This window comes from Rhinoderma darwinii, chromosome 3 (assembly GCF_050947455.1).
Source record: "Rhinoderma darwinii isolate aRhiDar2 chromosome 3, aRhiDar2.hap1, whole genome shotgun sequence".
Lineage (NCBI taxonomy): Eukaryota > Metazoa > Chordata > Amphibia > Anura > Rhinodermatidae > Rhinoderma > Rhinoderma darwinii.
In genome coordinates, this window is record NC_134689.1 from 368,147,661 (window position 1) to 368,219,749 (window position 72,089).

General features: G+C 44.8%; 1 protein-coding gene across 4 annotated transcripts; it reads right to left on the reverse strand.

Annotated features, from left to right (window-relative positions):
- Positions 1-1,613: 1,613 nt before the first annotated feature.
- On the reverse strand, positions 1,614-60,399 carry OGDH (oxoglutarate dehydrogenase). 4 transcript variants are annotated; one of them, XM_075858654.1, is made up of 24 exons: positions 60,293-60,399; positions 45,398-45,653; positions 29,256-29,444; positions 27,768-27,870; positions 22,109-22,153; positions 15,217-15,332; positions 14,954-15,108; positions 14,190-14,336; positions 13,921-14,011; positions 13,656-13,835; positions 13,442-13,570; positions 12,099-12,278; positions 9,748-9,900; positions 8,599-8,701; positions 8,007-8,135; positions 7,778-7,928; positions 7,060-7,187; positions 6,308-6,486; positions 5,798-5,869; positions 5,337-5,462; positions 4,422-4,494; positions 3,601-3,764; positions 3,280-3,434; positions 1,614-2,374 (listed from the first exon to the last, which is right to left on the reverse strand). In XM_075858654.1, exons 2-24 carry the CDS (start codon positions 45,617-45,619, stop codon positions 2,254-2,256), a joined length of 3,111 nt encoding a protein of 1,036 aa, XP_075714769.1. In that variant the 5' UTR covers positions 45,620-45,653; positions 60,293-60,399; the 3' UTR covers positions 1,614-2,253. The 4 variants fall into 4 exon arrangements, with proteins under 4 accessions (XP_075714769.1, XP_075714770.1, XP_075714772.1 ...); XM_075858655.1 differs by lacking the exon at positions 22,109-22,153; XM_075858657.1 differs by lacking the exons at positions 22,109-22,153; positions 27,768-27,870 and adding an exon at positions 28,074-28,167.
- Positions 60,400-72,089: the final 11,690 nt, after the last annotated feature.

Sequence of the window (72,089 nt, forward strand, 5' to 3'; positions counted from 1 at the left end):
AAGGATAACTAAACTTTCAAAACACTTCTAGACTTTCTATTGAGCCCATACACCAATTGCTCGACTTTCCAAGAAAAGCCGATAAGAAACTAAGCAGCTCAGCGCGCACCTGGGCGCTCCTGCTGCTTTGTCTTAGCAATCGGTGGGGGCCTCAGTGTTCGGACCCCCACCTATCAAAACTTCTGACATGTCAGAAGTTTTTTGAAAGTTTAGTTACCCTTTAAAAATGGGTCTCTGCCTCTCTACAAAGATATATAATAAGATGAATTTACAAAGAATGTTGTACATTTTTAGATTAGAGGAAAAATGGTGTTAGAGAGTGGAAAGCTTATGCAACCTCCCAATAAATATGTTAAAAAGGGTTTTTTGACTGTTTCTACCATGTACCCTTTAAAGATTTTCATGACAATTTCTGTATACATATTTTTTTTTATTTATTTTAACAAAATAAATAAGATTGCTTTGTGTCAGTGGCCTCTTCATTATATTTTTTTCCCAGTTGGTTCCAAGAAAACAAATCACTGCCCCTTCTCTCCACCGTGTGTCAGAATTTGGCACATGCCACTACAATGGGTTAATGGTTCCAATCCAACTGAATTAACATCTTTGCCTCAGTGCTGAAAACAAAGCTTCAAAATGTTGCAAGGGATGCTGGTCATTATTCATTAGTATTTAATGTTTATTGCAAAGACAGACTTGTTTCTGCAAAACACATGCTTAAACGTTAGGGCGGTTCTGGACACGATAAGGGATGAGTAACGGAGGTTTATTGCAAAAACAGCCGATCATGCGTGTAGCTTAAAGGGTAAGTCACCTCTGCCATGGCTATAAAGAAAAACTACCAAAAATCTAAAAACCTCCACTATATTGTATTCCGGTGCAGTCATCAGCATTTGAAGGACTCGTGACAACAGCTTCTCTACCCGTGTCTCCAAGATAACACTTCCTGTTCCTTTGTTCTGGTAGGTAGGGCATGATTATCAAACACCTAATAGTAACCAGAGTCAAGCCTTAATTTTAACCTGCACACGTGAGAAAATAAAAGCAGCAATCTGATTGGTTGCTTTGAGGTCCTATGGTAACACAGAGCTGCCAGACCCCAGGGAGGGGAGCATTGGGACACACAGGTTTTTTTCTCAATGGAGTTCTATAACTTCAAATGCTGAGAAAAACATACATGTTTAAAACTTTGTTAAAGGGGCTTAACTATAGACCTTCGTAGTTCTCCTTTAAGGGTATCGGATAACAGCTTTAGGAACTAAAATAAATTTTTCCCCTTAATTAATTAAAAATAATAACACATATAAAAGCCGTATGAGTAATCTGCCGCTGTCTCTAGAAGCAGGTACCTGATGAAGTGTTGTACACAATAAGTGGTTCACTATACAAGCTGTCATGTCCGTCTCTCCAAAGAGCGCGTTAACACCTACGATAACATGAATACGTCCCTCCATGAGAGGAGATAAAACGATCTATGCCGGTTCTTCCCATTGAATAAATAAAGCAGGTGGTCGGTCTCCGGGTGTAGTGGCAGAACATTTCCCTGGACACCCCACCATTCTTTGAGTTCATAAGAATATGACAATTAAGACACAGGTAGACAGACACCAATGTGTCTTCATGTTGTAGTTCTTTAATGGGGTTCTCCATTAACCTCATTTGCGGTCATGCATTTCTGGATCTCTCAGGGTAATGTCCACATTACCACTATATTCCTATGCAGGTCAGACACACCTGTTCAGGACATAAGCCTGGGGCCCCCGCGTGGATATTGCAGGTTAGTGTAGAACCCCTTAAAAAGCTTGTTATATAACATAGGAAGGAGCTGCGTTGGTACCGGATTACAAGGGGTTTACTACAGAAAAGTGCAATAAAATGTATTAACTTGTAAAAAATGTGATCTTAAAAAAATATTGTATGATCGTCCCAATTGTGTCCGCGGGTAATACACAGTAATTATTCCATAGTGCCAATGTTTAAATAATAAAACCAGCGCCCCCTGTACATATCACATTCATATACACCGAATATATTCAGCTGGACTTTCATACTCTCGCTTGATAATAAACTAAACTCCTGTTTGTTTTGCCCCATTAAAACCATTTAATGGTGAGTGGTTGTATAGCAGCAATGAGCTGCCGTGTGTAACTTTTCTCTGGCCAGGTAAAAAGCAAAGACACGGAGAGGAGGCCACCAGTGAGTGTATGCATGGAAGATGGGGAGTGCAGAAGAAGGGCGGAAACGTGTGCTGCTCTAAAAGAGGCCCTTAAATGCTTCCAGATTGAAAGCAGTATCCAGGAATCGCTTCAGTTCTGTCATGTGGTTCTTTTTGTTGCCTGTGGCTGGGGCTGCTGCAGGATCTCGGCCGGCGTACCTGGAGCACAGGAAGGGAAGTTTTATCAGAATTAAAAGAAAACCTCCAACAGGAAGGATAACTCATTTTACATTCCATGGCAAATCACTTTTGGAGCTGGGCAGCAGCAGTCATCTTGCCAGGAGTCATCCTGGATGCAGAAGTGGTGGTGGTGCATCATCAATACATGGCACGAGCACTTCTGCAGAATAATGGGTGATGTACTACATGGAGATCCTGCATATTAATACACTGGCTGCATGATACCTAGGAATGAATGCCCCCTAAAGCTGCCCATGCACTCACAATAGCTGTCAGATGAACACTTATTTGGCAGACAACTATTCCATAAACAAAAAGGGGAGAGGGGCATAAGAGGTGGCTGTCCATGGCTCATCTCCAGCAGGGACAAAGTATCAGGCATGTTGAGAGCCTACTTTGCCTCAACATCTGCCGCCAGGAGACGTTCAGGACACCATTCATATCTTGCGTATGGGCACCTAAAGCCACTTTCATACTATGCCCACAACACCCAGACCTCCTCTGGTCCAAAAGAACTGAACTTAGATCACCATAGAACTCTATAGTGATCTGGGTTCAGTCCAGTTGAACCATAGGAGGTCCGGGTGTTAGGGCTGAAGCGTGTATGCTAAAATGTGCCCGCATTACAGCCAACTGGAAGCAGCCCGATAGAAATGGGAGTCTGAACGCCTCGATCCATTGGTTATTTCAGAAAATTAGTTACTCGTATATGAGATATAAAACAGTAGTATGGCAAGTAAACAAGCATAGAACATAATTGTAGAAATAAATGTGTTGTTGCCCAGAACAGATTACAATGAGGAAAATGAATGAATGCATCTGACTAGCTGTCATAGATGTCACCACTGCTTTTTGGGTTGTTATGCAATGTGGTTCATACTCACCAGACCGGTTTAGCGCGGTGTATTGTGGTGCGTAATCTGGGCTTCACGTAATCGTAATAACCCTGGTTCTTGTGTTCCTCTTGGCACCAAACTATCTCGGCATTGGGGTACTTATTCACTTCTTTCTCCAAAAGGTCAAATGGGAACGGAGACAGCTAGAGACATGAGAGAAGACCATAGAGAATTCAAATCCTAGCATCATGACAGGTCATCCACACCTACAGGCTCTGCACCTTTGTCTTAAGAAGACATCATAGAGACTACATACCAAACAGGACGTAAACAGGAGTTATACTATGCACACATATGGCCTTCTCATACCTGCTCCACACGAGTGATCGCCACATCAGATTCCATTCCTCGGATGCTGCGCTCTTTGGTCAGGTCATAGTACACTTTTCCTGTGCAGAAGATTATGCGCTTCACCCCGGCAGGGTTCTCGGAGGCAGGCCCAGCATCGTGGATAACTCTTTCAAAGTGTGTGCCTGGAATAAGACAATGGTGACTAGTATCCCTTATAATTATATTAGTGAATTCTCCGTTTATAGAGAGGGGGGTCCCCTGTTCAGGACACTCATTAATTAGCCAAATGTAGAGCAGCCACAAAGAGAACCTCACTTTGGAGGACCCAACACATCCATACATCTTATTGATTTTAATGGATACGGTGTAATGCTTAATTTCCCCTGTGGTGGCACTGCAGGGAAATGAAGCACTCGCTGTCAAGTTTACGAACAGATTACAGATGATCATTGGGGGTTCCAGCAGCAAGACAATATGTGTACAATCATCTTGGTACCCTTCTAACTATAAGGGATCTTCCCCTTTAAGCATTAACAACATATCCACAGAATATGCCATAAATGGTTAAGGTCCCAGATGTGGGACCCGTACCGATCAAGAGAATGGTGACCCACGTTTGCCAATTTCGGACCGCCGCACTCTCCACAGTTTAATGGAGAGAACTGCTTGCTCGGCTCATTCAATAATCGCCTTAGGCTTCAATGGAAAGTGCGCCATTGTCGCAATAGGTGGGGGTCCCCAATATGCCATAGATGAGAATACGCCTTTAAGCGGTAAAGCCTTACATGTATGGAAAATGTGAGAAAAAATGCTTGATGTGCATGGAAAACCCCCATTACCTGACTGCATGGCATCAAAACTTGACCTGGCTTCAGGATGACGTAGGAGGGACTTTGGAGTGAAGACAATTAGCTGCGAGACAATAAAGAAAAGTTAAATAAATAAGAGCACAACAGTGAACAAGAATAAAAAAAAGAAAAGCACACCGTCACATTTTCTGTGCATATTCTACTAAGTTCCTTTGCACTTTGAGATATGTTGGATAAGGGCCTGTTCACATCACCGTTCATTTCCGTTCCGGGGTTCCATCTGAGGTTTCCGTCGGGTGAACCCCGCAACGGAAAGTAAAAGTGAAACCACAGCTTCTGTTTCAGTCACCATTGATATCAATGGTGACAGAAACATCGCTCATGGTTTCCATTCGTCACCATTCCGGCAGGTTTCCGGTTTTCCGACGGAATCAATAGCGCAGTCGACTCCGCTATTGATTCCGTCGGAAAACCGGAAACCTGCAGGAATGGTGACGAACGGAAACCATTAGCGATGTTTCCTTCACCATTGAGATCCATGGTGACTGAAACGGAAGCTGTGGTTTCACTTTCCGTTACGGGGTTCACCCGACGGAAACCTCCGACGGAACCCCGGAACGGAAATGAACGGTGATGTGAAAAGGCCGTAAGACTGTACAAAATTTGCTAAAAGGGGTCTTCTCAACAACCCCTTCTCAAATAACAGCTCCCCAGGTGATCAGCTGATCATTGTAGGCTCGGCTTCTGGAACCCCCGGCAACCAGTTTAATTGGCATTTACAGTTTGTAGTATTCCATGGCACCCATTCAAATTAATGGTGAATCTGGCTGAATCGGAGATGAATGGGAGCTGCCCTTACCCTTTATGATGTCTTTAAGTGCTAAAGTGATAAATTCTCATACTGTAAAATATTGTAAACAAAAAGGTTTCTAAACCCATACATACTGGTTTACGGAACGGTAACAGGATCTGTCTGCGGAGCACGTGGAAGAAAGTGGCCGGAGTGGAGCAATTGACAACAATCCAGTTACAATCATAAAGCTGACGAACAGCAAAGTCTTCAGACGCTTTCTGTTAAGAAAGGAAAAGGAAGAAATCCCGTTCAGGTTCTGCATTAACTCCCCTCATTATGGGTATAGATAATGTGGCGTTTCTCTGCCTAGGAGTATACACGTTCACCTATTTGTCATGAAGTAATTGAAATGAAATGATATCCCTACTATTGACTCCCAACTGAGTACATCAGGGACGCCTTCACCAACCCTCTGACTGACTGGGAATCATTAGCGACTATTTCCCAATGTAATGAAGGAAATACTCTTCAGCTACAGTAATACAAGAAAACTTCCCCAATCCAAAATGAAAGACTTTAAAAAGAAAGAAAAACAAAAAAACCGATGGCTTACAGGCCACACATCTGGGTCATCATTGCACATCTGCAGGAAGCGTTCAGGTCTTGCAGAGGAATGTTCAGGACCCTGATATACAAACAAGAATAATACATGTTACATACAATACACCTTCATACATTGACTTATATTCCATACTGAACACTAAATCCAAACTACATGTAACACTTAAGTATACCCTTCACAGGGGCACTGCTACACAATCTCAAGAGGGTGAATTGTTGGACAAATGGTGTGGGAGGTAAAAATATAGCTTAAAATTTAGTGTGTATGTGTGTATATAAAGGATTATACAACAGTAATGTAGGAGTTCTGGTATCAAATGAAACCTAAGCCTGCAGATCCAGAATAGCTGAATTTAATAAACAATTAAAAAAATAACGGCGGTCATTTCCTATACTTCTCGCTATATGTAACTAACATGGCTGCTTTTGACAATGTATTTCACCGACACAAGGTGCGTACTGGTGTATCTTTGCGAGAACTTATAGGTTACAGCTTTCTTACCATCCCCTCCATGCCATGTGGAAGTAACAGGACGATTCCATTCTGTCGTACCCACTTAGCTTGCCCTGGGCAGATGAACTGATCAATGATACACTGAGCTGTGTTGTGGAAATCTCCAAACTGGGCTTCCCAGAGGACCAGAGCATTTGGGCTGGCCATGGCAAATCCAAGTTCAAATCCTGGAAGAGAGAAATAATTTCTTTAACCCGAGTGAAATAACAAACATGACCTACTTTCATGCAATACCTATTGTGATTGTTAAAGGGGAGTCCCGTTTTGACCACCACTGTTCCTGTAGTAGGTCGCTCAGGGTATAGCTTATTGTAAGAGGCCCTGAAACTGGGACCCTTCTAGATAAACGGTTATCATGAGGGGAAGCGGATTCTGAGAACACAATAAAACATTACATTGTGCCCATTGGCATCCAAATAAGGCTGCAAGAATGTGACAGGGCATCCAGAGCAAGAAGCAGGTCTCTCCGCTATGACTAATAGCGTCACTGATCAGGGAACTTACCTCTACCTATACAACCTAACTAAATAGTAAGTAATGCATAAAACTTGGCCACTACATCAAAATATAAAATAGTAAAGCCGCACCAGCTCAGCTTTAATAGTTTCCTTGCTTTATCAAAATGGACTGTCTGAGGAGAGATCACGACTGACTAAGAGATCAGATCATCTGCACTACGTTCGTAATGTAGATTCCCTTGGTATTAATCTTACGGTCACTGTATTATGCCACAGACTTACCCAGCACGCCATATTCTGAGAGTGAGCTGTTGCACACTGTATATGGAGCTTGGTTGGGCCACAGATGGTTCATGGGGATACAAGTTCTCTTGTCCACATTTTGGTCATGTAACACATGGTGACGGTGGCTGATGGATAAGAACATACAATCATAGTTATAACCTGAATGAACTCTATCACTCCACTCATCAGTCAGGTACTCTACCTCTTCATCAAAATACCCAACTGGAATTACCAGATTCCGTTTCTGGCGTCACTTACTGTCAGATATGTAACACGAGATTTAGCACAGGTGATAAGTGAGTATAGACTAATAGGAGCTCACTAAAAAGGACCTGCCTCTGTTCTTAGACAACTACGCTGTGCCGATCATCTGTTATTCTTCCTGGAAATGTATTAATAAATTGAGAACTGGGTGTGCATACACATTGTGACCCTGTTGAATCATGGCACGCCCTATTGACAAGGGGGATGGTAACTACCAGTTGTCAATGTATTTCTACATTTCCAGGAGGAATGTAGAGTTCAAAAAAAATGCGCCAACATTGTTATTTTATTGAGAATGCAAGTAATTCCTAAACCAGACAGTAATATGCCTCAGTGTTTATATAAAATGGAAAGCTGTGCTATTAATAATTCAGTATAAAAAATATATAAGTACACATGCCTACTTGTCATCAATAGCTTATATTTAATGCCAAGCACATCGTGACAATACCTGAATGTGCCCCTCTCTACATCTTGTCCACTCAGACGAATATGGATGCCTTCTTTTAGGAGTGACCCAAATGCCATATACTCAGCCAGTGCCCAGTCAACAGTTCTGTTCTTCACCATCTCGCCTCTTGCCTTCAGTATGCGGCTAAGACCTGGGGAAGGCAAATGATTAGTGTGTATGCCCGGGCAACATGCAAGTGTGGCTAAATGTGCCCCCAAAAAAACTTTACCTCCATGGATAGTAAAGTCCTCCACAGGAACGGAGCTGGCCACACTTCCTATATGAGACAAATCATCCTCGCTGAGGCCAGTTGACGGGCAGGACATACTGCGGGGCTGTCCATCCAGAGTGAAGAAACCTGTAGAACAGCGGATACACTTAGAACAAGACACAATTGGCCTGATTTACTGAAGAGGCGGCCGCACGTTTCCCCTACAGTGGCCTCTGCAGGACAGATGTAATATTACTCTGCCCCTTTCAAATGACGTAATACACGTTCACTCTTTGCGTTGGCTCTTCAGTCTAGCTAATAGCGGAAGGGTCCCGAGCAGAGCAACCCCCACTCTATGAAGTCCATCTACCCTAACAGGGCATATAGAAGGGATTTGTTCACTTGGGCCAGCCCTTTGAAATGACTGTCTGGTCTGGGGGGGGGGGGGGTCAGTTTACAACAAATGCCACCAGCACTACTGCAGCAGTAGTCGTGATGGAGACCTAGAAAGTATATAAGTGATGTATCTTTTTTTATTTTTTTATTATTATATTTAGTGCCCAAAACAACTGTCCAAAGGTCAAGATAATGGCTTTAATAGATCACATACCGGGCCATGGAGAATCCAGCCAGTGCTTGATATGAAGGATTTTCTTATCTTTGGAGTGGGTAAGTGCCTCCTCACAGATTTTGTCATACTTGGCTATCTCCTCCTAGAACATTTACAAAACAGCTTAATGCAAGAATTACCAGACACAGCCAAAACAAGGTCTAATATAATGCCTTATTCACACAACAGGGTCCCGCCCGAGCCCGAGTGTCAGCCGATAAAATCGACCGTTTTGCATTAGTTTTGCATCCGTTCCGAGCCGGGCAGATCTGGACAGTGACATCAGGGGCAACTCTTGAAGGGGAATCCCCATGTGGCCGATGATTCCACTTCAGGAAAAGCCCCTGTCGTCTGTGTCCATTTATGGAAACTGAACATTACTGGCTTCGCCTGGTGTGGAATCCCCGGTCACAGAGTGTTCGGGGATTCCGCTTCAGGAGTTTACCCTGATGTCACTGCCCAGATATGGACAGAGACATCAAGCGCTCTGTCCAGGAGCGGAATCCCCGAACACACGGGGATTCCGCTCCTTCAGGGAGCTAAAGTGGGGCTAGCACAGAACAGCGAGATACCTCCCTGCTCTGCTATAGTGGCGTCGCTAGAGTAGTAGCAGCCGCAGCAGCTGCTAGCGGCGCCATCGGCCATGGAAGGTGTCGCCGGACCAGGACGCTTTTAAAACAAGCAGGGGAAGGGAGCCAGCGCAGTGCTCCCTTCCACCTGCTGTACACCCCGGCCCTGCCACACAGTGTATAAACTTACCTCCAGCGTACAGCCATTCGTCCGAATGGCATAAACTCCTCCTCTTCACATGCACTCTGCGCTGTGAGGAGGGAGCGAGCGACGGAATACATGGCCATCACTCGGGACACATTCCGGTGATGGCCGAGTATTACCCGGCCCCATAGACTTCTATGGGAGCAGGGCGACCGGGTAAACGGCCGAAAATAGGACACGTCCCATTTTTTGACGGCCAGGTTTCCCGGGCCGTCAAAAAAATCGGTCGTGTGAATAGCCCCATTAGGGGTCTATTGTTCCTACTGCAGCCAGGTGACGGCCGTTTTATGAACGGCCATCACCCGGCCGGGAAACCCTGTCGTGTGAATAAGGGCTTAGTGGTGTACTCATGGTTGCCACTTGTGCACTCCATACCTCATACTCCAGCTGATTGACCACTCCTTGTGACACAAGGGTTTCGGCGTATTTCTGCAGTACTGCCTTCTGCTTGCGGATTTGCTTGTACATCAGAGGTTGTGTAAACATGGGCTCATCCATCTCGTTGTGCCCATTGCGGCGGTAGCAAACCTACATACAGTAAAGAACATGCAAGAGAGAGGCTTATACAGTATACCGGCCATCAATGAAGAATTAAAACCAGGGACCGACCGCACACATTCCTGAATAGCCATAAACCAGCGCATTAAAGTACAACATATCAGTTTGTGTAAATTGTTATTCAATTCTCCTTCGCTTTAACACATTAATCGCTCTCTGGTGGTGGCTGTAGGCAGAAATTTTTTTGGGGGGAATTTAATAACTTTTCTATACCAGTTATTGGTGTAGAAGAGACGGAAATTCAGACTTTTGGGCGGATTCCATAGTTTTTGCCTCTTCAAAACAGTGGGCAGAGCTTAGTGGAAATAATGGAGCCATGGCCCACCTTATCTACTATAATTTACTGCGGAAAATCCGCGGCATAATATAGTAGCAGCAAAGTGGATGCGGTTTGAACAAATCTCACCCACATGCTGCGTAATCTAGGAGTGGAAAAAAGACACAGAAATTGACCTGAATCGAATGGGGAGGGTAAAACCCGCAACAAATAGCAGATGTTGCGGTGGAAATGCGAAAATACCGCCACAAAAAAAACCACAATTCAGAAAAAAATAATCTTATCCTTACCCAGAGTTCTGTGGTTCTTCGTCCAGGCCTTCCTCAGAGGTGTCATTTCATCTAAAGTGACTGCTGCAGCCAATCACAGACTGCAGTGGCCACATCAAATAAAATGTCATCCCAGGAGGCCAGTCTGCAGGACGTCCGAGGGTAAGTCTGTGTGGTTGTTTTTGTTTTATAAGTGCATTGTTTCACAGCGGACATTCTGGCCGAAAAACAGCACCACAATTTCTGTTTTTTCGGCTGGAAACTAAGCGTATTCGTCCTCTGTGAACATGGCCTAATACTTACCCCTAGGCGTTGTCATAGTGATGCGTTTCTCTGTTCTTTGTGCAGAACAGACTCCTGGAATGACGCTGCAGTCCATGTGACTGCTGCAGCCTGTGATTGGCTGCAGCAGTCATGTGGGATGAAACGTTATCCCAAGAGGCCAAGCTGCACCCAGAACAGAGGAAGGTGTCGCTATGACAACGCGTGGGGGTATTACCCTTTCTATACATTTTTATCCCCAAAAAAAAAAAAAGGTGGAGTATTTTTTTCTGATTTGCGACTTTTGCGGTGGAACTGCAGCTTTTCTGCGTCAAAAATCACAAAATTTGCAATTTGTTGCAGCTTTTACCTCCCCATTGAATTCAATAGGGAAAATCCACAAGAAAATAGCAGTGATTCCGCAACATAAGTTGACATACTGCAGATTTTTAAAAAACGCTCCGCGGGTAAATTTATTGACCGTTTCTCTGCTTATTTTTTCCGCAGTGTTTGGATGATTCGTTGAAATCTCATGCACCCTGCTGCTGTAATATACGGATTTTCTGCACTGAAATCTATTGTGGAAAATACGCAGTGTGTGTCCTTACCCCAAGAGATACACCAGCTAGGAGAATATGCAAAGTGTATTTACACCTATACGAGGGCATGCGGTTCTGCTCAGCTTCCAGGCTACAACTGGCAGGTAAAAAACTAAAAGTATTCGCAATTTCTTCTAATCGACAAATCTAAATATTCCTTAGTTCTACTTCTTTATAGAAAAGATGTGGTACAATTATCTTTCACTTTACAGCTCCCCTAACGGGTTTTCATCCATATTTTCTAGTGTTCTGAACAGCAAGTTTGTCTAGTTCTGCAGTGATATGGGGCACCGGATGGCTAACTCTATACCAGGGCACATTTGCCCATCTGATCTGTAGGAAAGCTTGGTGACAACCACAGAGAGTTGATTTACACAACTAGGTGACGCTTTTGAGTCTGGAGAGGGCAAACAGTGCTTCCCTGTAAATATCTGATCGTTCTTGTGACAGTGCGAGAACGTGGCAGCGCCTACAGGTTTCCTAGAAATGCATTGCCCCTTGTTCAATAACAGAAAGGTTAAAGAACATGCGATACGGCAAATATTACATGACTCACAATACGAAGAAAGATAAAATACACAATCATTAACATTGTTATAATGACATTAGTAACCCGATATGTGCACAGAGGACAACGGCTTCTAACGCACGGACAGCATCACAGAACACGTCTTTGTAATCTGATGTATAGTTATTCGTCCCGTTTCCATGACATCAGAGATTGTAGTTTCGAATGAATGAGAGGTGCAAGAGGCCACTTACCAGATCCACGACCACATCTTTGTGGAAGGTGCTCCTCCATTCGGCGGCCACGTTGCACACGTACACCACAGCTTCGGGGTCATCAGCATTGACATGGAAGATTGGAGCGTTGACAACCCTAGCTACGTCTGTTGGGTATGGGGAGGAGCGAGCCATACGTGGATCAGTGGTGAAACCAATCTGAAAAGAAAAACCTCACATTTACATTACAAGTAATAAAAAAGAAATAAAAACCAAATTGATGTTTTGTCTCAGCGTGTAGAAACCGAAAACAACAACCTACTGCGGTTTAAAGTGATTTTCTACTGTTGGTTAAAATATAAGATAATCAAATGGTGCCACTGAATATCTCCAGCCGCATCGCTCGCCCATTTTCCCATTACTTAACAGCAACCTTTCTGCTTTATGGCGGTGTATAGCCCAAGTTGTATGGGCAGACCACAGACTGCCATAAACAATGGACTAAAGTTTGCCGATGGGCCTTGCAGCTTCCCTGGTCTAGATTTACATCACCGCGCAATTTGGCAAATATATTAACAGTGTATTACGGTTTAGCAAAAAGGGTTACTCATTTCTGTATCAATTCCCAACAGGGTTTAAGATCCCTGCTTGCAATCATTCAATAGGAACCGTCATCAGGTATGACCAGGCAGGTGCACTGCTCATTACAGTTAGAGCTGTGCCTTAGGGCGATGACACATGTCGCGGCAGCTGCACGGTTTTTCCGGGAGAAGCTGTGGTATTATTGGCAAAATCATGCAGCCAATTAACAAGCTATTTGAAAATCCCGCCCACCTCTTGTGGCCGTGGCTTTATCCACATACGGCCGCCGCAACGTGTCCTCACCCTTACAACAAACTGTGCACCTGTGTGATCCACACATGAGATTTGTTTCCACTGGAAGTCTTATGGCTGCAAGCAGAAATAATATGAACTTTTATTATAACTTTTCATCACGCAGCTTTAGATTTTGGAAAAGCTCTGTAAAATGTTGAACCTTTAACACAATTAGAAGCACATCCAAATGCTCCCACAGTCAAAGTTCTCCTGCCTATGAGAGTTACCAAACTGATCTTCACTGCTTGACCCATTTCAAAGGGGTTACTCCTTTGACGTCACAGACTTAATCCTGATGCCATCAATAATTAAGGTTTCCTTCATGATTCTTGCTACTTCCAATAATACTATTCTAGCATGTTACCAGTGACAAATGTGCTGGTTATTGAAAAGTTACTGCATATACAGGTAGTCAGGCAAGTGGTGAATAATGAAGGTTTCTCAGAGAACACTCAGGGCATGCATTGTATATTCTCCTGTCACATGTACAAAAACAAACCACATACCTGGTTGTTGACCACTACATGGACGGTGCCATGTGTAGTATATGATGGGAGATCACTCAAATGGAAAGTCTCATACACAATCCCTTGTCCGGCAAATGCAGCATCTCCGTGTATGAGGATAGACATCACCTGCATAACAAAGAGCAAATGTGCTAAAACCATGAGCAACAGTGGATCTCAGCTTGGCTCCACATACCCATCTCTTATGCATTACCTTCTTGCCTTCATTATCCCCACAATAGAACTGTTCTGCCTTCGTCTTGCCCTGGACGACAGGGTCGGCGGCTTCTAGATGGGAAGGATTGGCGACCAATGACAAAGTGATGTTCCGGTCTGTTACCCTGTTTATCCGCCTGTGATACATTCCTAAGTGGTACTTCACGTCTCCAGAACCCTGAAGAAGAAGAAGAAGAAAGACTAAATCCTTCTTACACCTATGTATTCTTACACAAGACCTGGTCAAAAATAGCAAAACTCACCTCATCTGCAGCTTCCAGCTTAGAGTCAAACTGACAGAATATCTGCTCCAGCTCTTTTCTGATCACGTTGGCCAAAACATTAAGACGACCTCTGCAGAACAGACGTGTAAATCACATTAAGAAACAACAGTCAAGAAAGATGCAACAACAACAACAACGGGAACAGCAGTTCTCCAATTTCTATGATATATTTGCCATTGATAACAAATAGATAAGAATCATATGGAGAACAGATAACAATAACCGTTACGGTGGACAGTGTTGGCTACCTGTGTGGCATTCCCATGATGACATAATCCACACCAGTCCCACTGGATTTATCGATGATGGTTTTCAGGGCAGGAATTAACACTTCACATCCCTCCAATCCAAAACGCTTCTCAGATGACCACTTACGATGGAGGAACTCTTCAAATCTAGATCATGTCATAGTGAGTGGTGCATTAACACATATAATCACGTGAATAAAAGTGACAAGGTAAAGATAATAGATATGGTCATCATCCATCCAAGTGATGCTATATGTTAAAGGGGGTGTCTTATCAGAAATATCGGTGGAATATCGCTGGGATAGGCCGCTAGTGCCCGATTGAAAGGGGTCCAGCCACAATCACTAGAACGATAGTCATAGTCAATGACATCTGAAAGGGAGGACGGAAAAAAGCAGAGCCAACAAGATCACTTTGCTAGTGCTGCTGCTAGTTAATCCTAGGGTCCCATCGATTAAGTTCATTTTGTTCTAGCCCATCAATAGGACTTTGTAGGCATACCCGAGTGATGACATCAATGTCTGAGATGAGAAACCATTTAACGTCTCCCTCTAAGATTCATACAACCTTGGTGGTTGGATTAAGGTGACTGAATAACCCACAAGAGTATAAATGGTGGAGAAACTACCACTCAGGTAAACTGGCAAAGTCACCAGAATTAATGGCGAGATGTCCCTAAGATTTCGGACTTCCCATTACTAGATATATCATGACCTGGATGTAGGAGAACCTCATAGACTTATCTATTGAGTAAATGATGGCACCTTGTAGATCTAACCAGTCTGGCGAGAAGAGTACGTTTCTCCTCACTGGTAAACTGCATAATTCTTGGGGTCTCAAACTTCTCCCGGATCCACTGACATTGTTCCAAGTCATTGATAAACATAAACTCGACTCCAATGTGCTGGCAGTAGGAGCTCTGCACACAGAAACAACAGATGGAGCAAAAAAAACAAAAAAGAGCAAGCACAATGTGGTATTACTATTGAGGCTTCAACCAAATATTCAGCAGGTTGTCACCCCTCACCTCCAGTCTCTTAATGATCTCTCGAAGGGGCAGCGCCGTCTCATTCCCTCCAATGAATGTGGTGGTTGGCAAATGGAAGACTTTGTCCAGGTCGGATTCCTCTAGCCCGTAAAACCCTGTGGAGGGTGGCGGTCAGAGAGACAGACAGACGAAGGCAGCGTTACAGAAGGAGAACCGCAATGCAGCCAACCATGCGATGAGCATTACAGAAAGGTGTGATGGTGTAATGGTGGTGTGATATATACAGTGGAAAGAGCAGGTAGATGGCATGGACAGACACAGGAACACAAGACAACCCGTAAAAGGTGCACAGTTGTTATAGATGTGAATATGGTGTCATTGCAGTGTATAAGAGGTGATTCCGATTTGAAGGACAGAGATGAGGGCACATAGTTGGGGCAGAGAACGGGACAGGAAGCAGATGAGGGGGTCAAGCAAAACGGTAGGTGGGGGTAGAAGAGAGACGTTAATCTACAACCGTCCGGAGAGACGTTCATTTCATGTTCAAACTCTTTCCATTACAGTAAGATTGATAACAGAATCAATATAAATCACAAGCTTCATACACACGCACATACTAAAGCAGCTACTGCAGTGGAGGGAACCTGGCAGCAGTTTTGAGGCATCAGAACTGCTGACAGAACGCTATAGCGAAGGGGGAGGGCATTGTACCATACCTTTTGTCTCAGTCATGCAAGTTGCATGACAGAGAAACCAACGTTTTATTCCCCAGCGCAATGGTCGCAAGGGATACTCTGCTCTGAGTGATGGTGCGAGCGGGCAATCAGGAGACCGCTAGAGCCGTCACTCAGAGCAGAGGGGTGGCATGAGGTGCTGGAACACTTGCACATTAATTGCCCACCTTAGTGACACTTGCGACCGCACTTACCTAATGTAACAGACTGCCTGCATATCTCGTATAAGTAGTAAGAAAGTACCTGCAAACCATAGTATTAATCCAGAACTGCCTATTGTGCCAGATTCTCTACTGTCCTGCACAGCGCGGTCTGTAATACCCTCTAGTGACCCCCTAATGCTACTGCTTCTGAAAGGGAACTGGTCACCAGCATTTCACCTATTGAACTTTACTTATCCTCCACTGGCCGCTGCTATAAAAAGTTCATTACCGTTATAACCTCACCTAAACTCCTCCAACTGTAAATAACGGTCTGCAAACATTTTGCGCTTTTTATTATAATAATCCGGTGTCCTTTTGTGCGCGCACACCAGAAGAGGACATCAATGCACAAGCGTGGGATTGTGTGTGCTGGGGAACGCGAGGAGCTGTCAATCAAAAGTAAGGAGACGGGGTAAACTCGGAAAGACTCGAGGAATGAAGATACGACTCTTTTCAAACGAAGATTTGACTCTTCTGCTCATTAGCATACGGTGCGGGAACACTAAAAAACGAATACTAAAGCCACAGAGCCGACTAAGAAGACAATTATAGGTTATATAGAAATGATTTTTCACCCACTACCACCAGGTATTGCTGGTTTAATATGTGAAATACTGGTGACCGGTTCCCTCTAAGGTGCAGGTAGTAAATATAAATAATTACCACCTAAATGCTCATCTATGTCCATTGATCCCTTAGTGCCCTGTTAATAGAGCCACCTAAACAGACATGTGGTCTGTAAATCTCCCTTCCAAGCGGCACCCAGGAACCAAGATTTTATCATAAAAGGAATAATCTGGGCAAAACCGATACACGTTGGGGGGAGGGGTGATGCATGACACAGGGATTCACTTTGCTAATTTTTTATTTTTAAAGGGGTGTTCCCAGAATCAGAAATGATCATCTATCCACTGTATAGGTAATACTTTTCTGATTGCTGGGGGCTCCACTGCTGGAAACCCCACCAATCATGAGAATGGGGGGTCCTAAAACCCAAGATCATCTTCACTGCAACCTCCACAGTGACGAGGAGCTTGAATGGAGCGCCAGTCGAGCATTTGCCCGACGTTCAATTCAATGTTTAGAAGAATGACAAGCACTGTACTCGGCTGTTTCCGTCATTTCCATAGACTTTGAATGGAGCGGCAGCACGCATGCTCGACCACCACTCTATTCAATGTCTTCCTCCCTGCGGTCTAGCAGCGAGGACGAACAGGGGGTGTGGGACCGCCATTCTAACAATCGGTCGAGGTCCCGAGTGATCATAAAACTATCACCTATTATGTTGGATGGATGATCATTTTTGATTCTGGCACATCCCCTTTAATTCAGGTGTCATGCTCCACCCCCTCAGGCCCAGCACAAGGCATCAGATCAGTTTAATACAAAATATTCCTTAAAACAAAAAAAAAAACTAAAGGAAACTATAAAAATGCCTTTTTAACCCCTTAATGACCAGCCTATTTTAAACCTTAATGACCAAGCCATTTTTTACGTTTTTCCATCATCGCATTCCAAGAGCTATAACCTTCTTATTTTTGTGTCGACATAGCTGTATAAGGTCTTGTTTTTAGCGGGACAAGTTGTATTTTTTAATAACACCATTTTGGGGGACATATTATTTATTGATTAACTTTTATTAACTTTTTTTTTTGGGGGGGGGGGGGGAGATAGTAAAAACCCTGAAATTTCGCCACTCTTTTTCGCGTCTTAAATAAAATATAAATAACACAATAAGTTTATTCAGCGGGTTGTTACGATTGCAACGATACCAAATTTGTATAGTTTTTGGATGTTTTACTACTTTTACACAGTAAAAACGCTTTTATTTCAAAACGATTTGTTTTTGTGTCTCCATATTTGAAGAGCCGTAACGTTTTTATTTTTTCGCCGATGCGGTTGTATGAGGGCTTTTTTTTTTGCGGGAAGACTTGTAGTTTTTATTGGTACCATTTTGGAGTAGATGCGACTTTTCGATCACTTTTTATCACATTTTTTTAAAGTCAGGATTCCATAGTTTTTTATTACATTTTTTACGGCGTTCACCGTGCGGGTTAAATAATGTAATCGATTTATAGTCGGGGTCGTTACGGACGCGGCGATACCAAATATGTGTAACTTTTTTTTACTTTAGTTTGGTTTTTTAATAGTAAAGTTTAAAACGGACAGGCATCTGCTAGGTCATGCCTCCGGCATGATTTAGCAGGCATTCGCTCCAGGCAGACCTGGGGGCCTTTATTAGGCCCCCGGCTGCCATTGGAGACACAGACACTCGGCGATCGTATCGCCGGGTGTCGGTGGGAGAGAGAGGGAGCTCCCTCCCTCTCTCCAAAACCACTCAGATGCGGTGCACGCTATTGTGCACCGCATCTAAGGGGTTAAACGGGTGAGATTGATACTAATATCGATCTCACACAGCAGAGCAGGGACGCCCCCAGCCCTCAACTGCCTCTGGCAGCTGAGAGCAGGGAGATTTGACAGCTCCCTGCTCTGTTTACTTTATATGCATATGCATCAGAATAAAGCCCGTTAGTGGCCGCCGTGAAAAGGCATATTGGCGGTCACTAACGGGTTAAGGCGGAATTCACACGACAGGGATTCCCGGCCGGGTGCCGGCCGTTCATAAATCGGCCGGCACCCGGCTGCATTAGGAATAATAGACCCCTAATGGGGCTATTCACACGACCGTTTTTTTGACGGCCGGGAAAACCGCCCGTCAAAAAATAGGACATGCTCTATTTTCAGCCGGGTGCCCGGCCGCCCGGCTCCCATAGAAGTCTATGGGGCCGGGTAATACACGGCCATCACCGGAATGTGTTCCGAGTGATGGCCGGGTCTACCGTCGCTCGCGCACTCTCTCTCCTCCTCCTCACAGTGCAGAGTGCATGTGAGGAGGAGGATCTTTTATTGCTCGCTGTAGGAGTCGGAATCCCCAATCCCCGGCTGGGGATTGGGGATTCCGCTATAGAAGTAGTGAGTGACTACACTGTCCATATATGGACACAGCGAAGTCACGCACTTCTGCAGCGGAATCCCCGACTCTATGGCCGGGGATGCCGCTACAGGAGAAGTGAGTGACTACACTGTCCATATATGGACACAGCGAAGTCACGCACTTCTGCAGCGGAATCCCCGACTCTATGGCCGGGGATGCCGCTACAGGAGAAGTGAGTGACTACACTGTCCATATATGGACACAGCGAAGTCACTCACTTCTGCAGCGGAATCCCCGACTCTATGGCCGGGGATTCCGCTACAGGAGAAGTGAGTGACTACACTGTCCATATATGGACACAGCGAAGTCACGCACTTCTGCAGCGGAATCCCCGACTCTATGGCCGGGGATGCCGCTACAGGAGAAGTGAGTGACTACACTGTCCATATATGGACACAGCGAAGTCACTCACTTCTGCAGCGGAATCCCCGACTCTATGGCCGGGGATTCCGCTACAGGAGAAGTGAGTGACTACACTGTCCATATATGGACACAGCGAAGTCACGCACTTCTGCAGCGGAATCCCCGACTCTCTGGCCGGGGATGCCGCTACAGGAGAAGTGAGTGACTACACTGTCCATATATGGACACCGCGAAGTCACGCACTTCTGCAGCGGAATCCCCGACTCTCTGGCCGGGGATGCCGCTACAGGAGAAGTGAGTGACTACACTGTCCATATATGGACACAGCGAAGTGACTCACTTCTGCAGCGGAATCCCCGACTCTATGGCCGGGGATTCCGCTACAGGAGAAGTGAGTGACTACACTGTCCATATATGGACACAGCGAAGTCACTCACTTCTGCAGCGAAATCCCCGACTCTATGGCCGGGGATTCCGCTACAGGAGAAGTGAGTGACTACACTGTCCATATATGGACACAGTGACGTCACTCACTTCTGAAGCGGAATTCCCGACCTGTGGCAGGGAATTCCTCTTCAGGAGAAGTCAGTGACTACACTGTCTATATATGGACATTGAAGTCAGTGACTTCTCCTGGAAGGGGGGGGGGGGATGGGTGCAACCTACAGGGGACTGTGTGGCATCACCTACAGGGGGCAGGGTGGCATCACCTACAGGGGGCAGGGTGGCATCACCTACAGGGGGCAGGGTGGCATCACCTACAGGGGGCAGGGTGGGTGGCATCGCCTACAGGGGGCAGGGTGGGTGGCATCGCCTACAGGAGGCAGGGTGGGTGGCATCGCCTACAGGGGGCAGGGTGGGTGGCATCGCCTACAGGGGGCAGGGTGGCATCGCCTACAGGGGGCTGTGTGGCATCGCCTACAGGGGGCTGTGTGGCATCGCCTACAGGGGGCTGTGTGGCATCGCCTACAGGGGGCTGTGTGGCATCGCCTACAGGGGGCTGTGTGGCATCGCCTACAGGGGGCTGTGTGGCATCGCCTACAGGGGGCTGTGTGGCATCGCCTACAGGGGGCTGTGTGGCATCGCCTACAGGGGGCTGTGTGGCATCGCCTACAGGGGGCTGTGTGGCATCGCCTACAGGGGGCTGTGTGGCATCGCCTACAGGGGGCTGTGTGGCATCGCCTACAGGGGGCTGTGTGGCATCGCCTACAGGGGGCTGTGTGGCATCGCCTACAGGGGGCTGTGTGGCATCGCCTACAGGGGGCTGGGTGGCATTACCTGCAGGGGGCTGGGTGGCATTACCTACAGGGGACTGGGTGGCATCACCTACAGGGGGCTGGGTGGCATTACCTACAGGGGGCTGTGTGGCATCACCAACAGGGGGCTGTGTGGCATCACCAACAGGGGGCTGGGTGGCATTACCTACCAGGGGGGCTGTGGCATTATCTACAAAGGGCTGTGTGTGGCAACAAATTTGATGAAATTCATCCGATTTTAAAACGGACAGGGAAAAAAACGGATGCAAATCGGGTCCAAATCGGCCAGAAAAAACGGCAACTCGGCCCGGAACGGAATCGGAACGGATGCAAATCGGATGCAAACCGGCCGACACTCGGACCCTGTCGTGTGAATGAGGCCTAAGGAAGATTCTGTTAACATTTTGGCACAGAAGAGACCTTAATGAAGTGTAAGAGAAGTGGTTATGCACATAATGAACACTCCATCAATCTGATGCAATGAAACATAATGTCTTTCCTACAGATTTCATAGGGCGGCTTGTTTCTGGCCAGAATGTCTTGTCTCCCCCGCCCAAAGTTCCCTTTGTATTAAAACACACAAAATACGTTGTAACAAACAAACAAAAAAAAACACAACCGGGATTTGGCATGGTCTCACATACTCTACCAGTGCAAAGACTACAATTACAGCAGTGGTCTCCAACCAGTGGCTCTCGAGCTGTTGCTTCGGTCAGGGCATGCTGGGAGTTATAGTTGGAGACCCCTGCATTACAGTAATCCAGGTCCAGATCACTCCGCAAGAAAAACTCATACACTGACTTATCGCACAACAGTCCTTATCATTGCCATACAGTGCACTGCAGCACACATCACAGGCCAAAGCATTCACCTCATTTAGTCAGTTTTTCACACAATTTGGGTCAATTACAAGTATGGGTTTATAATTTACACATACCTATGGGGGCATTGCAGCAGACACTTTCACAACTCACACCTCATTAACATACAGGGCGTTGCAGAAAGCTCATATACATGTAGTGCCCTGCATACTCCACCGCACTCCAGCAGACTACAGATATTATTTACAGCAGCCTGTATTCTGAAAATGGTGCTCTCATAGAAGCGGTCAGGAAGCCCAACAGCACATAGTGAGATCCTGCCTGGAATATAGGCTGCTGTAAATTGCGCTGTTATGGCAGTGGAGGGGAAAACCAATTTCCCTGTCTGCTTACTTTCGCAATTGCCTGTAAAAGGAATAAAACGGACAATAACATAATAATAGGTAACTGCTCATATTGCACTTTATGCCTCTAGTTAGTAGGGATGAGGGTGTGGAGAGGATATGAAAAGGAGAAAGTAGCGGGGGGAGGGTTGTTAAACAAAGGATATATTCCGTACCTCCCACTGTGAGAACTCGAAGCCGATCCAGGAATGCTGACAATTCTGAGTGTGTTAGGAGAAGGTAGTGCAGCACAAAGGGGGTTGTGGGTTAAAAAGAGGAAAAATGCAGCATGGGGAAAAGAGAGGAATCTTTTAATGTAAAATCTCATCATACATAGGGGCTCATACAGGCTGCAAGCATCTCTGCAACGTAATCGGGAGAGAAAATAAAACAAGCACTCAGGCACGTAATCGCTTCCAGCGGGCGGCCACAGTCCCGTACTACAACGTGCACACCGCAGTGTAATAACCACAGACGCACATAGATCCACAGAGATCTATGTGTCCACACACACACACACACACACACACACACACACACACACACACAGGGCTGGGAGAAATAACACAGCGACAGGTACAAGTCAATCATTTTCATAGATCTCAGTGAAACATCACTAAACGGTGAGAGAAATCATCTTGTTAGGGTGCAGTCACACGTGGCATATTTGTGTTGTATTTGTCCAATGGGAAAAATGTTCCGCAACTCTTTTCTTGCGGATTTCTGCCGTTGCAGAATATTTTTGCCTTGGGTTTACATTGTAAATTTTTCCGCAGCATACAAGGCAAATACTCCATGTGTGACTGCACCCTTACAATGGAGCAGAGGTGATGAGTCTGGTGGCCGGAGCTCAGTATGAACATGCAGATATTGTACCGGAATAGGATCAGACACATCCTAGCAAAAAAATATATCCATGTTATTTAACACAATATCGCCCAATCACCCTTTACACAACAGTCAGAGATCCAGGTGACCAGAATAATTTCATGTAGGATTAATAAGGATCAGATGCGAACATTCTTAGGGTGGCCATACTCTTCATTCTTTCGAACGATCGCTTGGCTGACGGCTTTACCTCCCTATTCTCCATGAACACTCGGCCACTGCATGTATTCTGAATCTGGAAAGGGGAATAAGCTGCTGCCAGGGGCTTATCTCCTTTGACAAACGAAGGAACAAGTATGTTTAAATCTAACTGACCGATCCTTCTTTCCCCCGTCATCTGCTGTTGGGGGGGGGGGGGGGGGGAGAGATTCGGGAGAGAATAGCTTAAAGGGTACCTCAAGTTTGTCTGCATCTCCCGCCAAAAGTGATGGCAAGAGACGCGGCTGGGAGAGCAGGCTGTCCTGGTTGCTTAGGCAATAAGATGGCGGAAACCGCTTTCCCCGTTGTACAGTTGCATAGGCATCCTGACCGGCCATGTCTCCTGCCATTTAAAGGGAACCTGTCACCAGATGTCCCACCTGAACTACCAACACGCTATTATAGATTAGGCTAACCTGATTCTAACGTGTATTATGTTTTTCCACAGAATGCCTCCTTTGAAGAGAAAAAGCTTTTATTACATTTATGGAAATTAGCATTTTGGAGCAACGAGGGCGTGACTGTTGCTCCAAAATGCTCTCTCGTCATTCCCCAGTTCAACACCCCTCCCTCCCTGCTTCCTTTGATTGACAAGGGCCATGCAGCGTCCTAGGCAAGTTCGCGCCTGGTCCCCGTAGTGTAGTGAACGCAAAATGCTAATTGGTAGTGACTAAAACAAGTAGAAAGAAGCGAAGATCCCGGGGCACTGAATCTCTAAAAACAAACACCAATACCCTTGATCACAGGTAACACACTTTATAGTCCGACTATTAAGCCCCATCTAAACGGGCCAATAATCGGCCGAACGAGCGTTCTTAAGAATGCATTTTCCAGATTATTGACCCATGTAAAGGGCGGTAATCAGCGAGCAAACGCTCGTTCTCAGCGGATTCCGTTGTTTTGAGCAGCAAATATAATCATCGTTGTTGGCAGCACATCTTTCCGTGTAAACAGAGGATGTGCTGCCGACAATATGCAGACTGATGGGGACCGAATGATCATATTAATGATCGGTTGTCCCTATACAGAATCGGCCAATGTAAAAGGAACGGTTAAGAAGCGCCGATCGACTTGTTATATCGCTGATGGGAGCTCCTTGTGGGCATAAATCTGCCCAAGTAAACCAGCTTTTAGTTTCATATGTAAAGTTGATGTTCAGGTTTAGGATACATCGGATTTCTTGCTATTGTTGGTCCAAGGTTTCCCATGTATGACGTTTTCATACAGTGGTTTTGTATAATAAACCTATGGAGGCGACACTATAAAGCCCTGTACCTCTACATTATTATACAAAATGCTTCATCTACTACGTAACCAAAACTAAAGAAAGAGGAGACAACTCGATTTATTCTCCAACGCTGCGTTTATAAATTAGACGCGCGTGCCGGGAAAAGCTTTGGATGGGTTAAACGAAGGCTGTGACGGATGTCTATTAGTGGCATTCGTCACCCATAGACTTTTATGGGATCCATTAAACAGATATGTCATGAACTCTCATGACCTTTTGATGACATATCCGATGAATGGATCCCATAATAGTCTATGGGTGACAGATTAGTCATCCGTCACCTATAAGCTATTATGGCATCCATTTAACGGTCATGAAAAGCTGCTGAAAATCTCATATAAGACACACGGTAAACGGATGCCATAAGCGGCATTTGTCACCCATAGGCTTCAAGGTTTATAAAACGTATAATGTGCGGTATACTTTTATTTGTATGATGCCTCTGGATAAAATAACATAATCTACACTATTCTATCCTGCAAAGAAAAACAACGGTGACCCTGACATAGGTCAAAAGGACACTTTTTTGGCCTCCGTCAGTATAATAACAGCCTATGGGTAAGTTCGATGTATGCCCTGGGAGCTTTTTTTTCGACGCATATGCGAAACGTGCAGAGAAAAAGTGTGGAAGGGGACTCTCCGCTCACCAGCCAAAGGGTAACCGCTCACTTGATAGTCAAAAGCCTCATTTGCAGGCACCAACTAAAGTATATATCAATCTGCTCAGCTTCCCCTGGTCTACAATATGCTGCCTGCATATCCGGACCCCTCTCTGAGCCATAGACACTAGCGATCAGCGGCTCTCGCTCTGGCAGACTTTAGCCATCCATGTAATACATGGACATCTCATCAATCTAATACTACACCGATCAGCCGACTGCAAAATCAGCAGCTTTCCGGGGGTCTCCGGTAGCTCTCAAATAAAAGGGGTTGTCTGTGATAAGGGAATTATGGCTTTAAAAACAATAGTAACAATCTTCAAAAAGTAACTCCAATCTAACCTACTCTCTTGATCCCTATTGATACAGATCCCCTTCACCCATCTGAGCTACATATACATATTCCCAAAGTTGAGTTTCCAAGTGCTTACCCTGTAGAGATCCACATACAAAGTCATTTGTTCATTTTATATATTTACAAAGCACTCCATTTACTTTTAGAAGATCTGCCACCTTATACATAATGGGATCTTTAAGGCCCTGCTCACACTGAGTTTTTTGGTGCGGTTTTTGACGTGGAAACCGTGCGGAAAAAAGGTCCGAAATCGCTTCCCATTGATTCATGGGAAAGAGGCGTCATGCCCTTTCTTCAGGCGTTTCCGTCTCTGATCTCCCTGTGACATCAATGGGAGGCAGAATAAAGTGGTTTTCTCTGAGATTTTTGCCCGCGGCGCTGAAAACCGCTGCAAAAACGCGGCAAAAGAGTGCAAGCAGTTCAAAATCTGCCTCAATTTCTGAAGGAAATTTGAGGCAGATCTTTCCACCTGCAAAACACTCTGTGAACAAACCCCAATAGTAGTTTTACAGGAGATAAAACAGATTCGACTACATTGGGAATACAACACTGTTTACGAGAGGATATAACCACAACCAGGCTGAGGGCAGGTTCGCAGTAATTCCGTAGTATGACTGGCGGAACCCCCTTGATGTTAATGGATTACGTGAGGTTTCCGTTGTTTTATTGGAAGCAATAGCGCAGCACGCTGCACTATTGCTTCCAATATATTCGGCCGGATCTAAGACGGGGACTGCTAACGGAGCCTCCAAGGCAGATGTGAACCGGCCCTTACCTACGAAGGATGCCCACTTAGTAGAGAAAGACAGAACCAAACAGTACCCATAGTTACATTTTATTTTTACCAAAAATAAATCGTAAAGTACTTACATGTTGAGCAGTTCTCAGATCAGTCCACAAACAAAAATGTACTAATGCCCACCACATGCTTTATACCCCAAGCAATCACGGCCCGCACACACCCGTGACATGCAATGTGTGGTTAGTTGCGGTTACCAGCTGCACTTGTCTATGTTAGTGGTTTCTGGCGTGAGGGCAGCACAAGCTTTTTGTAGCCTAATAATTTGTTATTACCCATTCTACACTCAGAGCTCCAACTAACAACTCATTATTAGGGCAGAACAGAAGGAGACCCATTCTAGTCGTCTCTAGTAGACTCATTGACCTTGTTTGGTCTCATTAAAGGGAACCTTTCACCTGCAAAACGAATCATGTTATAGAGCAGGAGGAGCGGAGCAGAATGATATATTATTGTGTCGGAAAAGATTCAGTATAACGTGTCATTTATTGATTAAAAACCCTGTGATTTAAATGCTTTTTCTATGCTTCGGAGTCCAGTGGGCGGGGTCTCACTCAATAATTACCAGTGGAGAAAAAGCAGAGATGCACCGCGCCACATAGTGCAGGTCACAAAACAAGGGTAATAGTAGGGTTAGAGGTAATGGCATACAATCACCTATAAGGGTTGTGCGACCTCAGGCCCAACTCTGGTGTAAGCAGAGAGGTAGATGTAGAAGTCAGCTGCAGCTAGGCCCCAACCGGTAGCAAACGGAGATACCGCAATAGAACAGCGCAGTAGTAATAAATAAGCAGTTTATTATGGCTACGCGTTTCAATGCTTAACTTACATCTTCATCAGGCCATGACTGTCAATGATTGACAGTCTTCCCTATGTGTGCCGATAAGAACCGCCCACTGGACTCTTAAGCCCAGAATGAGCAGGGAATTCAATAAATTCCAAGTTATATATCAATCTGCTCAGCTCCTCTTGCTTTATAAAATGCTGCCTGCAGTTCAGACTGTATGTTCAATGTGACAGGTTTCCTTATATTCTTCACTCTTGATAATTATTTGAGGGGCAAAAGATCCTTAACCCAAGCAAAGGGCACTGAATAAAGAACCAGCATAAGGCCCTGTTCACACTGACTGGTAAAATCAGATCCGTTTTTCTTTTAAGTGGTTTTGCACCACAGGCATTTTTTGTCTCATTTTTTTTCCACCTCTTTCTTCAACAGGCAAGAGGAAAAACCGCGAGTGTTTTTTGCCATAAAACACGTGAAAAAACGCTACGAGCGTTCACGGCGGGTTTGTTTTCCATCTCTCATTGATTTTAATGGTGTTTTTGAGGCGTAAAACTCCTCAAGATAGGGCATGTCGCTTCTTTTTCCACTCGTGGGAAAAAACACCTTCATCTCCTATTAAAACCAATAAAAGGCAACTTCGGCCGTTTTTTCCCGCGGTTTCTGCGGCAAAAAAACGCGTAAAAAAAAAACCTCCATGTGAACAGGGCCTAAGATGTAATGCTGTGTCTAGACTATTCCCACCAGAGCAGCTGTTAGTTGTGAGCTCTGCACCTACATAATAGCGAGCAGGGGACAAACAAACATCTTGAGGGGTGAGAGGGGGCGGTAAGCGGTGACCATTTTAGTAGAGCAACTGGCCCTCACCGAGTTTGTCTGAGGATGTGACAATGTCAGCTGGCACACAGGAATCCAGATCTGCGTCCAGAATGCCCAATGGGTCAAGTTGGGCAACATGGTGCCCACGAATCTATATAAAGGAAAGGTGCCGAGGTAGAAGAGAACAGTAAAGGAAGACAGAGCATGGGTGACGAGGAGTCAGGGAACAAGGAGTCAGGGAATAATGGAAAAGGGGAGAAAGTAAAGAATAGGCACCACGTAAAACAATAAACACAGAAAAGAGGAGGAAAAGCAAAGAGAACAATTACAATGAGTTTGGTACATTATCCTCACCGACATTCGGAGGACCGACAATTACTGGAGCGTCATCAAAATTAACAGTGCTAATTCCGAGGGGGTCAAGTTTTGCAATGTGGTGACCCCTTACCTGGAAGCAATGACACAAACTGGTTAATGACACCTCCCCCACCCCACAGGCAGTCGTTAAGTAATCAATATGAGAATGGAAGTGACTACCTCAGCAACCTATAAAGCTAGAAGAGTTTCATGCGGAGGTTAAAGGGCATTTTTCTGCTTAAAGAAAACTCAGCAGTAAATATATGTCCTTGAGCTGTCCTCTTCTGTCACGTCGGAGAGTCCCGAACAGCAAAACCTGCCTAGTTTACCAGTGAGGCATCCCCTGTCCCAGTATGGCTACATGCCTAGGCAGAGATCACATTCAGGAGTCTGGGAAAGCTGTGTAACAAATTCTCAATCAAAGTATACCGTGCAGGTTCTGCTGTGTCTGGAACTCCCATAGACTAAAATAGAGACGTTTTTTGTTCTTCCCTTGGTTGATACCTAGTTTCTACTAAACAATGGTTGTCAAGGGACCGCAGTTCCCCCGATTCCCTGAAGGTGGTCGATATCTTGTCTATGGCCACGTATAGGTTCAATTTCTCTTTACAAAGCTATTGATCTATGGAAGCCACAGGCCATTGTACAATGACGCTGCTCCAGTCCCACTCCATCAATACCGATATTAGAAAAGAGAAGCCAATTGCCAAGGAAAGTCAGACGGGGGGGGGGGGGGGGAGACGACGACAAACTGCAGTCTATATAGACTGAAGGAAGAATCGGGTGTGGTTGACATGTGAATCTACCTTTATCTTTGGTGGCCCTAAACTTGTATATTAAGGAACTGAATATAAATCTCCCTAATTCACTTATTTTCTGGATTGCTCGCTTTATTAGCAGGAGTGATCCGATAGCAGAGTAGGGCCGTGTCATACCCCTGAGGGATCACCTGCAGAAAAAGAACCCACCTTTGCGGTAGTCTGTATTCTGTCTAAAAGACCTTGTGGACAAACTATAGGGACGCTGCAGAGCTTCCAAGCTCTCTGGGTCTTGTAGTTTCACAACAGTTAGAGTACTACAAATTTGTGGGTTCAGTGTTGGCCACATCAAAAAAGAAAAAAAAAAAGAAGAAGAGGAAGAGAGACAACTAAAAAAAGGAGAGGAAGAGAGGAAACATACCTGATATGCCCGGATGAGGGACTGCACAGCGAGATGATCTTCCACTAGTTTTTCTAGATTGGGCTGTCCCTGTACTAATGACTGTGCTTGTGTAAATGCAGACAGGCTGCTGCCCAGGGGCGGCGGGCTCTGGTAAGCTGCTCCAGGTGCTGCTCCGGCATTGGCATTCCGGAAGAAGATGTCCCATGACTGCAGAAATGGGAAGAAGAACAAATTGTAAGCACAATGTGCCAACGGAGATGTAAACGTAAGAAATGTTGGCATTACATTGCTGAAGCCCCAGTCAAATGATTCTTTGCATTAAAGTTTTTTTACAATAAGCGCATAAGGGAAACAAAGATAATTTAATCCTAAAAAGGGTCCTGGTGTCCGCGAGTTATTTTTATGACTTGTATACATTTTCCACTTCCTATGGAGACCACATCCCTGTGCAGGTTCCACCACCCACTACAGTGGTGACCAGACCAACCTGAAAAAGGTCCCTTCTCTCCAGTGGCCCCATGAACACGAACCTCCTTTTGAGGGATAAATTCCCCCGAAAATCCGCGGGAGAATTGCGGCCCCATTCATTCCTATGGGGCCATGCACACGACTGTGGTTTCCACGGTCCATGCATGGCCCAGGAGCCCGGACCGCAGAAAGAACGGGCATGTGGTCTGCGGTCCAGGCTCATAGCAAATAATGGCCGCAGCCATGTGCACGGCCCGCGATTTGCGGGCGACTTGCATGTGGCACTCCGCCCCCGGCCGACCCGAAAATCACGGCCGCGCACATGGCTACGGTCCTGTGCATGAGGCCTTAATCTGTCTATGGTGTTTATGCCCTTATGTCTGGATGTTAGAAGGTGTATTGAGCCATTACTTCGTTTTACTTGTTCCTGGGTGACAACCAATATGGCAACCATAACTCACACATTGGTTTCCACTCAACCTTCCCAGACTCATGAACAGTAAAATGTACTTCGCTATACATCTGCTTCTTGGGAGTGATTCTATTATCATATTATGTAATGGTTATTAATGCAATTTGCTAATATAATCTTTACCTGAGCTTCCCCTGTGTGAACAGCTACTTAATTCATCATTTGAACAACAGATTTAGGTGTCAGAAGTGCAGAGAATACTACGCGGTTCTGTAATGGACTGGAATATCACGTTGGTGGAAATGACCGATATCCTATGGGCCCAATTTATCACCGTATAATTTGGCTCAGCATGGAAAGCCCTGGAAGGACTAGTGTCACATGTATGCTTACATAGGCGATAGTGGTTACCTGCCCTCCCTGCTGCACATGACTATAGTATAATATAGTACCAGACTAGCCCATAACCACTTTCCAACAAACAGCTACTCTCTTGAATTCAGCAAGAAACCGAAGACATTCCCCAAGTCAGGACTTTGTCTGCAGGCAAAACGTCAGCAAAATACTATTTCCTGCTCTGTTTGGGAACACAACGTCCTAGAGAATCTATGAGGTAACCTCCCAGGGGAAAACCAAAATGCCAGCTAAATCCAAAACAGCTTTTGGATAAATGTAATGTGCAAATATCTCCTAATATTATTTGTGTGCATGTTACCGACAGCGCTTTTTAGATCAAAGCAGTCTCAAGGGTTCAGCTTTGGTGAGCTAGAAGTAAACCCAGCCTCGTATATTAGGGAACTGCGGTTGTGGTGAAGTCGAGATATGAAGTGTTCTTTGGTGAGGTCCTGTGACATGAAAGGAACACTGTGGTCAAAGTTGATTTTCCTGACAACCATTAAAGCGACTAATGCTGGCCATACACTATAGATTTTGGGGGACTGAAAAGGCAGACCAATTTCCACTGACTGTCGGAGCCTTTTCCTGACAGGAACGAGCAAAACAGAGGCCGACTGAAGAGCTGTGTTGGATTTTTTTCAGTTATTGTCGGGTTCAGTCCTTAATGCCAAATAACAGATCTGCATCCCATCAATAGAAGCCCATATCAGGACTTAGATCAAAGAAGAGATCGATCGGCAATCGTTTTAGACCTCATGCACACGAACGTGATTATGCGGCTGCAATTAATTTCCATCGACCTTTGCACACGACCGTGGTTTCCGCGGTCCGTGCGTTGCCTAGGAGCCTGGACCGCAAAAAGATAGGACTTGTCTTATTACGGCCCCATTTTGCGGTCTAGGCTCATTGAAATGAACGTACATGGCCAAGTGCACGGCCCGTGATTTGGGGGCGGCCCGCGGGTGACACTCCGCTGCCGCCCAAGCCACAAATCAGGGGCCGTGCACACCACATTACAGTCGTGTGCACGAGGCCTTACCCTGTTGCGTTGTGGTGCAAAACTACACCCTCCATAGACCAACCATGAATGACAAGTTGTTCAGAAAACGGCCGTCTGAAATACCTGTCTGGCCAGCTTAAGGGGTCAAGGAATAAAGAAAAAAAAAAAAAAAAAGTGTTTATTTGTTTTGGTTTTTTAAATTCCGCTGAGCCGCTTTTTTGTTAGGGTAAGAAAATGATTAGTGATTATTTATAACACTCAATGCTATTCGTCAGTAAATAATCTTCTTGCCCTTTTTTAAATGCTGACACAGAATCTGCCTTTAATCCCTCTTGGGGTAGGGCATTCCATAGTTTGAATGCTCTAACTGTAAAGAGCCCTTTCCTATATTGAGGTCTGGAACATCTTTCTTTCACATGCAATGAATGTCCCCATGTCCTTTGTAAAGTCATTCGAAAGGACGAGGAAGCAAAAAGGACAGCTAAAGCAGCTCTGCAGTGTGAGGACCAACAAAATAGCATCCCATTTGGGTATATTCACACATTGCGGTCAATTTTCCAACAATTTTTGTGAAAATCTCTGTCAAAAATCTGATTTGACCAATCCATGGGAATAGGCCCTATGTCATCTTCTTGGATCCTAGAAGTGTGAGGGGGAGTGGAAAACGGAGGTCAACTGCAGCTACACCTGAATTATCAGGTTTTGGAGTGTTGTTAGAGTGTATTCACACAAGCAGGTTTTTTTTTTCTGCAATTATCCCAAATTGTGTGATTTTGTGTAAACGCAGCATTTTAGCTATGATTTTGCGATAATCGCAGCAAAAAAAAGCCATTAAACTTGCCTCTGTTAACACAACGACTGAACGTGATATTAAACTGGCGTAAATACAAAAAAAAAAAATTACATGAGAAGCCCTCCGAAAGACAGGGATCATTATGTGGATCATACCGGCGTGCCAAACTTCCATAAATAATAACTAAACCCAAAAGATCAGAGGTTGAGCAAAGGGTAAATTCTCTCATGTCCCCACCCTCGGTTGTTAACACTATTTTAAGAATCTGGGTAAGTCACGAGAAAGCGTGGGGGAGGTGCTAGGAGTCGGATGAGGCAGACATGCTGCGTCTGTAATTACCGTCAGTCTAAATCAGCAGCGATCACTAATCTTAACCGGCTGACTCCTAGGAATATACAGCCCAATACAAATCACTGTGGAGCGGTCCTAGGATATGTGCAGTGTCTTGGCATGCGGCCTGGAAGGGTTAAAGGAGAATCACTTCCGCTTGTATTGTGGAACTATTCAGCGTTGCCAAGTCACATTAGGGGACACTGTGTCCTCTAGCAAAGTTGAGGAACTGCTACCATGTGAATTCCTATACCCTTCTTAAAGACCTTTCAGCACGTCAGTGGTGCGGTTAACCCGGTTTAACCAAACAAAGAATAGCTACATAATACAACTAAACTTTTTATAGATAGACATTTCTGAGAAAGCTGAGACAACCAACATGGCCGCCATTACATCTTCCCCAGGCTGCTGAATGGAAAATTAGTCTAAACAGGCGTTACGGATGTGTCCCTGCATTACTAGGCAGATTTGTTATTTGGGAATATCTGTAATGGTGGTCGTTATCACTCAGATTTCCTATAAAAAGATATAAATCCACAAAAAGATCTGGTCTGCAAAATAGATATTTAACGGTCTATCCTTAAACTTTTACATTATTATGGTACAAAGATGAAAACCATAGGCCTATTTCATCCCGTTAAAGGGGTCATATCAATACGGCGTCAATAAGAACAACAGGCATTACATAGTGGCGAGCCAATCTGACAGGTTGGTTTACACGGGGTGATTGACGAGATTACAAATCAATTGGCGCTCGTTTAAAGGCCCCTTTACACTGGCCGATCAAACTGTATGGGGACGAACGATCGTTATGTCCCCATATAGTGTACATACTGTCAGCAGCACATCCTGCGTACACAGGGAGACGTGCTGCTGACGACGATGATTTTATAGGCCGCTTAATAGATTCAATCAGCTGACAAACGAGCGGTTTCTTGTCTTCTCGGCTAATCGCCGACATGTTGATGTGAACGCTTGTTTGCCCAATCATTGGGCCTTATTTTGGCTTCCAATATTTTGTTATAATTATCAAGGGGCTCATCATTTCCACAGTTAAAAATATTAGTCTCTTGTATTGACCCAAATGTAAATTCTTAGATAACTAGCACAGACCATGGAACATTTTGAAGCTGGTTTGATAAATATTCCGAGCAATGAAACGATCATTGGGTGGAACGGATCATCTTTTTAACGAGGATAGAGCAATTATTGCGATTGATCGTCACGGTCATCCATGTGAATTGTTGCGGGGATATTACAAAGCGGGGAATACACGTATATGTGTCAAGAGCGGATATCATCTACTGTATCTAAAAGGTGTAAAAAAATGTACGGCTTACAAAAGAGTCATAAAACTAGAAAGTCCAAGCCCAGCCATAACAGCATTAGAGGCTGTATGCAAAAGTAGCTGGTGAAGGGAATAAATCGGAGTAGAAATCAAAGAAAATTAAGGGTTAATGTCTGCATGTTAATAAACTGACCCAACCCCTTTTGCGAGTGGCTTTCCCTTTGCAAGCTGGCGCCTCGCCAGTCCAGATGACGCGCTATTTGTTCCAGCAAGAACTGGCCTGCATGGTAACAGGGTGACTTTCAGCTCTGTACATTCACAGGGCCTGCACCAACATATGATACTAGGCGGGGCAGTGTAAAACGACCTTAACCCCTTAGTGAGCAGCCTATTATAGGCCTTCATTTTTTCTGTTTTCGTCGCATTCAAAGAGCTATAACTTTTTTATTTATCCATCGACATAGCTGTATGAGGACTTGTTTTTTTGTGGCATGAGTTCTATTTATCGATAGCACAATTTGAGTACATAGAATTTTTGATTAACTTTTATTAACTTTTTTCTTCCTGGTTGTAATAGGGAGAAAAAGAAAAGCAATTCCAATTTTATTTTTTATGGCATTCACCTTGCGGTGTAAACAACATGTTAACTTTATTTTTGGGGTGGTTACAATCGAGGTGATACTGTGTGAGTTTTATTTATTTTTTATCTTTTACTAAATAAAACTACTTTTTATGGCAAAATAACAAATCATTATTTTTTCAGTCCCACTAGGGGACTACACTATGCGGCTTTTCGATCGCATATATAAATGATTGGTATACTTCGTATACCAAAGCATTTTTATTGCCATGGCAGTATATAGCCATGGCAGGCCAGGGGTCCTTTGTTTTTTGCCCCCGGCTGCCATGGCAACCCATCGGAGACCCACAAACGCATTTGCGGACCGCCGATGGGTGACAGAGGAAGCCCCCTCCCTCTGTAAACCATTTAGATGCTGCGGTCGCTATTGACTGCGGCATCTAAGGGGTTAAATGGCTGCGATCGCTACCATTAGAGGAGCCTGGCTGTCATGAGACAGCCGAGAACCCTCTCCAGCCTGCTCCATACACCTGTGCAGGACTTAGACATGGTCGCCGTGAAAAGGCGGTGGCCTAGCCTAAGGCCCATTAGTGACCGCCATGAAAAAAAAAAAAAGGCAGATGAGCAGCTAATTCAAATAAAGGACTAATAGATTTAAAGAAGCAGATTTGGTATTCAGGACCTAAGGAAACCTGGGAGACCATGTCTGTCAGAGCTGCCATGATAGCGATACTGCAAATCATCCAACTTTCCAAGACAAAGATAAGGCTGAATACAGTTTTTATTGACTGTATACTGAAGTATAACTAGAACAAATGCTCTTTAAAGAGGCTCTGTCACCAGATTTTGCAACCCCTATCTGCTATTGCAGAAGATAGGCACTGCAATGTAGATTACAGTAACGTTTTTATTTTTAAAAAACGAGCATTTTTGGCCAAGTTATGACCATTTTTGTAGTTATGCAAATTAGGCTTGCAAAAGTCCAAGTGGGTGTGTTTAAAAGTAAAAGTGGGCGTGTATTATGTGCGTACATCGGGGCGTTTTTAATACTTTTACTAGCTGGGCGCTCTGACGAGAAGTATCATCCACTTCTCTTCAGAACGCCCAGCTTCTGGCAGTGCAGATCTGTGACGTCACTCACTTCCTGCCCCAGGTCCTGCATCGTGTCGGACGAGCGAGGACACATCAGCACCAGAGGCTTCAGTTGATTCAGCAGCAGCATCGGCGTTAGCAGGTAAGTCCATGTAGCTACTTACCTGCAAACGCTGATGCTGCTGCAGAATCAACTGAAGCCTCTGGTGCCGATGTGTCCCCGCTCGTCTGACACGATGCAGGACCTGGGGCAGGAAGTGAGTGACGTCACAGATCTGCACTGCCAGAAGCTGGGCGTTCTGAAGAGAAGTGGATGATACTTCTCGTCAGAACGCCCAGCTAGTAAAAGTAGTAAAAACGCCCCGATGTACGCACATAATACACGCCCACTTGGACTTTTAAACACACCCACTTGGACTTTGCAAGCCTCATTTGCATAACTACAAAAATGGTCATAACTTGGCCAAAAATGCTCGTTTTTTAAAAATAAAAACGTTACTGTAATCTACATTGCAGCGCCGATCTGCTGCAATAGCAGATAGGGGTTGCAAAATCTGGTGACAGAGCCTCTTTAACCCCTTCCCGCTCCTTGACGTACTATTACGTCATGGCAGCTGTATCGTTCGCGCTCCATGCCGTAATAGTACGTCTCGGGAGTAACGGCCGTTTCGGCCGTCCTCCCGACACATACAGGAGCTGTGACGCTGCTGTCTTGTTCAGCAGCTGTCACAGCTCCTACAGCGGGGACCGATCGCTGTGTCCCCGCTGATTAACCCCTTAAAAGCCGCGTTCTATAGAGATCGCGGCTTTTTAGGGGTTAAGCTGCCATCGCCGGCCTGCTACGCGATAGCGGCCGGCGATGGTGACTATGGCAACCGGACACCAAACAATGGCGTCCGGCTATGCCATAGACGGAAGCCTAGTGGGTCCTGACAACGTCAGGACCCACTATGCTTGCTGTCAGTGAGTAGCTGACAGTTCTAATACACTGCACTACGCATGTAGTGCAGTGTATTAGAATAGCGATCAGGGCCTCCTGCCCTCATGTCCCCTAGTGGGACAAAGTAATAAAGTAAAAAAAAAGTTAAAAAAAGATGTGTAAAAATAAGAAAATAAAAGTTTTAAAAGTAATAAAAGTAAAAGTCCCACTTTTTCCCTTATCAGGCCTTTATTATTAATAAAAATATATAAACAAACAAATAAACTATACATAATTGGTATCGCCGCGTCCGTAACGGCCTGAACTACAAAATTATTTTGTTATTTATCCCGCACGGTGAACGCCGTAAAAAAAAATATTAATAAACCGTACCACAATCACAATTGTTTGGTCACTTCACCTCCCAAAAAATGGAATAAAAAGAGATCAAAAAGTCGCATGTACCTAAAAATTGTCCTGATTGAAACTACAGTTCGTTACGCAAAAAATAAGTCCTCGCACGGCTTTATTGATTGAAAAATAAAAACGTTATGGCTCTTAGAATAAGGTAACACAAAAAGTGAATGATTGTTTACAAAACGTATTTTATTGTGCAAACGCCATAAGACATAAAAAAAAACTATAAACATCTGGTATCGCCGTGATCGTATCGCCCCGCAGAATAAAGTTAATATATCATTTATAGCGCACGGTGAACGCTGTAAAAAAAAAAGTATACAAAAACAATAGTAGAATTGCTGTTTATTAGTCACCACGCCACCTAAAAATGGAATAAAAACTGATCAAAAAGCCGCATGCACCCCATGAAAACTACAATGGATTCCTCAAGGGGTCTAGTTTCCAAATTGGGGTCACTTTTGGGGGGTTTCCAATGTTTTGGCACCACAAGACCTCTTCAAACCGGACATGGTGCCTAATAAAAAAGAGGGCTCAAAATCCGCTAGGTGCTCCTTTGCTTCGGAGGCCGGTGCTTCAGTCCATTACCGCACGAGGGCCACATGTGGGATATTTCTCTAAACTGCAGAATCTGGGCAATAAGTATTGAGTTGCGTTTCTCTGATAAATCCTTTTGTGTTATAAAAAAAATGGTATAAAAAGAGTAAATGTCACCTCTACTTTGCTCTAAATTTCTGTGAAACACCTAAAGGGTTCATAAACTTTCTAAATGCTGTTGTGAATACTTTGAGGGGTCTAGTTTCTAAAATGGGGTGTTTGATAGGGGTTTCTAATATATGGGCCCCTCAAAGCAACTTCAGAAATGAACTGGAACCTAAAAAAATAAATAAATGAGGCAATACTTCGCTTCTTACATTATACTGATAATGAGCCGTGCCCACTCCGAGATGACCCCAGTTTTGACCGTTTGTATAAACGGAGACCCCTATTAGACCGTTCCAGTGCCCGGTTTTCCCAAGCATACACCCCCGAGAAGTGTTTTTCTATTGATGAGTCCCTGGTACATTTTAAAGGGAGGGTTCAATTCCGCCAGTACCTGCCAGGTAAGAGGGCAAGGTATGGCGTGAAGATGTATAAGCTGCGAGAGTGCATCAGGGTATACCTACAGATTTAGGATATATGAAGGAAAGGCCACCCCCAAACCAGACTGCATCCTGGACTACAATAGGTACATGGGAGGGATGGACTTGTCAAATCAAGTCCTGAAGCCCTACAGCGCCATGCGGTGAGGTATAAGAAGCTGGCCGGGCACATCATACAGATGGCTTTGTACAATGCGTATGTGCTACGTCGATGTGCAGGCCAGAGGGGAACTTTCCTGGAATTTCAAGATCTAATCTTTAGGGACCAGGAAGGGGGGGCGCATCGTACCAGGGCAACACTTTCCAGGAGAAGGTCCCCAAACCGGTGGAAAGGGAAAGAGTCAAAAGAGGTGCAGAGTCTGCTATAAGAGGGGGATAAGGAAGAACACAATATACCAATGTGACACGTGTCCCGAAAAACCAGGGCTCTGTATAAAAGATTGTTTTAAAATGTATCATACATCCCTTGATTTTCAATTTACCCTGATGCACTCCGCACAGCTTACCCCCCTCATCTTTCCCTTCTGAGCCCTGCCGTATGCCCAGGCAGCTGATAACAGCCACATGTAGGGTATTGTCGTACCCAGGAGAACCCACATTACAATTTAAGGGGTGTATATCTCCGGTGGCGCATGCTGGGCACACTATATTGGACACTGAAATGGCATATACATATATAAAATTGCAAATCTCACACTGCACCATCTGCTGCGCATTATCTTTTACACAGTACCTGTGGGGTCAAAATGCTCACTACACCTCTAGATGAATGTCTTAAGGGGTGTAGTTTTTAAAATGGGGTCACTTCTCGGGGGTTTCAACTGTACTGGTACCTCAGGGGCTTCTGCACACATGACTTAGCACCAGAAAAGCTCCAGTAGGCCAAATGGTGGTCCTTTCCTTCTGAGCCCTCCCATGGGCCCAAAGGGCAGTTTATCACCACAAATGGGGTATTGCCGCACTAAGGACAAATTGGGCAACAAAATGGGGTATTTTGTTCCCTGTGAAAATAAGAAATTTTGATCAAAAATGACATCTTATTGGAAAAAATATCATTTTTTTCATTTCACAGCCCAATTCAAATAGGTGCTGTGAAAAAACTGTGCGGTCAAAATGATAACAAAAACCATAAATGAATTCCTTGAGGGGTGTAGTTTCCAAAATGGGGTCACTTCTGGTGGGTTTCCATTGCTTTGATACCTCTGGGGCTCTGCAAATGCAACATGGCACCCGAAAACCAATCCAGCAAAATCTGGACTCCAACAAACACATAGCGCTCCTTTCCGTCTGAGCCCTCCCATGGGCCCAAACGGCAGTTTATCACCACAAATGGGGTATTGCCGCACTAAGGACAAATTGGGCAACAAAATGGGGTATGTTGTTCCCTGTGAAAATAAGAAATTTTGATCAAAAATGACATCTTATTGGAAAAAATATAATTTTTTTCATTTCACAGCCCAATTCAAATAGGTGCTGTGAAAAACCTGTGCGGTCAAAATGATAACAAAAACCATAAATGAATTCCTTGAGGGGTGTAGTTTCCAAAATGGGGTCACTTCTGGTGGGTTTCCATTGCTTTGATACCTCTGGGGCTCTGCAAATGCGACATGGCACCCGAAAACCAATCCAGCAAAATCTGGACTCCAACAAACACATAGCGCTCCTTTCCTTCTGAGCCCTCCCATGGGCCCAAACGGCAGTTTATCACCACAAATGGGGTATTGCCGCACTAAGGACAAATTGGGCAACAAAATGGGGTATGTTGTTCCCTGTGAAAATAAGAAAATTTGATCAAAAATGACATTTTATTGGAAAAAATATCATTTTTTTCATTTCACAGCCCAATTCAAATAGGTGCTGTGAAAAAACTGTGCGGTCAAAATGATAACAAAAACCATAAATGAATTCCTTGAGGGGTGTAATTTCCAAAATGGGGTCACTTCTGGTGGGTTTCCATTGTTTTGATACCTCAACGCCTCTTCAAACCTGGCATGCTGCCTAAAATATATTCTAATAAAAAAGAGGCCTCAAAATGCACTAGGTGCTTCTTTGCTTCTAGGGCTTGTGTTTTAGTCCACGAGCGCAGTAGGGCCACATGTGGGACATTTCTAAAAACTGCAGAATCTGGACAATACATATTTAGTAGTGTTTCTCTGGTAAAACCTTCTCTGTTACTAAAAAAAAATTGAATAAAATTGAAATTCAGCAGAAAAAATGAAATTTGCAAATTTAATTTCCACTTTGCTTTAATTCCTGTGAAATGCCTGAAGGGTTAAAAAACTTTCTATATGCTGTTTTGAATACTTTGAGGGGTCTAGTTTTTAAAATGGGGTGTTTTATGGGGGTTTCTAACACATAGTCCCCTCAAATCCACTTCAGAACTGAACTGGCACCTTCAAAAAAAGGCTTTTGAAATTTTCTTAAGAATATGAGAAATTGCTGTTTATGTTCTAAGCCTTGTAACGTCCAAGAAAAATAAAAGAATGTTCAAAAAACGATGCCAATGAAAAGTAGACATATGGGAAATGTGAACTAGTAACTATTTTGGGTGGTATAACCGTCTGTTTTTCAAGCAGATGCATTTAAATTCTGAAAAATGCTATTTTTTGTAAATTTTCTCTAAATTTTGCAATTTTTCACAAATAAAGACTGAATATATCGACCAAATTTTACCACGAACATGAAGCCCAAAGTGTCACGAGAAAACAATCTCAGAATCGCTTGGATAGGTTTAAGCATTCCGACGTTATTACCACATAAAGTGAAATATGTCAGATTTGAAAAATGGGCTCTGAGCCTTAAGGCCCAAACTAGGCTGCGTCCTTAAGGGGTTAAGAAGGTCAATCCCCAATACGGCTTCTACTGAAATTAACATAATTCAGACCATATTACAGCTCAGTACTACCTCAGAGTTGTATGGAGTCATAGTCACCCCCAGAACTCTGATGCCATACTGTACCTGAATATACCAACAATTTCATGCCAAATCTCAGAAAAAAAAAAAAATGGTGCCATGTTTTATCGGATGACAGATTACAGTGCTCTGCCAAGTGCACGAGACCCTACTATAGGACTTTGGCAGCTTTGTAAAGTTGGTGACAAGGTGCGATAACCGCCATTGGCCGTTACGTGATTGATGAAACCGCTTGGCGCCAGTTACAAAAAATAATTACTAATCCTTTGCCAAACTGGAAATCAATCTTGCATGGTTCTGTGGCCAAGCGGTGTGATGCCAATATGGAAGGTCAGTATAAATTACATGTATGTAAGACATCATAATGTGGCCTCTGCTTATAAATAGCTTATTCGTATGCGTGCCAAAGTTTAGGAGAGATACCCATGTCACACAATACTAAATTTTTTGATACCCACAATAATCACTTTCTCCTCTTTATAGGAACCTCCTAGTGCAACCAGGTTCCATCCGTCGGACCAAACATCAGTGATATTGGTCTAAGGGATGAGGGTTATCGTTGGCCGTTTTCTTATAGTTACTGTAGAATATGCCTGCGGCGCAGATCACTCCATTCTCCATTGTTAAAGTACTGGCACGTTACACCTGATTTCAATGTCTAAACGTATATATGAATGTTCCGAACTTGAAGGTTGAACACATATGACAGGTATGTAAAGCTTCATCCCTCCCACAATCTAAAGTCACAGTCCCTATCAGTAGTCCCTGCGTTTCAGCTTGTCTAAACCAGTTTAACCTCTCACTGGCGGGAACTACAGGAGGACCTTCATATAAAGATAAGGAACATTACTGTAGATAACTCTGTACCTCCATATAATCGCACTAGCAACCTGCAACCTTGGGCTATTGATCAGCAATTCCTCTCGTACCTCACGGCCAATAACCTAGTAACGTACAGGATCATAGGCTGAACTGGATTGACTTCTGTCTTTTTTAGCCTCACTTACTATTTTACTATGTTACCTATACACATGCAAACACATTATTTAGTGACAAAGGTGAAAAACAATGGTCTATAGGATCACGTGAAACAAGGCAGTCACCAGACTCAAAATTCTTGCCCATTTCCACATAATTATATAAAATAAAAAAAAAAAAGTGAGAGCTATAGCAGCTTCCATGTTATAATCCAGCTTTTCCCAAAAATGTTGGCCCATTCACCAGCTGTGCCCCGCTTCTGTAAACCCAAGAACTACAGATGAGGGTCAGCCCTTTATATAAAACGCTCTATACGCCAACATTGTCACAATACCGCTGTGACCTATAGAATTGGCGCTGTACCTATTCAGCTCCAGGTCTTTTGTGACCACTATACAGACTAATCATGCAAACCTCATGCATAAAGCCAAGCCCTGTGTCCAGAGTCTGTATGGTGGCACATGAAGTCCCTACAGTTCCATATGATGCACCGGAGGGCACCCTTGTGCGCCTATGTATGGTGCCTACATGGCAGTTTTCTTCCCCAGATGCAATGCTCTAGGGGGGAAAAACCTCTAATACAGCATTGTATTTTTCGACATAAAACCGTGAGAAAAGGTATATCCAATGAACACAAGAGGTACAGTATGGACCTATAGCTTTCTATATTACGGATTTGTACTACAGCCTTGCGCACAATGTTTTAGGTTTATGAAAGGGGGAGCACAATGAGTGAACGGGCCCTAAATCTATATTGATTTGCGGCTTCTATAAAACAGAACATATCTAAAATATACTTCTTTGATCCCGGACAACCGCTTTAAGAGAAGGCTGAAAAGAATTTGTAAAAACTTGACAGAAGAAAACGATACAAGACCTTACTTTTTATGGATGCCTAGGATCTATTCAGACGTTGCGGTTTAATCTGTATCTTAACATTATTTTAATGCGGATGCAGCTTGACCGCAACATCTGAATGGACACTTACAGTATAGATAAAACAGCAGCAGACATTCTAGAAAGGTGGACTGTAATAGTAAAACACGCCCAGTTGTCCATTAAGAAACTCATTAGCATAAAGCTAAAATAGGTCATAACCGTCAAAAATGATCGTTTTTCTAAATAAAAACCACTGATGTAATCTACATTACAGCGCCGATCACATCATGTACAAGATAAGCCACTTATAATGTGGTGACAGAGACTCTTTAAGCAACAGCTAAATACATTTTGGGGGTTGGGTGAGACAAAGGGACACTAAACAAACAGTACTATATAAAGAAGTGGGCAAACCCGGTGTAGGAGACATTGTCTACATGAGCTCTGGTGGGCAGTGCACCCATCGTTTCACATCGCTCAGCATGTGTTTGCAATTGGAAAAGTCCTGCAAATAAAAAGGATTCAATACCTCTGGTCTTGCTATGAGAATTGAAAGATTTTAGAGGACTAATTGCAACCAATAATGCTATCCATGATCAATAAAGGCCTAGTCGTACATCCCAGAACTACTACGCCTAGTAAAAGGTACTTTACAGATATTACGGAATTGCACAAATAGCAATCTCTGAATATATTTTCATTAATGGATTCCAAAACAAAGGCATTGCGGATAGGAATTTTTCCACAGCTTCTTCCCCTCAGTCCCTACAGGGCAGAACAAGCAAGAGGAATCTGATACATTGATAATGCATTCGGGAACGAATAGAACATCTCTGTACAAAAAAAAACAACTATTAGTTGAGTGATCTGAAGCCCCTGAAATGTATTATGTATGGTCCCTGCTGGACTGGAGGTGACAACCCACAATTTCTGCTATTCTAGTAGTTAGCCCCAGAAAGTGCTACGATAAAATGACCCGTCAGCAAGAAATCGCAAGTTCCGGCTGCGGTCATAACGTTTGGTGACCACTCCTGTCTCCGTGTCCGATCCAATATTCAAGGCTTCACAAAAGTGGTGCTGCCCTATAACAGGGGCCTTTTGAGAATCATTTTTCCTATATTTGTGTTTTAGAAACGGTCTCATTAAACCAGTGCCAACATTGGCCAGGGAGAGGAGGGAGATTGGGTATATTGGATACCATTTCATGCAGAAATCCCTTCTAGTGAACGGAACTACAGGAAACTCTTCCCAGTTTTTAATATCAAACCATGATATATATGTTATTCATCCATGAAACCTCTGCTTCGATAAAACCTGCAATTACTACTGTAATAAGCCCATTACGGGTGAGTACGTGTTGCCTCCTCCGTCCTAGTTACTGGTCATGGTCGGATAATTATCATGTGAGAAATTACCTCAATGTGGATCAGATGCCTGGTGCATAGTGAATATACATGATCTAGACATCTGTGGCAGTAAGCTTGCTGTAAGGGGACATAACATGGATGTCCAGCTCAGATCCAACCTCTATGATCTTAAAGCGCTTATCCGGGTTCTGGAAAAAAAAAATGATTTGCAGTGGCTGCAAAAGGCATAAATTAAGACAAGAAGCAGTACTTACCTAACCTTTTCGCTGGCGATTGAGCACTAACGCTCCGACGACACTTCTGGCGATTGTTTACAAGCACGCAGCATGTGACTGCTGCAGCCAATCAGAGGGCGCAGCGGGACTCTGGTGAGGATTCATATTTCTGACATAATGGCAAAAATATAACACATGACCGCTGAACCATCTGATTTGCTGCATCGGTCACATGCTACGTGCATGTAAACGTTCCCCAGGAGTGCCCCCAGAGCGTCAGCGATGGATTCCCGGGGGAGAGGATAGGTAACTACTGCAGCATTTCTTAATTGAACTCATTTGCAAATTTAGAACCCAGATAACCTCTCTAGATAGAAGTCAATGTTTTACACCACAGAAATCCGTACAGTGCAGAGGTGACAACCCTCACTGTACATCAAGTTCAAGTTTGTAGCGGTGATGTGGACAGGGATTTGGTTTACATATCTGTTTTTGTCTGAGATGGTACAGAACAAGGTTGATGAACAGCAATGGTCCCACAGAGACATCTCTATGGTCACCAACAGCGACATACACACACACACAAGTAAAAGACTGGGAACACTTTATATCTCTCAAACGGTGGCCTGCAATATCCACCCTTGAAGTGTGACCCTCCTATGTAAGGTAGCGCTAAAACACAGCAAGCCGTAAAAGAATAACCTTGCCGACGTGACATGAATTCATTATGCATATCAGGTGCAAGGAGCGATGACTAGAAGTGGTATTCCATACTCCATATTTCCAGATACCAGCCGGTGACCTCCCGTCAGTGCAGAAAATCACATCTCCTCTTTTTACATCCGGTCACTCTTCGTGAAAATTTCTGCTTTTCCCATATTCCAATCAGAATAAGATCTGTGCCATCAGCAGCCCATGCTTATTGCAGTATGTAGATAGCAGTCCTAAGACCGCACGGCTCCATCCTTACCTTGTGGACACTCTTAGGGTTCTCCAGCCACGCATAGTACATTTCCTCCACATAATTAGAACTAGTCCCACTAAGAAAAGGCTCTGAGGCCACAGGTGAACTAAGGCACCTGAATGGCTGAAACGTCCTTGGGGCCACAGGTCGTCTGTGTTTGATTGATCGAACAGTCTGAGAGGCCGTCAAAGGCCTAAGTTTAGCAGCACAAGTCCTTAAGCTATACATGGTTGTGTCCTTGTGGGAGGCCGATTACCAGAACCTGAAAAAAAAAAAAAGGAGGAAAGACAAGTTAGTGGATGCATTCGTTGTACAGACCGACGCTATTTTATACTGTTAAAACTATCACAAATCCAAAATTACTATACCAGTCCGTGTTATCCTGGGCACGGCTATATGTTTGATGTTATCGAGCCGTGGTGCTCGCCAACAGTGTGCACAGCACTTTATACAATAGCAGTGAGACAGGGAATGAAGAATGGTCGCTGCAGCAGTCACAAAGCAGAATGTACTAGATTGAATGTACTGGATTGTTGGTTTATGGTAAAAACGTGCTATAGTCTAACATGAACCATCCAGTACTGGATGAAACTGCAAACCTTCAGCGTCATTTCAACTTTAGCCCCAGCAAAGTGGAAATAAAATATAGCGTACAAGAAAATCAATGCAGGTATGAAGACTTGAGTGAGATTATCTTCCTAAATTTCCAGCTGGACTGGACTAAAACACACCTTATAGCAGAAATGCATGATACAAGATGCTGAATGCCACAATTAAAGAGGATCTGCCAGAAGTTTGCCAGGCTGGACATGTGCCAGGAGCCAGAAATGTAACACGTGCCCAATTTATCGGCCCATCTTCAATTGGTGTCTATGAAAGTTCAAGATGGCGCCTGGAGTGATATAACTGGCTCCAGTATCTTGTCCCTAAATGTCGTCAGAAAAGGTCTCGGTCATAGTACGGCTTCGTTTCTTCCTTGGGTGTAGCTTCTGAATCCCGCCTTGTGGATTCAGCACAACTTTCAATAGTAGTTGCCCGTTAATTTCACATTTATGACCATTGTTGTATAGTAAACCTCTGCTGGTGCCGAACCTCAGATTGTCAGATTCAGCAAGATGGAATAAGTTTCCAATGAATCAGCCAGAGTTGATTAAACACCGTCCAATAGTAAATCACGAGTGAGGGTATGGTCACCAGGTCACACGTCAGTTGTGAAACTTCCATGCGCAGCAATTTCCCTGCAGAATTGGTCTTATGTAAGATAGGAAAATAAACCACATTCAATGTAAAGTCACCAAGAATGGGGAGCACCCATTCTATCTACAGACACCATCAAACCTGTCAAATTATTTATTCGCGCTCTACAATTGGTTGTTATAAACATCGCATCATCTACTGTATTGACTTTCACTACGATTGATCTTTATTGACTGCGAGCCAAAACTTACACTTGTTTCTTTTCGTGGTGAAAATTTCCAAAATAAAAAAAGGTTTAAAAAATAACTAAGATTATACCCGGGTTGGTCATGAGACCTGACTGATACAGCATTGTGGAATATGCACCAGAGATGACCAAATAGTAAGTCCACAGAGATCTCGATTTCCCTGGAATATACTGTGCAGCTCTATACAAGCCGAGTAGACTCACAAGGGCGATTTGTTTTAATTTTATTAGACAATGGCATAAAAAGCAATTTTCTAATACATTCATATTATTGGACTTCATTTACAAGCCAAGCATTCATTCAGCTTATATGTAGAGCAGCAAAACTGTACGGTCACCCGACAGAACATTGGTCCACTATTTACAGCAGTTTGTATTATGCGAACAAGAAGAGGCTCAGTTCCTTAATTTAGTGACATTGGCGGTCTCAGTGCCTCCCCCAAACACACAATATCTTCTGGCATGTCAAATAATAGGACATGCCAGCGATCGGTTGCAGTCATTAAACGGACTGACTGCAACTACTGGATGTTGTAACACAGTCGGTGTCTGCTGAGAAAGGGGCTTCAAATTCCCAGCAGTCCCATATATATATATATATATATATATATATATATATAAAATAAAAAAAAGATTAATCTGATTAATTCAGTATTTGCTATTTATGTGATTCACCAACAGAAAGTCGATCAGAAAGTAAAGAGTTTAAGAGATTTCATTCCCACTTCATAAAGTAATGGTATATCACTAGTATAGGACTTTCTGATCGGTGGGTGTCTGACCCCTGGAATTCCACCATTCCCCCACTGTTTTTTCCTGCACAGCGGCGCTCCCAGCTCCGATCAAGTAAATGGTGCTGAGCTGCAGTTTCCCACATAGCCGGTGGCGCAGGGGACGCAGCTCCTTTATTCTCAGGATCAGTGGGTCAAACCCGCACCGAGCAGATAGTGATGGCAAAACCCCTTTAAAACCATAACGGAAGCCAAACGTGCACTGACAAATATCTACGACATGGCCGTCTATGCACTTAGAAATGAGGTACGGAAGGAGCATGCTGGTTATAAGACATCATCTCTTGAGCAGATATATATTTTTTCCAAGTTAGAAACATAAAAATGCAATTAACGTGATAAATGTCAGTGGAAGGTGGAAGAAGTCATTTCCTGCACAAGTGCCCATAAGATCTATCTGACCTGCTCAGCTAACCTAACCCCCACACCAATGTGGACCTCACATCAATCAATGTGATCGGTGTTATTTAAAAGGTGTATTTTACAGCATTTCTCCCCTGAAGACGCCACTTTGTGTGGTGAAACACGTAGGGAGCCTGAATGGAGTAACATCTAACTTTCAAGCACAATCCATGTAGAATGCTGACTAGTATATCAATGAGTTATAGGACGACGAGCGGTGAATTCAACTCGTGAGTCTCAATAATTGATTATGAAGTAAAAATTACCGTTACAGGAAACGTCTCACTAAGACAATTATGAAAGGTTGTCTTTAATACTTAAAAGGCTGGGTTCACATGGTGCGTTTTTTTGTTACGGCTAATGAAACCCCCTTTAGGCCGGGTTCCGACAAAAAAACAGCACAGAGTATTTGACCTGGAACCTTCAGCACCTTCCATCCGTTTTCAGTTGGAATTTCCGCTGCGTAAAGCATCGCTTAAAAAACCCAAAACACAAAACGTTCACACTTACCCCCTCCCTCTTATCTGCGCGTAGTCCGGCCTCCTAAGATGACGTTGCAGGCCACGTGACGCTGCAGCCTGTAATTGGCTGGAGTGGTCACACGGGATGCATAGTCACCCCAGGAGGCCAGACTGCAGGAAGAGAGAGAGTTCTGGGTAAGTATGTTTTTTTTTTCCCCCCGAGTTGCGACGGAATCGCTATGATTCCACTGCAAAAGTTGCAACACTTGGCTTTCTGTTGCGGGTTTTGCATCCCCATTGAATTCAATGAGGAAAACCCGTAACAGAAAATCAACAAAAACGCAGCATAAATTAACATGCTGCGAAATTAAATTCCACACCGCAGGTCAATTTAGTAACGTTTACGCTGTTTTTTTGCCGCAGTGTGGGCATGAGATTTTCTAAATCTCGTCCACTTGTTGCTACTGTAAATGCTGCGGAATTTCCACACAGAATTCTGTTGCGGAAATTCTGCAGCGTTTGCACTACATGGGAACCCGGCCCTAGAGACATGGGGTTATCCACAAAAACAACCCAGCCTAATGGCCTGTTCACATCAGCGTCGGGTTCCGTTCATCTATTTCGTCAGAGGAATAGAAAGCCGAACAGAACCTATGGAAACAATAGCATAGTTGACTACGTTACGGTTTCCGTGAAAAAAAACCTAACTTTACAGAACAGAAACCAACTGAAACGGAAGCATTAACCTTTGAAATGAATGGTAATGCAAACAGAAGCGATAGTTTCCATTCATCGGTTCCTCTGACGGAATAGATGAACGGAAACCCAAAACGGAGCACGACGCCAATGTGAACAGGACCTAAGAGAGTAAATAGGAGCGTACATAAGCTCCTTTACCCTGTTGAATATATCAATACTAGCTTTTAAACCCGGCATTGCGACAGTCTTTTTCTTCAGGGTGCTAGCCGTTTTTTAGACGGCTAGCACCCTGAACCATTCATTTCAATGGGGCCATGCACACTTCAGTTTTTTTGACGGTCCCGTTGCTCTGTTCCGACAAAAGTAGAGCATGTCTTACTTTGGTCCGAGATTCCATGACGGTGAGGTCCATGGAAGTCAATGGGCCCGTCAAAAAAAACTGAAGGCACACGGAAGGCATCCGTGTGCGACAGAGTCGTTGCCTAGCAACGGGCGGGCAGAGGTACACCTACAGACAGATACTGCACTAATCGGTAGCCCCTTCACTCTGTCAGCACTGATAGAGAGAAGAGGCTGCTGATTAGTGCTGGAACGCAGCGATATTAAGAAAAATAAGTTCATAGGTACCCCGGCCGTTGTCTTGGTGACGCTTCCCTCTTCTGACATCCAGTCCGACCTCCCTGGATGACGCGACAGTCCATTTGACCGCTGCAGCCTGTGATTGGCTGCAGTGGTCACATGGTCTGAAACGTCATCTCAGGAGGCCGGACTTGAGGAAGAAGCACGCAAGCAGGGAGTTCTGGGTAAGTAGTAACTTTCTTTTTGTTGCGGGTGAACCATTAATTAATGAACCATTAATCTATATTGTGAGCGCCGGTCATGGTATTCCCTGTCCAGGTTGCTGAAAGAGTTAAGGGGTTGCACTGATCGGCAGTAACTCTTTCAGCACCCTGGACAGTGAGGACCGCTGGACAGGGAATAGCATGTGCGGCACTCACAATATTGTGTACATAGTGTGAACGGGTTTCAGTTTCCTCTCGGAAACTGAAACACGGAAGTGTACATGGAGTACACACGGGAAGCACACGGTTCCAATCACGGACACACGGATCCGTGAAAACTGTGATGGAAGTTGTCTATGGGGCTCCTGTAATTACGGGTGGCTACGTGTGTGCACCCGTAATTACGGGAGCGTTGCTGGGCGACGTCAGGGGATAGTAACTCTTTCAGCACCCTGGACAGTGAACTGATCGGAAGTAACTCTTTCAGCACCCGGGACAGTGACTACCGCTGGAGTTAAAAGTTAATTTACCCAGAACTCCTGCTTCTTCCTCCAGTCCAGCCTCCGGGGATGACGTTTCATCCCATGTGACCGCTGCAGCCAATCACAGGCTGCAGTGGTCACATGGACTGCTTTCAAACCAATGAAAAATCGGGCTTCAAACAAACTTTCCAAAATATATAATAGATTAGCACCTTCGCAATTTGTCCTACATCTAAAGAGTCAGGAAATGTAAGCTACTGCTAGTCCCTGGAAAAATATTTTATTGTACACCTTTTTTGTTCATGGCGTGACACTGAGATGATGAAGTTTTAAAGCACACCATTAAAGTTTACAGTTTTAATAAACAGTTAGTGGAAGTATCCAATTGAGTTGCTTACGCGCAGCCTTCAAGTTCAATACTTTACAGCAGAACTCAAATTTCCAGCATTATGTGATACACTGATCAATGCTCCAAATATATGACAGCTGTAGGCTGAAGAATCCAGTCGCATGAACATGTGACTTCTATGGGGGGATTGGGATGAAGAGGTTGTCAGATACCTCTGGTGCCGCTCATCTCTTGGAAACAAAGGATTGGCCAGAAATCTAACCTGTCCGATCCAAATTTTCGAGCAGACATTAGACGGATTCCATACACTTATGCTATATTCACAGGGCAGATTTTTTTAAATTGGCCGAGAAACCGTGGCAGAAATCCACCCTTGGATTTCTGCCACGATTTTGGAGTTAAAACTGCAGTGTTTCTGCACGCAAATTAGCCCCATTTCCGGAATACCCCACAGTGACTGCGACAAGAATTGACAAGTCACTTTTTTTTTCAGCAAACTGTTTGCAATTCTGTCCACTAAAAATTCTGCCTCGGTAGAACAACAGGGCAGTTTCCTATTGAAGAATTATTATGAGTCTTCATTCGAATTCCGAATCAGTGTGATAATTCCGCCATGGAAACAAGGAATGAAGATGGTCTGTGGATCTCATGTCCATCACAAGTGTAAGTACATACTGTATTAGTTGATTTCTTTGTAAGTATGTTTGTCCTTATATCCTCAAGCTACCTTCTCAACTCCCACCCCATTACCCTGTGGCATCATTTTAGTGTTCTGACCCTCATACACATGCATGGTCGGATCAGTCACTTTCACATGGCAGTGTTTTGCATCAGCATTTGGAAACTAAAACTAGAAGTGGAACCTACACAGAGAAAAAGCGTAATGAAAAGACTCTGCATCTCTTCTGTGTTTTGCATCCAACTCCTGGTTTTGGCTTACAAAAACTGATGCAAAATACTGTTGTGTGAAAGAGGCCAGACATTAGGGCTGAGCAATTATGTCCTAAATAAAAATCACGATTAATTGAACATTTAACCTCAATTACGATTAACGAACAATTATGAAGGCCACACCCCCTATTTGCATGCTACGCCATTGAATTAATATTTATTCCCCGAGCCTGCTCCTCAGGTCTGTGCGGCACAGCCCAGACAGACGCGATGACATCACTGCCTCATGTCCGGCGATACATGGTGAATGGTAGAACAGAGACCTCACGGTCGCCTGCTCTACCTTAGGCTTCAACTGTATCTGCGTCCTGAAGATACAGTTTCAACAGGGAGAAAATAATTGATAAATCCTAAATCCGCAAGATGAATTTCAATTAATTGCCCAGCCCTACCTAACATGCATGTTGGTTGCAATAGGTGGAGTAGAATATGCCACTGCCAGGCACCTCTGACAGTGCTTATCTTGCAGGTAAGAAAGGATCGGCCATGTTAAAATCAAATGTTCACCCCCCCCCCCCCCCCCAACAGCAGATATTGGGGGACAATCGGGTTGAATTTGTACACATTACAGCTGCCAATACTAATCCATTGAGAATAGTCAGCTTTACTCCTGAGGACTGGTGATTTGGATCTACGAAAAGCCCCTATGGCAACACAGAACACAAAGTGATATCATAATAGTTATGAGAACCGTGAGTGGTGCAACTGAATTCTTCAGGCCTGTAGCCTTAAGCACTGGAAACTCCATGTTTGGTTGCTTTTTTTTTTTTCTTTTTAATCCAATTGCCCATTATGTCTTAAGACAAGAAAGTAGACACATCAGCCATAATCGTGTAACTGCAACCTCTGGACACGAAACCTAAGGCCTCATGCACACGACTGTACCCATGTGCACCGCCATGATTTTCGGGCCGGCCGGCCACGGAGTGTCAGCCGCAAGCTGTGCACATGGCCACGGCCACTATTTTCAATGAGCCCGGACCGCAGAACACGGCCGTAATAAGGCTTTCCCGTTCTTTCTGCGGTCCGGGCTCCGGGGCCATAGAAACCACGGTCACGTGCATGGCCACATATGAATGAATGGGGCAGCAATTCTCCCGTGGATTTTCGGGGGAATTGCAGCCACAAAAGCACGTTCGTGTGCATGGGGCCTGACGGTGTTCAGGGCAAATTTCCAAAACCCCCCCCCCAAGGAATTCAGTACCTAACCCCAACAGTCTCCATTTCCTCATGTCTGTGGTCTGGACAATAACCTGGTGTGTAACCTGCCTTGTATTTTTATTTACATTAGAAGTCAATAGCTGTATGATGGGTTCCTTCAGTTTTGGTTTACCACATCATAGAGATTAGTCAGCTTAAAAAACAAGTTAATTATGTTATGAACACTACATTCCCCAGTTATCGCTCATGTTGGTCACGTTATACTTATGGGAGATGCACATTTTTTCCATCGTGAACAAGTGCATTGACCAAGCGCCTCCAATTAAGTCCTGTTTGGGCTCTGTGAAAACTTTACAACACAAAAAAATATTTTCCCTCAAGAGTAAAGGAAAAAATACAAGTCTGAGCGGTACTTTTCTTTTGAACGCTTTAGTATCCATCTGCTATAGGAGGGAAAGTAGGGTGACAACCAATATGGCCACCATTAAAGCGCCCACAGTGGTCACTTCGCTTTCACAAACTGCTTACTGAGAACCAATATGACTGTATTGGTGTCATCATGCACGCCTTCCCTGTGAAAACCATTCTAGTAGTCATAGTGGTTGTCCCCTGCTTCCCAGATGGGATTTGCTTCTGCTTTACATTTGCGGTTTCATTTTTCTTGTTTTTCTTACCTCAGTTAGAATTACTCATAAAAGCATAGGGCTGCAGTAACAATAACTACCAACGTGCGCAGCTCCTGTGGGATTACACAGCGTATGGCACCGCATGCCAACCAATACAAGTAACATACCAGGTTTATACCAGGCACTACTTCATACATGCCATTCTATAGGAAGGTCTGAATTGACGGGAAGTGCGTCTGGAAGTTGAACCAGTATACATCGGTTTGCTCGTGCATTGATGGCTGTGCTCGCACCGGGAATATAGACCTGACCTTCAGGGAAGGACACACACAGGACTGAAGAGCATAAACCAGGCCTCGTCTGCAGAGGAATTATAACTGATACGCAAGGTCTGGTACACTACCACAGACATTTCATATCAGACTACCTTACATTATGGCTGAGTTAACATGGGGCAGATACGCTGCGCAACAGCACGCAGCATCCTGTGCGCTCCAGGGAATTACAGGCGAAAAACCGCACCAAACCGTGGTGCAGTTTTTCCCCCTGAAAGTCTGCTGCGGAAAACCGCAGCACCTAGCTGCAGCGGCTGTCACGTGGAATGAAGTGTCATCCCAGGAAGACCGCCCTCTGGCATCATCCAGTTCGGCCTCTTGGGGTGACGTTTCATCCCATGTGACTGCCGCTACAGCCTGTGATTGGATGCAGCGGTCACATGGTATGAAACGTCATCCCAGGAGGCCGGCCTGGCGGAAGAAACAAACTCCTGACTAAGTGTAAGATATATTTTTTCCCCCCGAGTTGCGTTTCTTGCGGCGGAATTGCTGCGAACCTGTCGCAAAACGTGGCTTTCTGTTGTGGGTTTTGCATCCCCATTGAATTCAATGCAAAATGTCCGCAATGGAAAAAAAAAACAACAAAAACGCAGCATAAATTGACATGCTGCGGAATTAAATTCTGCACCGCTGAATAATTTAACAACGTTTACGCTACATGGGAACCCGGCCTAAAGGGGGTTTCCCATCAGGAACATTTATTGTCTATCCACAGGATACGCCGTTTTCTACTTACATGGTCGGAAAGTTGCAGCGGGAACAGAGAAAAGGTAGAACGGGGTTTAGGGGGCCCCTTTCTAGAGATGGGTGTGGGTCCCATTTTCCCTGATGAGAAAACCCCTTTAAGATAGAAAGTGTATATAGTGGCCATTACAGACTTTACTTAGTCTTTCAAAAGGGGATTTGCAAGGATGTGACTTTTGTGATTCAAGGGAACAATCTTTACCAGTGTCCAAAGATGAAATAGAGAACATGTACACAGGTCAGACGTGTCTAGAGCTTGTCCTTGTTTTAAAACGGTCTATAGCATTAGACCAGGCCAGGGGAAATATAAAGCACCAAAAGAATATACTAGTCCTTCACAATGAATTAGAATATCAAAAAGTTTATTTATTTCAGTAATTCAATTAAAAATTTGAAACTCATATTATATAGATTCATTACACACAGAGGGATCTATTTCCAGCATTTTTTTCTTTTAATGTTGATGATTATGGTAACCGTTAATGAAAACCCAAAATTTAGTCTCTCAGAAAATTAGAATATTATATAAGCCCAATTTCAAAAATTATTTTTAATACCGAAATGCTGTCCTACTGAAAAGTATGTCCAGTATATGCCCTCAATACTTGGTCGGGGCTCCTTATGCATGAAATACTGCATCAATGCGGCGTGGCATGGAGGCGATCAGCCTGTGGCACTGCTGAGGTGTTATGGAAGCCCAGGCCTAGTGTTTCACTTTTTGAATTGAATTACTGAAATAAATTAACCTTTTTGATGATATTCTAATTCATTGAGAAGGACTAGTACATTACAAAATTATGTACATGATAAAAAAAAAAAAAAAAATACTTAAAGGGAACCCGTCACTAGCATTTCACCTATTGAACTCTTCTGACCCCTTGCTGGCCGCTGCACTTAAAAGTTCATTGCCGTTATTCCCTCTCCTAAACTCCTCCTCCAACTGTAAATAACGGTCTGCAAACATTTTGCGCCTTTTATGGTAACAATCCGGCAGTCTCATTGGTTCCTGTTGTTATGCCCGCCCACCGCCGAAAACTGTCCCACCCTGAATTCTGGCAATCAAAAGTAAGGAGGCAGGGTTAATTCAGAAAGGCTTGAGGAATGCAGATATGATTCTTTTATGCTGATTAGCGTACAGTGCGGGAACAATAAAAAAAAACTGAATACTAAAAGGCACAGAGCCGACTAAGAAGATAATTATAGATTAAATAAAAATGATTTTTCACCCACTACCACCAGGTATTGCTGGTTTAATAGGTGAAATGCTGGTGACAGGTTCCCTTTAAAGAGTCTCTGTCACCACATTATAAGTGCCCTATCTTGTACATAATGTGATCGGCGCTGTAATGTAGATTACAGCAGTGGTTTTTATTTAGAAAAATTGTCATTTTTGACGGAGTTATGACCTATTTTAGCTTTATGCTAATGAGTTTCTTAATGCCCAACTGGGGGTGTTTTACTTTTTGGCCAAGTGGAAGTTGTGAAGAGAAGTGTTTGACGCTGACCAATCAGCGTCATTCACTTCTCTCCATTCATTTACACAGCACGTAGCGATCTTACTAGAACACTATGCAGCCACATACACACAAACTAACGCTACTCAAGTGTCCTGACAGTGAATATACATTACCTCCAGCCAGGACGTGTATTCAGAATCCTGATACTTCTGTAGCATTTGTGGTTGATTTACAGCAGAGCAGGCGTAGTCTCGCTGTAAATGACATTTTGAAAACCGCTAAACACCTACTAACATCCGCATATTGAATTCAATGGGATCAACGGCATTTAGTTCAGACGGGGTGTTTTTTTATGCCACTTTAAAAAAACGGCGTGTAAAAATAAAGAGCATGTCACTTCTTGGGCTGTTTTTTATGGTGTCAAAAACTGCTCCAAAAAAACAAAACGTTTTCGGGTTCAAAAACAGCTGGAAATCAGAGACGGGTTTCCCTCGAAAACAGCTCTACAATTTTCAGCCGTTTTTAATGGTCTTTGTGAACATACCCTTACATGATTCGCTACAGCAGTCACATGGGATAAAACAATGCCAGGAGGCCAGCCTGGACGGAAAAACAGATCTGGGTAAGTAGAATAGTTTTTTTTTTTTAGTTGCAATTTCCGCCGCGAAATTGCTGCTTTCCCGCCGTAAAAATTACGACATCTGGTATTTGTTGCGGGTTTTACCTCCCTATTGAATTCAATGGGGGAAAACCCGCAACAGACAAGCAGCAAATACAAAGCTTAAGGGTCAATGCACACAATGATTATTACGTGCAGTTTTGCCACGCATATTTGCATGCAGCAAAACGGCAGCGTATTTTCAAAACCGCTGCATGTCAATTTATCCCACGATTCTGCATGCGAACTCCATCTCCCTAGTTCTGGAGAAATACGCAGCAAAACCCACAGCAGCATGAAAACGCCGCAATTTCCGCGAGAAATGCATAAAAACTCACCTGCATGTCGTTTTTTTCTTGCGAATTTCTTGCCGTTTTACTGCGTATTTTCCGCAGCAAAATACGCAACGTGTGCTTGTAGCCTAAATTGAAAGGCCACGTATTATAAAACTGCACCGGAGGTCAATTTATGCACACCTTCAAGATATTTTTTTCACGCAACGTGTGGATGAGATTTGTTCTGCTACTGCAGATTTTCCACAATGAACTACGTGCCACTAAGCTGCCCGAAAACAGGAGATGCTCGTTTGACCAACAGCCATCTTTCCTAACTCCCTCATGCTACCGCTCCATTCCTATCGGACTCCCAGATGAGTCCACTCTGGTGATCAATGGGGGTCCTAGCGGTCAGACCCCCACCAATCAGATATTTATCATCTATCCTGTGTGTAGATGATAAATAAGGATTATGGGAAAACCGCTTTAAGTCCTACATTTGTATTATGAAAGCAAGACTGCGTGTATAAAGAGCAATTCCAATAAGAACTTTGCATTATCATGTATTGATTTTTATAAGCTAAAATGGCCTCAAATATAGATTCCCGATATATTCTGAACGCCAATACAGCACCAAAAGTTAACTTTAAGGAAATACCGCAGCACAGTATCAGACACTGCAATTGTATGTAGATGTTATTAGCACGGTGTACAGAACAGACGCTCATACATCGTTCTCATAACCACTACATAATGCAGTGTGACTACATGCTGCATTATTCATGCATACTTTTATACTTACACATAGATGACAGTCCCAGCATTAGACAGTCCCTATTCATTATATCTATAAAAAGGATCATGTCTAATGATAGGCATTAGAAAGCTAAATCCAAAGTGTGGATGACAATTACTCATTGTAAGCAAACCTTCCAGGATCTCCCTGTATAAACCAGTCAGTCCCTGCTTTACAGCGATTGTGAAACTACAACCCCCAACATGTCTTGTCACCCTGCCAGCCACTGCTCTCCTATTACAGAGTGTGATTGGTATAGTCTACTCTCAGATACATAGATACGGTTGGATGCCATTATTCTAGCATTGTGTCACTTTGCTCCTCGCTCATTATTTTAATACATTCTCAGGCAGGTCCCTACACAGCGAGCTAGGCTCTGTTCACATCTGCATTGAAGGCTCTGTTAGGAGCCTCCATCACAGATTTGGTCAAAAATGCTGGAAAAAAAAACAAAACAGTGCAGCACCAGAATTGAAACCTGACAAAACCCTTTAAAAGTCAATGGCGGAAATAAATGGAGACTGGCATGTCAAACCGCCAGTCAAACTAATTTAGGTTAATGGAAAATGCGCCAAATATATTAAGAGGTGCAAACCTCAACACATTTGCTGCATCTTTAGTGGTCATCTGACGGAAATGTAAATCTAGATTTGCGGCATACCTTTTGCCAGTTTCTGGCATAAACGATAGATCTGTCATTCCGTTGGTGGCCAAGCCCCCCTTGGCTAAACTCTGCCCATTTCTGAAAGCGGCAAGAAAAAGTAACAAGGACGCAAATGCACACTGCAGTGTACACCAAGGTATTAAACTTTTTTCGCTAGAAAACCGTTGTAAACTTGTTGATATATTCCCCCTAACTGGTTCCATCAGGCACTGTTCGTGCGCATTGTGCGACGGATCAGTCACTGACATTATTTTCGTTCTTCTATGAACAACGGAGACCGCAACGCAGATGTGAACCTTACTCACTAGTCTGAATTGTTGTTTATTTGTACACTGCACCCTGGGGCCGCACAGTTTCAGTCCATAGGAATACATGGTGGGTCTGTGGTTATTTGACAGCCCTAACCCTCACGTAACCTTCACCACTGTGTGCGTGACACCTCCTGCCCGGTGCATTTACAAATTCAGAACTTATGATGAAGGTCACACACTTATCAGATCATGGGGGGGTGCCTTCTTTCTGCACCTCAGACTTCCTGTGGAAGGAAACGAACATCCAGACAATCTACCCTGAGCTGGAATGGTAAACGCACCATGACAAGCATCATAAGATGACGCAAGTATACCTGTAAGCGTTCTGCCAGATTCTATACCAAGTCCACGGGATATTCAGTATGGACATTTCTAATACGGCACTTTGATCTTGCAGTGAGAAAAGCAACAGAAGTAACATTTACTGATCCAACAAACGTTATCCCGAGTAAAGGGAACTCAACTTCGTATTGGATAGGTAAAGAAACCACACTGACGTAACTCAGGTCCGAAGAGCGGAGTGTTCTCACGGGTACGACATCACCGAACTTTGGGACTACCATTGGCATGTGGAGAACTTCAATTATACTATTCGGCTAAGTACATGGGGGGCAATAAGCAATAAATACCTGCGATTTCAACTAGCGGGTCTACAATCTATGTACCATAAAGGCCATCGTAGCGTGATCTACCACACAGATTATTCCCACCATCTATATGACCCCTGTACACGTCAGCCACCCCCCAACTGTGCCGTGTATAGTAATATTAATTGTATCATAGCACAGGAACGACAGCTACGGATGTTGGTTTCGGTTGTAACGTTACGTTGGGACTGTCATGCAGATAAAGGGCATTAGGGCATCTACCACATTCACATGGCATCCACATTAGCTAGTTGATAGCAATAGGCCCAGGCTATAGGAATCACCAGAGTGCCAAAGCAACTTCTGCACCGGAAGCCATGCAACGTCTTGTATTATAAATGAACATACACATGACATCATCATGACGTCATTGCCCATCATAGGACACCTTGTAGCCTAAACTCTAGAATAGCACATTCCTATAGAACAGGCTTGGGAGGGTTAGACACTTATGAAACTACCATGTGAGGCTGGAAGTTTCAGTTTTCCTTCTGATCACCCATCTCAAGGGTCACCGGCCACTTCTGCTGCTTACAGAAAGGGGCAAAGTGACTAATAAAGTAACGACCTATAAACCATGCTTGCACAGGCCCACCTAACTTGACCTCGCTGCAGCCTTGGACACACAAACACTACTCTTCTACAGTACAAGCCCCTCCTACAGAACTTTCTACCAACCAACGGCTGACGCTGTACCAACGCCTCGGCCGTAACGACTTTTATGATTGGTCCTATCCATGGATAACACCGGCGGGCAGTTATATGATGCTGTCGCCCGAATATCAGCCGCTGACGTCATGTTATAGCCAGCACTCTGCTTTTAATAGTGTCGTATTACGGATCCCTCCATAGAAGGCCCATCTCACCTTGGCTTGCAGAAAGCAGCCACTGCCGTCCACTCCGTCCGGCTCCCGCCCGACGAATGGCTGGGAAAGCTGGAGGGCGCGGCCAGAGACCAGTACGACACGCCTCGCCGAATATTACGTACATTTCCACGCCCATGCAGCATTACGCACTTTTCCACGCCTTGTTACGCCCTTTGATTTCCATTCAAGAAACTAAAACTTTAACAATAAAAGACAGGACAAGCAACTTTTTTGAGGAGGCTTGAGAAGTTATTTTTAGTATAGGCTGATACTGTGCTCCAGGGAATAGTGTAGGTTGTATAGTTTTGCCTCTGACTTTTCTCGTCCTTGTTCTCTCAGTACTGACCAGCTGTTCAAAAATATTTTCTTTTCTATATGTGACGTTTGGTTATCTGAGAATAAGGATGACAACAACCTGGAAATATAAACAGAATAAACATATATGTTGCTTTTTATTAAAAATTCTGATGCTGTACGTTGCACACCTGTAGCCGTATGCAAACACATTATCCACTGTGAGATGTCGTCCATGGAGACGTCATATCGAGTGTTCATGTGACAAATTCTGTGGTCATTCACTATATAAAACGTCTATTAACCCAATTAGGGTCAAGCATGGTACATACACATACCTCCCAACTTTTGAATTAGGAAAAGAGGGATATTTTATGCCACGCCCCCTAACCACGCCCAATATTCCGCATAAACCCATCAAATCACGGCCAGATCCTTCTGCAAATAACGCGCGCACATTCTCACTGCGGATCTCTAGACTGTCTGGATATCACAGATATTATGGATCCGGTTATATCGTCACTGCGGATCTCTAGACTGTCTGGATATCACAGATATTATGGATCCGGTTATATCGTCACTGCAGATCTCTAGACTGTCTGGATATCACAGATATTATGGATCCGGTTATATCGTCTTTGTGTTACTTTTCCTATCTTGGGTATAACATTTGCTCATCACAGTAGCAGCTGCAGGACAAACCAAAAGGCTGAGAACAATGAAAGTCAAGAGGGAGACCCTGTGGTGGATGACTTTTCAATTGACAGGTAGCAGAGTTACATGATGGGGATTTTTTTTTCCCAGTTGTGTAAATCTGCTACCGGTCAATGGAAAAATCATCCACCAGAGCCCCCCTGTAAATAGCTCCAGATACAGCCCCCATGTAGATAGTGCCAGATACAGCCCCCATGTAGATAGCGCCACACACAGCCCCCCTGTAGATAGTGCCGGATACAGCCCCTGTAGATAGCTCCACACACAGCCCCCCTGTAGATAGCTCCACACACAGCCCCTCTGTACATAGCTCCACACACAGCCCCCTGTAGATAGCTCCACACACAGCCCCCCTGTAGATAGCTCCAGATACAGCCCCCCTGTAGATAGCTCCACACACAGTCCTCTGTAGATAGCGCCACACACAGCCCCCTGTAGATAGCTCCACACACAGCCCCCTGTAGATAGCTGTACACACAGCCCCCTGTAGATAGCTCCACACACAGCCCCCCTGTAGATAGCTCCACACACAGCCCCCCTGTAGATAGCACCACACACAGCCCCCTGTAGATAGCTGTACACACAGCCCCCTGTAGATAGCTCCACACACAGCCCCCCTGTAGATAGCTCCAGATACAGCCCCCATGTAGATAGTGCCACACACAGTCCTCTGTAGATAGCGCCACACACAGCCCCCTGTAGATAGCTCCACACACAGCCCCCTGTAGATAGCTGTACACACAGCCCCCTGTAGATAGCTCCACACACAGCCCCCTGTAGATAGCTCCACACACAGCCCCCCTGTAGATAGCTCCACACACAGCCCCCTGTAGATAGCTGTACACACAGCCCCCCTGTAGATAGCTCCACACACAGTCCACCTGTACATAGCGCCAGACACAGCCCCCTGTAGATAGCTCCAGATAAAGCCCCCATGTAGATAGTGCCACACACAGTCCCCTGTAGATAGCGCCACACACAGCCCCCTGTAGATAGCTGTACACACAGCCCCCTGTAGATAGCTCCACACACAGCCCCCTGTAGATAGCTCCACACACAGCCCCCCTGTAGATAGCTCCACACACAGTCCACCTGTACATAGCGCCAGACACAGCCCCCTGTAGATAGCTCCAGATACAGCCCCATGTAGATAGTGCCACACACACAGTCCCCTGTCGATAGCGCCACACACAGCCCCCTGTAGATAGCTCCACACACAGCCCCCCTGTAGATAGCGCCACACACAGCCCCCCTGTAGATAGCTCCAGATACAGCCCCTGTAGATAGCTCCACACACAGCCCCCTGTAGATAGCTCCACACACAGTCGACCTGTACATAGCGCCAGACACAGCCCCCTGTACATAGCTCCACACACAGCCCCCCTGTAGACAGCTCCACACAGCCCCCCTGTAGATAGCTCCAGATACAGCCCCCCTGTACATAGCGCCACACACAGCCCCCCTGTAGATAGCTCCAGATACAGCCCCCCTATTGATAGCTCCAGACACAGTCCCCTGTACATAGCGCCAGATACAGCCCCTGTAGATAGCTCCACACACAGTCCCCCTGTAGATAGCTCCAGGTACAGCCCCCCTGTAGATAGCTCCACACACAGCCCCCCTGTAGATAGCTCCACACACAGCCCCCCTGTACATAGCTCCACACACAGCCCCCCTTATAGATAGCTCCACACACAGCCCCCTGTAGATAGCGCCAGATACAGTCCCCCTGTAGATAGCTCCAGACACAGCCTCCCTGTACATAGCACCAGATACAGCCCCCCTGTAGGTAGCGCAACACACAGCCCCTTATACTTTGTGCGGAGAGCGGTAGAGGTAGCCGGCCCTACTGCTGCCCCTCTCCGCTCTGCTTTCACTCACCGTCAGAAGAAGGCAGGAGTCTTGCAGCGGCTTTCTCACTGGTGTCGATGCCGGCCCGGGAGTGAACCAGTCCAGTCACCTGACCGGTGAGGTCAGATGACAGGTCAGGTGACTAGACTGGTCCACTCCCGGGCCGGCATCGAATCTAGTGAGAACACCGCCGCAAGACTCCTGCCTTCTTCTGATCGCTGCTGCAGTCAGCAGCGATCAGCTGTTTTGATGCAGCGCCCAGCGGGACATTTTGAAGACCGGGCAGGACAGCGGTGAATGTATGAAGTGTGTTCACAGGCTGACCCCACTCCATAATCTATGGGTGTCAGAAATGTGTTACAGTGGACATCCTGCTCTAACGGCCATGGTCAGAGATAACTCAGATCTCGGCGGATTAGCCACTTAGATGCTGCGGTCAATAGCGACTGCAGCATCTAAACCATTAGAAAGAGGGGGGCCCTCTGACAACCTGTCGGCCCCCGCACGACGTGATCACAGGGTGCTGCTAGTTGTCATAGCCGCTTGGAAGGCCCCCAGGTCTGCCATCTTAGTGGTCCTAATAAGTACTGCCTGAGGCATAAATATTGCAGTATATTGTGCAAGCAATCCAACAATCGATGGTACATGTTCCCTAGGGGGACTAATAAAAAAAAAAAAGTAAGAAAACAGTTAAATAAAGGTATTCTTTACAAACAAAAACAGTATTAAAAGTAAAAAAAAAAACCTTTACCCAGTTTCCCTATAGCAGGTCCCTGTTATGGCTCATAGAGTGGGTTCCCACGCAGCGGACCTTCTATGATGTCCATATGCCCTAATAGGATATATGGAGAGGGGTCGTTGTTGCGGCTCAACCGCAATTTCAAAATGCTGAAAAATACGTCTTGTGCAAAAAAAGACAATTGTTATCAAAATTGCTGAAAATCTCCCCATACATGGCCCAATTCTTATTTCAGTCATTGTATAGCAGGTGATTGATCAGATGAATGGTCTGTGTAAGCACCATTATCATGTTAAAAGCTGGTTTATGCTTCAGGGAAATTAAACCGGCTATGCAATATATAAGTCATGTTTACTAAAGGAAGGCTGAGAGAAGAACCCGTCAAATGATGCTGGGTCAATAACTGTGCCTCATGCAAATACGGTGTGCTCATATCAGCTATATGACATATGGATATGTGGTAACGCGGGCACCGAGTCGCGGTGGGTGGGGCTCTCTGAGCTGAAGTTGGTTTTCTCGCCCTTTGGTCATGGTGGCGCACTTTCTCTCTCCCGCTCCTCGGGCCGCAGAACCAGTGAAATAAGTGGTGCTTGTGGGATACACTGTTCTCTGTCCCCTGGGATGTTATGTGGTGTACCCCGAAATAAGGATGTTCCAAGAGACAGGGTTCAATAAACTTTCACAGTAGTTTTACTGGGCACAATATGCTTGGTGGTTACTTTTGTTACAGAGGCAATGTCTTTAAGTAGTATAAACATATCACAGGGTATTGCAAATGGTGGTACCTGCTTCACCTCCCTAACTCTGTCTGTAATTCCTCCAAGTGTGCTCTGAGCTCTGGTCCTCTTTCCTCTCTATACTGTGCTGGAAGGTGCGCTGCTGACTGTCCCAATCCAGTTGCACTATCACAGAGGAATGGTGTCCCTTGGGGATTCTTGGCTGTGTGCAAGCTCCTTGCTTTGCTCTAGGCACTCTCAGTAGTGTCCAAGCTCCTTGTCTGGCTTCTGTACCACAGGCAACACACACTGAGCTGCACTCCTTTCACTTCCACATGGTTGTTGCTGATCCTCTCACAGAATTCCTCTCAGATCCACATGGCTGCTGCAGCATCTCACTGAATCCAACTTCAGACACTGACTTGTCTGCACTCCTCTGCTCCACACTGCTGCACTCCTCTGCTCCACACTGCTGCACTGGGTGAGGTTCCTTCCTGTGTCCCCAGCTAGGTACACCCCTCCCCTCTCTCTGGAGAATACATCTTTAGGCCTCGTTTACACGAGCGTGATATACGTGCTTTTCACGCGTGTCGTACGCACCTATATTAGTCTATGGGGGCATGCAGACAGTCCGTGAGTTTTGCTCAGCGTGAGTCTCCTGAAAAAAACTCATGTCATGTCCTATCTTTGTGCGCTGTTCGCGCATCACGCACCCATTGAAGTCAATGGGTGTGTGAAAACCACGCATGCCGCACGGAAGCACTTCCGTGCGTACTGCGTGATTCACGCAACAGCTGTCAAACTCTGAATGTAAACAGAAAAGCACCACGTGCTTTTCTGTTTACAAACATCCAAACGGAGTGTCATAATGATGGCGGCTGCGAGAAAATCTCGCAGCCGCGCATCATACGCTGATGACACACGGAGCTGTTAAGTGCCTTTTGCGCACGCAAATCGCCGCGTTTTTTGCGTGCACAAGACGCACACGCTCGTGTAAATCAGGCCTAAAGGTGAAACAGCTCATTTATGTTTCTGATGAGTCATATAGAGAAGTGAATTCAGTACCAACCATGATTACAGAATAAAGCACATTAAAACCTGCATACTAAAGCAACAGTACAATGACAATAAATAAACAGCAATTTTCCTGGGTATCACATTCGTCCCCGGTAAAATCAGGGTCGTCCCCGACACGATCTCTCCTGCAACGAAAACGGGACAAAAATATGCAATATAACATATTCACATATCAAAGGTAAACTTTGCATCATAACGGCAAATGTCCATAGTGCATTCCTGGAAGGCAAAAATATTAAGGCAATACTGTAAAACTAGTGTCTCTCAACATATCCAGCAACAACGTCCATATGGCAAGACATCTTCTGGCGCCATTTGCAAGACGCATGGTACAGCCGACAATCCTTGCGATGCACTTCAATAGACTCAATAGAGATGTGGCGCAACGTGCGCAACTTGGGTTTCAAAATAAAGTCCAGGATAGTGTCTGGGTCTCAAAAATCAAATCAAGGCTGTATCAGCCAACTGGGGGGTCAACTGTAACTGTAGGGCTCCATAGAAATAGTCTGTAGCATAGAAATGTCTATTCAATCACAGTATCGTTCAGGCATTTTACCTTTGGTGGCTCTCTCCAACCTTCTAGGAGGATCACAAGTAGTAGGGGGCTGAGAGTCAATAAGTTCACAGCAGCACGGAACAACTTCTGGGTGGGACTCAATCGGCACACTTTGGCTAGGGACAACTTGTGGGACACCTAGTTGAATCCAAGGACCGAAAGGCCAGCAAAACGGGAACATGTTACGTGCATTTTCCATGGGTGACTCCAGTCTTCCCTCAGAGGGTGTCTCATCTGGAATGGTTTCCTCTGTAGAATCTTTCAACAGGCAAAGTTTCAGCTGATTACGGTGTACCACCTTGGTACTCTCTATGTTTTCTTTTCCAATCTCGTAGATTTCTATTTCTGGATGAGGAATGGCTTTCACAGTGTACAGCTTTGGTTCCCAATAGTCATCTAGCTTGCTGGTTCTGTGGTTTTTCTTTAACCAGACTCGATCCCCAACTTTCAAAGGTTCGGCATTGGCATTGGAATTATAGTCCTCCTCTTGTCTCTGACGTATGACTTTCATCCGGTTCTCAACCATTTCATTGGCTTTATTCAGGCGACGCTGATGGTCTGCTACCCAGTCTGTTCGTTGTAGTGGATTGATGGTATCGCTGACTTGAATTTCCATAGTTATATCAGACGGTAGTTTGCCTTGACGACCAATCATCAGGAAGTATGGAGTGTATCCGGTGGAACAGTGGACTGTATTGTTGTACAAATAAGTTAGCTCTGGAAGAACAATGGGCAAATCTGCTCTTTGATGAGTAGGCACAGTTTTCAGCATTTCTATCAGTGTCTTGTTCATTCTTTCGCAGAGTCCATTGCATTGTGGATGGTACGCAGTTGTTCTTAACTTCTAACAGCCATAGAGGGTGCACAACTCTTGAAACAATTGTGACTCAAACGCAGACCCTTGGTCCGTCAAAATCTGTTTAGGATATCCATAAGGTAGAACAAAGGTTTTCCAGAAGACTTCAGCTGTGGTCTTGGCTGTGAAATACTTCAGGGGTATTGCTAGAACAAACTTTGTGTAATGGTCAATGATGGTCAGAGCATGGGTGAACCAAGTTCTGCTTGTCTCCAGCTTCACATGGTCAAGTGCAACTAATTCCAGCGGCTTATGACTCACAATAGGATGAAGTAGCGCTTTCTGGCCAGGTTGCTCTCTTCAGCTCACTGTACAAGAAGTACATTCTCGACACCATTTTTCTATGTCCTCTCTCATTCCAATCCAGAAGAACCGTCTTCTTATAGTGGCTTCAGTCTTTTGACACCCAAAATGAGCAGACTGGTCGTGGTAAGCTTCGAGGACTATGCTGGCATCCTGCCGGGGCACCACAATCTGATTCACACGTTCATAATTGATTGGATCTAGAGTGCGTCTGTATAGCTGACCCTTCCCTATGAATAGCCGTCTTCTCTGCCTTAACAGCTTGACCAACTCTGGATCGGCACTGATACGCTGACTCCTCCTGAGTTTTCTTCCAGATTCAAGAAGGGTTTTTAAACTTTCCAAGACTCTGCTTTCTTTCTGGACCTGAGCCCAACGTACTTTCTCTGTTTGTAGATTAAGAGGCACTTGTGTAGATGGGGGCGGGGTTCCTCTCCTTGTTGTCATAGCATTTTGGTTGGCAAATTGTGCATAGAAAGCAGGCATTTCCACCTCTTCCCAATTCTTCTCATATCTGTCCGCTTCTTCTACATGTAGGCAGCCGAGACAGCACATCTGCATTCACATTCGATTTTCCTGTACTGTATTTGATGGTGAATTTGAAGTTGGCTAGTCGGGATGCCCATCTTTGCTCCAAAGCTCCCAGCCGAGCTGTCTTTAAATGAGCCAGGGGGTTGTTGTCGGTAAAGACTACAAATGAAGTGGCAGTAAGGTAGTCCCGGAACTTCTCAGTAATGGCCCACACGAGTGCAAGGAATTCTAACTTAAACGAGCTGTAGTTATCATCGTTTCTTTCTGTACTTCTAAGGGCTCGACTTCCATAAACTATCACCCTTTCTTTCTCATCCTGTACTTGGGAAAGCACGGCACCCAATCCTTTCTTGCTAGCATCTGTGTACAAATGGAAAGGACGGCTGTAGTCTGGGTAAGCCAACACGGGGGTTTCAATTAGCATCTGTTTGAGTTTATTAAAGGAGGCCTCTTGAGCTTCAGACCAGAGTATCGGCACATTCTTCTGTAGCTTACAATTGGGTTGGCCTCGTAACAACTCCTGTAGGGATGCTGCAATTTGGGCAAAGTTCTTTACAAAGCGGCTGTAGTACCCCGCAAATCCAAGGAAACTTCTTACCTCCTGAATGGTGGTAGGGGTCGGCTAATCTTTCACTGCAGCCACTTTGTCTGGATCTGGGATGACTCCTTCAGCGCTTACAACATGTCCCAGGTAATGCACCTTTGGCTTCAGCAAATGGCACTTTGACGGCTTGACCTTTAAACCGTACTTGATGAGGACATCCAACACTTCTCCCAGGTGCTTCAAATGCTCTTCATATGTCTTAGAGTAAACAATGACGTCATCTAGATACAAGAGGACCGTTTCAAAATTCTTATGGCCTAAACAGTACTCCATCAGTCTTTGGAATGTTCCTGGGGCATTGCACAGCCCAAATGGCATACTGTTGAATTCGAACAAGCCCATTGATGTGGTAAAAGCTGTCTTTTCTCGATCTTCAGGGGCCATTGGTACTTGCCAGTATCCACTTGTCAGGTCCAATGTGGAAAAGAATGCGGCTGACCCTAGTGCTGTCAGTGACTCTTCGATTCTTGGTAAAGGATAGGCATCCTTGTGGGTGATATTATTTAGCTTCCTATAATCAACACAGAAGTGAATGTTGCCGTCTTTCTTTCTAACCAACACCAGGGGTGCAGCCCAGGGACTGTGACTATCCAGTATGACATTTGAATCTTTCATTTCTTGAATCAGCTTCTTCACTGGTTGGTATAGAGACGGAGGTACTGGATGGTATCTTTCCCTTATTGGTGGGTGTGAACTAGTTGGGATGGTATGCTGGATGACATCCACTCTTCCAAAGTCTATAGGGTGCTTGCTGAATGCTTGGTGATGTTCTTTGGCAATTTTCAGGGCTCCATCTTTCCATTCATCTGGAGTGTCTTTGTCGCCAAAATATGTATTTCTTCCCACCATGGAGTATCAGGGATTTTATCAGGACAGACTTCTGTTTGGGTGGTATGTTGCGTTGCGGTGACCTCTAAGTTCAAAACGTCTTGAAAGGTAATTCTTGATAGCTTGGCAACTGACTGGCATCGCCATAATCTAACAACTTGATCACTGACATTTATCAGACATATGGGTACTCTACCCTGGGTGACAGTTACTAGGCTACGTGCCGCAATCACAGACTCATTCCCTTCCACCAGTACTGGTTCCACGAAGGTTTCATAATTTTGACCACGCAGACCCATTCGTGCCCTGCACCATATAATAGTCTCTGTACCTGGTTGCAGCAATATTGGTCGTCTGTCAGTCACTCGGACCTTGCAAATTTCTCCATCTGGGTTAGCAAATTTCTGGTGTCCATGCAACAAGCGGAGCGTTTGCTGGATTACTCTTCTTTCTGATGATGGGGCTAAGCCCATATCCTTCTTCAGGGCCACCATGAGTTCTTCAAAACAGCTCTGCAGCACATTCATGCCTAGGACCACTGGAGGAAATTCGTCATCGTGAACATCAACCACTATCAGGCCTTGTTGTGGGAGTTTGGCCTGTCCAACTCTGACTGTTAGCTCCCAATATCCTTGATGGGGAATGATCTGCCCATTACTGGCTATAACATTAATCCATGTTTGTGGAGGTTTCAATAGCTGATCTAGCTTCCAATTTCGTTCATAATGTGACACTTGTATTGTTGTCACCTGCGAACCGGTATCTAGCAAGGCTGCAAACGAGACTCCATCTATCTGGATAGTGACCACAGGACAGCGCCCAATGTATCAGGGAATCCACTCTGACTGATCTGGACCTATGCGCTCTCCTCCCGAGGGTTGGTCTTTGGCCTGGGGAGATTCACATTTAAATGCTGGCATTCTCGCTCAATGTGACCACTTCTCCTACACCGCCTGCAAATGGGTCTTCCTTGGGAATCAAACTGGTCAGTGGGCCTTCTCCCAAAATTTCTATAACTGTCCCCACCGGGGCTGTAATGTTGCCTACCTCTCGAAGACCAGAGATCTTCATCTTGTCGCCATTGCTGTTTAAGTTCTTTCAGCTCCTGGCACATTTCTGTCAGACCTTTAGCCAGTTCTGCAACCTGCACTTGCAACTCCTTTGCCACATCCTGCACCTGTGTCTGAGCACACTGCGGGACAATTTCTTTAATGCCAGACATTGGCGCTGCACCGCTGGGGTTCTGTTCAGGGCGGGTTTGGACTGGGTTGGACTCAGATTCGGTCCCTAGGACTCTGATGGCCATCTCTTTAAAGTCTAGGAACGAGCTGTCAGGGTTCTGCAGTGCTAAGATTCTCAATTGCGTCTTTGTAGCTTCTTTCCTTGCTCCTTCAACGAATTGATACCTCAGGGTTCTGTCTGTATTCAGCACTTCATGTGGATCCACTTGTTTAATAGCATGCAACGCTTCCTGCAAACTGAGGGCAAAATTACGTAACGACTGACCAGGCTGTTGCTTCGTGCCACAGAACTGCATCTTAAGATTAGATATAGTCCGGGTATCAAGGGTAGTGCTCAGCCGCTCAAAAATCCGTTCCACTGTCTGTTTTTCAGTGGGCGGCCAGGACTTCACCTCCCTCAAGGCTGCTCCTCCTAACTGACCGATCAGCATTTCCACTTTTTGCTCTACGGTAACCGGGTACAGCCGGAACATGGCTTGCATCTTCTCCTTGTAGTCTCTCAGGCTGTTTGCATCTCCATTATAGTTGGGGAGCCAGGGCGCTCCAAAATAATAAGGCATCGTTATTGGCATTGCGTGCACTGTGCTGGGGGTCCCACTGCTGCCAGGCAGTTCACGATCTCCCTCCATCGACATCTTATCAGAGACCTTCCGGTTGTGCTGTCTTTACTTAACAACAGTCTGTCCCTGCAGAAAATAAACAGTGCAGTTATCCACTTGCTGTCACACACACAGAGCGATCTCACAGTCCTGCGCTCTCCAAGCGAATCGCGGCTTCCTTCACAAGATGGCTGCCACAGGACCTCCTGTTTAAGGTCACACCTCGTGGTACATCCTGTTCGTGACGCCAATTTGTGCTGTCCCAATCCAGTTGCACTATCACAGAGGAATGGTGTCCCTTGGGGATTCTAGGCTGTGTGCAAGCTCCTTGCTTTGCTCTAGGCACTCTCAGTAGTGTCCAAGCTCCTTGTCTGGCTTCTGTACCACAGGCAACACACACTGACCTGCACTCCTTTCATTTTCACATGGTTGTTGCTGATCCTCTCACAGAATTCCTCTCAGATCCACATGGCTGCTGCAGCATCTCACTGAATCCAACTTCAGACACTGACTTGTCTGCACTCCTCTGCTCCACACTGCTGCACTCCTTTGCTCCATACTGCTGCACTGGGTGAGGTTCCTTCCTGTGTCCCCAGCTAGCTACACCCCTCCCCTCTCTCTGGAGAATACATCTTAAGGCTGGGTTCACACGACCTATTTTCAGGCGTAAACGAGGCGTATTATGCCTCGATTTACGCCTGAAAATATGGCTACAATACGTCGGCAAACATCTGCCCATTCATTTGAATGGGTTTGCCGACGTACTGTGCCGACGACCAGTAATTTACCCGTCGTCGTTTGACAGCTGTCAAACGACAACGCGTAAAATGACTGCCTCGTCAAAGATGTGCAGGGCACTTCTTTGAAACGTAATTTGAGCCGTTTTTC

Coding starts and splice junctions, on each gene's coding strand:
- OGDH (XM_075858654.1), bottom strand. CDS start 45,619: ATGTATAGCTTAAGGACTTGTGCTGCTAAACTTAGGCCTTTGACGGCC. Junction 13,571..13,655: donor GGGATAATGAAGGCAAGAAG/GTAATGCATAAG, acceptor TTTGTTATGCAG/GTGATGTCTATCCTCATACA. Junction 6,487..7,059: donor CTCAGAATATGGCGTGCTGG/GTAAGTCTGTGG, acceptor TCTCTCTTCCAG/GATTTGAACTTGGATTTGCC.